Source organism: Eretmochelys imbricata, chromosome 10, assembly GCF_965152235.1.
Source record: "Eretmochelys imbricata isolate rEreImb1 chromosome 10, rEreImb1.hap1, whole genome shotgun sequence".
Taxonomy (NCBI): Eukaryota; Metazoa; Chordata; order Testudines; family Cheloniidae; genus Eretmochelys; species Eretmochelys imbricata.
In genome coordinates this window covers 36342088-36413848 of record NC_135581.1, presented here as the reverse complement: position 1 = coordinate 36413848, position 71761 = coordinate 36342088, and the positions used below count along the sequence as shown (strand labels likewise).

At 47.4% G+C, this 71761-nt stretch overlaps 1 protein-coding gene across 1 annotated transcript; it reads left to right on the top strand.

The window, feature by feature from the left end:
* The first annotated feature begins 38050 nt into the window (after positions 1 to 38050).
* On the top strand, positions 38051 to 54067 carry TEDC2 (tubulin epsilon and delta complex 2). The gene is made up of 10 exons (XM_077828659.1): positions 38051 to 38149; positions 39946 to 40044; positions 41087 to 41142; positions 41631 to 42279; positions 44859 to 44912; positions 46542 to 46626; positions 47055 to 47163; positions 47408 to 47509; positions 50264 to 50478; positions 53815 to 54067. The coding sequence occupies exons 1-10, from the start codon at positions 38124 to 38126 to the stop codon at positions 53959 to 53961; spliced, it is 1542 nt and encodes a 513-aa protein (XP_077684785.1). The 5' UTR covers positions 38051 to 38123; the 3' UTR covers positions 53962 to 54067.
* Positions 54068 to 71761: the final 17694 nt, after the last annotated feature.

Here is a 71761-nt window from a genome sequence, read left to right as displayed (position 1 = left end):
CAAAACCTTTGTGTCTCCACATTCTGTCAAGTTTATCTACACACAAGCTTGCATCAGGGTAATTAACCAGGTTAGTTAAACCAGTGAAAACCCCTCTGTGGACATACACATTGCAATAAAATGGGATACATCACTTTAGCTTGTTTCTGTAGAGATAAGCTAACCTGAAAAAAACCAAGTTTAAACTGATTTAAGAGTGCTCACATACAATGTTGCACTGATTTATTATGTCAGTTTAAAAATCACAACTTTAATTAAATCACTATAAATGTGTGCAGACCAGAACATTGCATAAAGTGTTTATGCCATCTTTTTGAAAGTTTGTTAGGATTTAACTTTTTTTTAATTGGTATAATTGTTTTTATCCTGCTACTTTTTAGGCCAAGTTGCCTTGGTTACCACATACAGCCTTCAGAGGGACAGAAATATTAACAGCATATTTTTAGGACTGCTAAAATATAGATCTCAATGGACTTTTCTGCACACACTTCTTCCTGTCTCATAACACAATAACAAGGGGACAGTCACTTAAAATTGAAAGGTGGGAAATTCAAAACAGATAAAGAAAATCCTTTTTCACATGATGAGCAATTAGATTGCGGAACTCATTGCCACATGATGTTGTTGAGGCCAAGAACTTGAGATTCATAAAGGGATAGACATTTCTAAGAACATCAAGAGTATCCAACATTATCATAATTAGTGACAAACATTCTGGAAGGGATATTATACCTCATGCTTCAGGTGTAAAATCAATCTCTAACTATTAAAGACCATAATGGAAATTAATCTGTTGAGCAGATAACCCTGCAGTTGCCTGATGGAGTGGTTACATCTTTCTCTGAAGCATCTGGTGATGATCACTATCAGACAGGACACTGAACGAGATGGACCTCAAGTCCAATCCAATATAGCAATTCCTATGCAACTATATCATAAATTTAAGATCCAGTATATCACAACCTACCAGTGCTACACACAAATGCTCTCTAATTGCTGGTATCCCACTTCTCCAATGGCATAATATATACATATGTATTTATGGTTCAGCATATCGGACCTTAGAACTATTAATTCCTGGACTAGTGGTACATCAAGTATCCTTGCATCAAGTTGGGCCACATATGATGAGGTGGACTGGGAAAGGAGGAAACATTAATGTGTCCAATTTTTTTTTTTAACCAAACGGTTTCCTGTCTCATGTGGAAACACCCTTAACCAATATAAGCACCTTTATACTAGTATAATTGCATCTGCTCTGGGAGTGGGTTTAACTATAGTTAAAGCAGGACAATTTACGAGTGTAGACAAGTCGAAGACAGGTGATTGAGGATGTGATAATCCTCATGGAATGCAGCACTTAACACCTACTGGTGGATAGCAAGTACTGCATTCATCAGGGATTAGAACAGTGGAATTTATTATAGTGAAATGAAGCTTCACTATAAGAGGGGCAAAAATCCACTGAAATGCATATGAGCAATTGGCAATTGCCACATGGCTTCACTATAATTGGATTCCTTATCGCTGACAGTTACCTCTAGAGGATTCTCTCCCTCTCACATATACAGCTTCAATTATTTGAGGATCCACAGAAAATGCAGGTAACATTACCAACCATTCACAGGCAGTTTTAAACAAAGCACCAGAGTCCTGACCTGACCCAGCCTGTTCAGTAAGTCTCTTCAGAGCTTTTAGCCTTTCTTCTCTTCATTTTTCCCCAATGAGCTTTCATAACACAGACACGCAGCGTTAAAGGAGCAAGTTTGCATGACTGTAAAATCCCTATGGATGGATTTGCATCTCTTAACAGATATGACTTTTGCCATGCAGCTAACTGGTATTGTCTCTCTTTCCAACAGATTATTACTGGCATGTCTGCTTCTACAGGAATCACAAACAGCCTCCTATAGACACCCCAAACTTAGTGGGCAGTAGCAGTGCAGGTTTTGCCGTGTTGGGGGCTGCTGAAAAACAGATTAGGAAAATCCCATTGTCCAGCAGTCAAGTCTAGATAAGCAACATTTCACTGCTTATTAAAAAAGCAAGATCCTGGGTCAAGTGACTGACCAGCACACCCAGTCTGAGGCTGAAAGTGGCCTTCAGTCTTGATTTCCTTGTAAACCCACAGAAGAGAAGTTCATCCCATGTTACACTTCAGGGAGAGCTCACAGACACCAGTAACATGCTCTGTTCCTCAAATTCAGTATGGGGTGCAAGTGGCTGAACTTAACTAGAGAAGGAATTTACCCGTGCAGCAGGGCATCCAGGCAAACAAAAAGACAAGTGTTCCACTGGAGCAGGATCTTGGAAGAAAGATTCTCAGGAGTTTTCAACTTGGAGTGGGGAGAGGGGAAAAGAAGATTCCAGCAAGAAACTCTCCCCTTGAGAAACATCACTGAAATATCTACCTGGGACACAGATGGTGACCCTACATCCACTTACGAACTTCCCTGACCCAGCATTCTCAGCTGCTGAAATTCTAACTGGTGTTTTAAAGTCCGAACCTCCTAATTCACATTCCACACCCAGCAGAATCAGAAGAGGACACAAAGGGCAAAGCCATAGCACTAGCAAGAACTATTCCGTACACCATCCATGTTACACTGTAGTAGTGTTGCTCCTCCTTCACTTCTCTGCCTGTGGCATGTCAGCAAGCAGTTATCAGCATTGTGCACTGCCCTAGGGGAAACCAAACACTCCACAACACTTAGCTTTGCTTTGGAGAACTATGCTTAGTTCTGTTTCGCTTGTCTTAGCGCACCCTGGTAAAGGGGATCTTTCCACTGATGCAGCTGCTTCTCAGGGTATGCCTATGCCACAATCAGCACGTGACTGTGGCTCACATAGACATATCCAAACTAGCTTCAATCCAGCTAGCTCAGGTACTGGACCGGTGCAGCCACAGCAGCATGGGCTAGCAGCCTGAGTAATTATCTAGGGTTCCAGATGAACTTGTGTAGTCCACATTGAAGCCCCTGCTACCACGGCTTCACTGCTTTAGTACCCAGGTAGCTAGATTGAAGCTAGCTCAGGAATTTCTACTCAAACTGCAATCATCCATGACTGCACTGCAGACATACCCTCTGTGACCAGTTTACAGAGAAATACTACCTATGTTTTAATAGTAAAGATTCAACCTGTACTGGTTAAAGGAAAAGAATTTCTAAAATGATAAGGAACCAAATTCAGGTTCCAGGTATTCAAAACCAAGAGATATTTTCCTCTTGTTTTACGCTGTATCTAGTAAAGGAGGCAGTTACATCCAAGATTAGGAGCATCCTGATGTTGTCCTATGCCACAGCCTTAGCGATCCTGGAGGTTTCACCTCGGTAAAATAGGGTAGGACTTCACAGCGAGCATTCATTCACAGGCTTGCCAAGATAGACCAGTCACCTAATTCCTAGAAAAACAGTTGAATCAATTCTCTTGGACTAATTCAATTGAATAGAGACCTCCTACATTGCATTGGAAATGGAAGCAGCAATCCTTCATTGGAACAGTATTTCATAGAGCATGGTAAAGTGCAGGACACACCTTGGCTAACTGCTTTAGACCAAATCCTGAATTCATACCATTAAGGACACTGCCAAGGAAAGGACACAAGTAGGACTGATACGACTCAGTTGCGATGAAATATATACCAAGAGCCAGATCGAAAGCCCATTGAAATCAGTGGGCTTTGGATTGGATCTTATCTATGGTAAGCTCCACTTGTAAACTGGGGCAGCGGAGAGAAGGCAAGGCAACAGTCCTGGTAGGTCAGTGGCACACACTGATAAAGGGCCATGTGGCTCCCACAATTATATCAGCTATTAAAGACTAGAAAGGAGAGAGGCATATTAACAAAAGCATTAATTCCCCGCAATCAGAAATTTCTGTGAAGAACCATACACCTTGCAAGTGAGAAAGCTGAATGACTCTTCTTAAGCAATCCCATATAAGTTCCTTAAACTCCCCAAGGAGGGAGTCAAAGTGCTGGACTCCTCTGGAGTTACAACATGACAATGCCATGGGGGTAATTTTTAAAGGGACATGCCATCAACTTTAAAAAAATGGAGAACCATTGACTACCCTAGTGTTACAAGTAGCACCTAAGAAAACTAAGGAAACAAGACTGGGGGGAGCTCTCTTTGGAGATATAGTTTGTGCATTTAACAGCATCTAGTCACTCTCACTGTTTCCCTTACGTAGTCATTTTCCTGTTTGTGTGAGACTCAGACAACAAGAGGAGAGAGAGAAAGCAGTTATGGAAATTTTTAGATATGAAAATGTGATCATAAAACCACAAAAATTGGCAGGGGGAGGGCCTGGAACTGCTTTCAACTAACTTTTTGAAGTTGTTCCTTTAAAGAGTCAAAGCCCTAATCATTTCTGAGTGGGATTTTAAAAATTCCTGTCTCACGAAGGCTGCTCTGTATGTACAATGCAGCTTTCCAGAAGGGAAAGTCCCCAAAGCAAGCTACACAATTCATTTTGAAACCAGAGAAGCCCCCTGAAAAAAGTGTGGTCAATCATACTGTCCCATCTCCTTACTGTGGACACTTCAGTAGCTACTGAATATTCTGGCTACTTCAGCTAATTAGCGCAGATTAGACTGGTTTAGTTAGGGGTATTAATGCTTAGTTAGTTGCAGGATAACCCTATAAGAATGTCAAGCAACTTCTGCATCTCTTCACCTTTTCGCTTCTGGGAGGCAGCCAGGACTGGTGCTCTCCCTGAGCCCAGAAAAAGCACTGAGCAAACCAGGAGGAATTAACTCTTCAAAGCGTTGGGGTGGTTTCATCTAGGGGGCATGGATCTATTCCTCACCAAAAGCAGTTCTCATAGTAAATGGATATGACTCCAGGCACTCTGAATTGGAAGTGGGTACCAATCGAGGCTGCCCTCATGACACAACTCTTCCTTCACTCACTCAGCACACAGCTTTCCTGGGATGCAGGAGAGGACAACACCAGACAGGACATTAACAAGACCATTCTTGACACACAAGATATTTTTCAAAACTGTACCAGACTCTGCAAATCTGATTGGCTATTTTCCATTTAGGAATTTGTCGGGTTTTCACACCACAACTAATAACCCTGAGAAGAGGCCTGGCAAGGCCAGGCTGATAATTCTGCAATGCTCTCATACTTCCCCTTTAAACCAGCCACAAATCAAAAGTATCAGATACCTTGGAGTCAAAATCCCCTCACATGTAAAGGATTTGTGCCAGGGTTACAATCCCTGTCTAATTATTAAAATAAAGAGACGTCTCTCCAGATTATACTATTTCTCCTCTGGCCCCTTGAGAGGATTAGCCCGATTAAAATGGTAATTTTGCCTCAACTACATTGTTACATGCAAACGCTGCTGGTAGTTCAATAGAAATAGCCTTGCAGAATTCATACGGAATGCCTGTGTAACAATTCCTAAGTGATGAACTGTCCCCACTGATAAAGAAGGTTGTACCTTCCCAGATCTCAAAAATATGTAACGTCATGTCAACTGAGGTTCCCAGGAGGCTGGATTAGGGAGATGTATCACTAGACCCCACTGTAACAATACAGCATACAACTGGTACATCAACCCAGCTCCCTAGTGCAGGCAGCATTCCTCTCAGTTTCACAGACTACAAGAAGCATTGGGCCAGATCCTTCGCACGGGGAAGTTATGTGGAACTGCAGACAGGCCTGCAACAGTGACTGGGAGGTTCCAATGCTATCCTCACCCTAAATTGGCCAGGCTCAACTGAAGCCCACAACTGATGCATTTTCAGAAAGAGGAGGACAAATGTGGAGCAGATCTCTTTTGGAGCGAAGGCATTCACTCTTTCAAATGCCGTATTACAAATTGATCATGAATTCTTCTGTGCCTGTAAGGCGTCTGGCACAATGGGGCCCTGGGACGCTACCACAACACTAAACAACAATACTCTGCCTTTCTGTAGCACCTTCCAGACAAACACGTCCAAGCACAATTCCTAGCCAATCAGTAGCAGTCAGATTTGTTACCCTTCAGGATCAATAACCCTGGATGCTGGCTCCCTGAATTTCCTTCACAGTCACCTTCAGTAGAAGGTGGTTTGCTGTTCTGGACCACCTCCAGTCCCAGAGGGAACTGTGTGACTGCAGCCTCCAACTCTATCAAGGCATCAGCATGTGGCAGGCAAAAGGGAACCCCATTCATAAACAGTGGTGTCACCTAGCAACTCTGTGTTCTTGGGGAGCCAGGGCACAGTACCCAGCCTGTCTGACTCATGAAAGACCTTCCCCACCCCAGCCTCTGCTTGAACCAAATCTGCATCAGAAGAAAGACTTACAAAAAGCAATGAAAAGGCAGTGGGAGACCCACCTTAACCCCTGGGATAAGGATGAATGGATTTAGGAAACTCCGTTAGCCTCATTTGCATTGAGGATCGCAGAAGGAGGCATCTCCATTAGCATACAGAATGGAGAACAGAGATTCCAAGGCAAGAACCACATGGAACTCTGGGACCAGAAAAGCAGGAAAGCACTGCATGATGGGGGATCTCTGCTCCAGATGTTAATGAACCCATGCCTGCACACACACCCAGCTCAGTAGTTATCAGACCAATTCTAGTAATGAATCCTTTATTGGTATCCAAAATAATAAAGCTCCCTAACTGCACTGCGAGCTCCTTCCAAGGAACACCACCCAAAGCCAGGAATGATCAGCTCCCATGGTCTAGCTTGAACAAAACAACTTTGGTATACTCCCTTGTTTACACATAAACAAATCTAGTGTTCTCCCTTGAACCACTGTTGTTTCTCTACAAAATCCCCTACCCATGCTCAGGTAAGTGTTCTGATGCCAGGATACAAAATTTGCATCAGTTCCATTGGAACTTCATCTTCTCCTGACTGATTGTGCTGTGGGCTCTGCCTGTCTCCAGCACTCCGAGGTGAGAGCCCAGCTCTCTCTCTCTCTCTCTCTCTCTCTCTCTTTAAGTATAGTCTTCTGACCCTGACTTGTGTGATCAGTTACAGTTTTCTAAACCTGACTTTTATAATCAATTTAAGTTAGATTTAATATTATAACTGTTTTGTCTGTTTGGCTCCCCTATGGTTATTATCTGGCAATAAATAACTTTGATAATTAAGCTGGTTGCTTCTCTCTCTCTACCCCACTCCTGGGTGCTTTTTGGTTTCCTCATTCGCTCTACAGCAACGATCCTCATACCTAAGCTAAAAGGCCCCTGCAGTGCCCAAAAATCCTGTGGGGTTTGCTCATCAAGTGGGTTACTACCAGAACAACTGTAACGGGAAAGTGGGGACAGGGACATGCTGAACCTAGGACAGCTTGGAAGTGCTGCTCGACCCAATCTGCTCAGGCGGGCTCTGTTCCGGCGCAGGGCCCAGGGCGTCCGAGGGTGGCAGCTTGGAGGTGCTGCTTGACCCATCCTGCTGAGTCCAAGGACATATAAGGGGTCGGCTTGGGAGTTCTGATTAACCTGATCCTCTCCGACACGGGGTGGGGGTGGGGTGTATGTGAGATTCTGGGGCTGGAAGAACCCAGCCCTGGGGAACCTAGGTCCCACAGGGTAGCTCCATTCGGAGGGAACTTGCAGCAGTGGGAAGTAGAGCTCTGTATAAGAACACAAGTGACACAAGCCGTACACTGACAGAAGTACAGACACTTCCCCCCATGAGTAACCCTAATAAATGAGCATACCCCAAAGTAACGGGCAAAGCTGGTAACAGTGGAATCAAGAAGTACCCTAGAAGATTAATTGGAGGCCTGTGTTAAGTGCCTTGCATACACTTAGTGCTACGCAGCTAATTCAATAGACAGACAGATACTCAGGGGAGTCTTACCGCCAGTGGGACAGTGTAGATGGCTACTTCTGATGCTCTGCCAAGACAATCACTCTTCATTCCACAGTCATGAAGTTATTCCAGCCAGTGAGCATTAGGTGCCTCCAGGAGATGTCACAGCCAGATGTGTGCTGTAGATACAATGGAATAAAAACTGGGTTTGATATTACACTTTCCACGTACCACAAAGCACTTTACAGAGTACTGAGTTAGAAACTAAAAGTGCCACACTACACAGGCAAACGCATCAGCTAGTTGGAACTCAACTAGACATCACAGAGTGCTTTGGATATCAGAAGTTCCTATACTGGGGCTAGAGCAGGGATGGGGGTGTTGGGGAGGGCAAACCGTATTGCATCCAGGTTTGCAACCCCCACTACAGAAGGGATGTCGACAAATTGGAGAGAGTCCAGTGGAGGGCAATGAAAATGGTCAGGAGGCTGGGGCACATGACGTATGAGGAATGGTTGAGGGAACTGGGCTTATTTAGTCTGCAGAAGAGAAGAGTGAGGGGGGATTTGACAGCAGCCTTCAGCTACCTGAAGGGGGGTTCTAAAGAGGATGGAGCTCGACTGTTCTCAGTGGTGGGAGATGACAGAACAAGGAGCAATGGTCTCAAGTTGCAGTAGGGGAGATCTAGGTTGGATATTATGAAAAACTATTTCACTAGGAGGGTGCTGAAGCACTGGAATGGGTTACCTAGGGAGGTGGTGGAATCTCCATCCTTAGAGGTTTTTAAGGCCTGACTTGACAAAGCCTGGCTGGGATGATTTAGTTGGGGTTGGTCCTGCTTTGAGCAGGGAGTTGGACTGCTCTTGAGGTCTCTTCCAATCCTAATCTTCTATGATTCTATGAAATGGCAGCTGTATAATGCCATGGTACAAAGAACTAGGAATTGTATGGGGTGTGAGGGGGACCTTACCTAGTGACCACCAATAATGTCAATAGTTTTCCCATTCTCTTTTTCAGATACTTCACTGCAATGACCATCGAGCACCCAGTAAAGAAAGGACATTCATGCAACTACGTTCTTTAAAGGTTAAAGCAGGCAGAGCAGAGGAGGCATGAGGTAATTCAATAATAGGCTAAGTCAGAGGAGTCAGAAGCAAGCCACATAAATGGAGGGAGGAGAAAAGGGACACTGGGAAATAATTTGTCAGCATCCTTTTAAATTGCACGCCAAGAGCCACTTACTGCCCTCAGTTCCCATGCTGAACACTTGCATCAATGGGAGTTGCGCTTGTGGATCAGCTTTGGGAATGCTATCGGATTTTTCAAACCCACACCTGAATTTTAGCAGGGTCTCATAACCAGCTGGCCTTCCTTTTGGTCTTAGTTTTAAGAATTTCATTTTTCATCATGTTGCTTTTCAATTACCACTGTTAAGTCTTTCCACAAGGGCTCAGTAAGGACACTGGCCCATTGCCACATCTCTCTCTATGCCTAAAATTATCACCTGAGCAAAAGCACTGTCCTTAAATACCATTAATTTCTCTCTCAAACCTACAGACCTAAAAGTGGCAATACTTCAACAAAAAAACTTCAAGAACAGACTCCAAGGAGAGACTGCTGAATTGGAATTAATTTGCAAACTGGATACAATTAACTTAGGCTTGAATAGAGACTGGGAGTGGATGGGTCATTACACAAAGTAAAACTATTTCCCCATGTTTATCCCCCACCCCCCACTGTTCCTCAGACATTCTTGTCAACTGCTGGAAATGGCCCACCTTGATTATCACTACAAAAGGTCTTCCCCCTCACTCTCCTGCTGGTAATAGCTCACCTTAAGTGATCACTCTGGTTACAGTGTGTATGGTAACACCCATTGTTTCATGTTATCTATGTATATAAATCTCCCCACTGTATTTTTCCACTGAACGCATCCGATGAAGTGAGCTGTAGCTCATGAAAGCTTACGCTCAAACAAATTTGTTAGTCTCTAAGGTGCCACAAGTACTCCTTTTCTTTTTGCGAATACAGACTTACACGGCTGCTACTCAAACCGGCCATCCACATCCATCATATGCTCACTCTGAAGCAGAGGTACTAAGCCTGAGGGGCTCACAGTTTTGTTTCACATAAATAGGCTCCGCCAAGACTATTTAGTGTCATTTAGTTTCAGGGCCTGAAAAATCCAATTCCCTGCAACTGAGAAGCTTTCTCAGAACAAAGGGAACTAAGCCATCAATTGTCACAAAACATAAGCTTTCATTTAAAAAAAAATGTTTTTATCCATTTTATTTGAGTGCAGAAAATTAGCAGTGTGAAGAGAATGGAAGCTGATGCAATTCTGTCTTCCCAAGTCTGCAACCGTCTTCCCAGCTTCATTGCCTCTGCTGCTGCTCCTAGCTTTGTCCAGCAGCAAAAATTAAACTGACCATGACAGCTATCAGTTTCAGAGATATCACTGAGAACCCTAGAACAGCAGTGAAACTGTCAAGAATTGCATCTATTTCATGCTGCAACTGCTGTCCGGGAAAGCTCTCAGCAGAAAACATGGCACAAAACTGTGCCCTTGGATATGGCTGGGGACCCTCCCCCGCACTTCTTAACAGCCCCTAGCTAGAAGGCATCTGATAATTTTTTCAAGCCCTGCAGTATTATGGACCCATCTGCCATGTGATTCCTTCTGTAAGAGCCAAGTGCTTTCATCTTCACATGACAGTTAAACAGGGAAACCCATGCAGTTTCAAGATGATCTCAACATTTCATAAAAAGAAGTATTAAGCCAGCTCTAAAAGGAACTTCCATTCAGCCCTGCTTGGATGACTGGAGCATTCCTGGTGACCTGAGGCTTGTACACAAGAGGTGGTTTATATGCCTAAGGAGGATGAGGCATAGCTAGGTGCATCTCTGACCTTCTTTCCCCACCCCTCCTGCACTGCCTAGCCCCAAGAATTCATATTTCCCACACAGAAAACCTCTAGGCGAAGGGAAAGATATATTACAAGGTGTTCAGCTACAGAGCAGCTTGTGGGGCTGAGGATCACCTGAGGATGGGGAGGGACTGGAAAAAGTTAGAAGAGAGTATCAGCAAAGACCAGAATAAATATGAAATGTGATGCAGCGGAAATAACATCCCAAAACACCGAATCCCACCTAGCTTCTACCCACCTTGGCAAACGAAACTCATTTTGATATTATTTAAATGCCCATGATACATGTGCTATGTATTTAAAAATAGACAATGGAAAGGATAACAAACATGAAAGGGGATCCCACCCCTGAAAAATTCATATTTAAACCATCTCCCAAATGAAAGTGAATAGCAGGCTGCCATAACACTTGAGATCCCAGGTCTTCAGCTGGGCAACCCACCAGCAACAATTCTACATCTCATCATGCCCCAGCTCTCCCAGCCAGCTTCATTAAAAACCATTGTCCATTTCATTTTTTTATTAGTTTTCTATTAGAAGTGATGTGTCCCCATCCTCCTGCCCTCTCCCCAAAAATCCACATTTATATTTAAAAACCTGTTATGGATCCATCCTCCTCATCTGTTACAGTGGATAAATATTCTCTTCTCCATGTAAACAATACAGAGTATTACTGAGCTGGTGTCCATTCAAAACCCTGCAGTATGCTACAGCAATCCATGAATGATGCTGCAAGGCGGACACCTATTAAAAAAAATTACAGCACTTCCACAATTGACAATAACTAGACTCTTTAAAATTAAATTGTTAAAGCTAACAAGGTGAATTTATTCCTCAGATTATAAATCACTGGAAGGAAAGGGTTTCTAATTAAAAATACTGATTGCCTCAACAACTGTTATGCCAGGGATATCTTCTAACTATTGATTTAATCATCCCTGAGGAATACACAAAACACTAACAGACCTAGTTTTTTCACATGACTGAATATTGAAAATACAGTTTGCTCCTCCCTACCAACATCAGCTGGCATTTTTCATTTGAGGAAGCTATTATTATTTGCACAGCACTGGTGCTGATGCTAGGTGCTTTTTACATGAGAAAACTTCTCTCTGGGAAAACACATTGGGGGGCGGGGGTCACATCACTTTTCCTACAGAAGCTCCTGTTTCTCCCGCAAGATTTGTTATCCTCATCTAAACCATATGGCCCTTCTCCTGAATCCCACTTCATCCTAGTGGCTTTTACTGATGCACAAGGGATATCTTCTCCACCTGTGCAGACACCTGACAGCACTATCTAGACATACCCAAGGCGGCAAGTTTCCTACTTCCGGGGAACGTTTGGCTGCCTCTTGGTGGTTATTAGGAAAAAGACTGTGGGTTTTTTTCTCTCCGTGGATGAAATGGAAAATGTCATGTCCTCGGAAATCCAACTAGGCACAAATACGTGCCCACAAACTTTTCAAATGCATTACCCAAGAATGTTCTTGGCACAAACTTCTTTGCAGTTACCCACGCTGGCTGGGCAAAAGCCATAGCTAGACACACCTCTGGCTCTATGGGGAGAAAGAGTTGACTCAGTGACAGCTCCATCATTTGGGGCAGGTTGGGGATAGAGGGGAGGCTACCAAGCAGGTTCCAAGTTTCTTAAACATGTCTTAATAGTCTTTATAGAAGTACAGAGTACAGGAAAAATGTTCCCTGAGCAGAAAAAGTGGGTGCGATACAACTAAGGGAAACCCAGGATTAAACCATACAAGGCAATGTTCCTCAGTCGCATTGATCACTTCTAGAGTTATGAGTTAGAAAAGGGGTAAAAATATTTACAATACAGAGGGGGAGGAGAGAGAAAAAATTCCCTCCTTACCTAAATGCAGTAATTCTCACCCAGAGACGAAGATAGTTTGAAAAGGAGAGGGAAAAGGATGAGAAAATCCCTTCCTGTCGTGATAAAGGTTTTGTAGAACTTGGACAATGTTTCTCGCCCAGACACTGCAGACAAGAGAATAGAAATGTTGAAGTATGCAGTATACGGGACTGGCATGAATAGGAGCAGAGATTGCAAAATAACTGATTGTTCCTTTAGAGCCCCATTCAGCATTGTACTCAAGCACATGTCTAACTCCAAGCACTGAAGCCAATGGGATTTCCCAAGTGCTTGAAATTAAGCATGCTTAAATACTTTACTGAATAAGAGCCTGAAGGAACAACGCTTTAAGACTTCCCCACTCCCTCTTTTTGAAAGATGTGTAAACTTCTTCTTGACTAAATCCAAGAATCAGCCTCTTTAAAAGAACACAAACACATTCTACTACTAGGAAAGCCACTTCCGTGGTTTTGACTGGCTAAGTTTCAATGCCACCTGTCTGAGAACTTCCGCTGGCTGCCCTCTCAGACAGACCCTAAAAACAATCCAACCTCAAATGAAAAAGCAAAAGACCAGCATAGGAACCAGACAGAACTAAATGCTTCATCACACTGGGATAGAGGGTAAACTTTTTATCACCCTGAGATCCACAATTCCCCTCCTAACAAGACATCCTGAAAAAAATATACCACACCCACTCGCAAGAAAGAAAAAGCAGCCTGCTGAAAGCAAATGTTTACAGCACAGCTGTCTCCTCACCAGAACTTGCATTTCGTAGGGAAATCCATTTAAAAAAATTAAGCCCCAATGATGGAATTAACCTGTCAGATGAATGAAAAACTCCGGTTTGCTAAACAATGCATTGTAATTATCAAGGACTTTTTGAATAAGCCATTCAAATGAACAAATCTGCTGTGAAGCCAGTTTAGTTACATTGACAATGGAACCTTTCTTAAAACGAAAGGCCTAGCAAAAATAAAGCTGTTCAAGGAATACACTCACTGCACAGCTTGCACCACGACTTCTACACAGAGGGATCTGTGGGGCTTGCCTCCTCTCCTACCGCAGGGGGACGATGGGATGAGAAGCTATTTCAAGGCAGATTCTTTTCATGCAAAAGGACTGAAACTGAACAGCAAAACAGCATTACAAGACCATTAAGTAATCCTACCCCTGCAGTTTGCGTTTTGCTATCCAATTAGCTAATCCAAGTGTAAAAGGAAAAGTCTATTCCAAAATCAGAAGATATTTTGCAAGGCATGGCCTATTGGAATACGTGTACTACTACGGTTTGAAAAAAATTCAGAATAAAAAGAATGAATGCCAGAGCAATGAAACAGTAAATTACTGTACCACGACCTGAGGAATCTGGTTTTGGACTGAGAATCAGGGAATCCATATTAGCACTTCAGGTGCAGAAGAGTTTGGAAATGCCTTCCGCTGTTCTCCCTTTCCAACTCTTCCTGTTGCTGTTGGAGGCATATGCCCCTCTTCCCTCCCCCCCTTTTAAAAAAGAGTCAGAAATGGTTTTAAAAAAAAAAATGTAAAATTCTGCCAACATCTCCCTCCCTGTTCCTCATTAAAGCAGACAGCCTTGCTCACTTGTTCCGCTGCCTAGCGAACGGGATGTTCCCCCACCGCATAGTCTGGGCTGGGAAGCAGGAAACCTGTCCTTCCACAAGAACTCTTGCAAAGCACAGACCTGATGCAAAACCAAGTGCATTGCAGGCTTGGTGCCCCTATCTGCACTGGGCCTCCAAAGCCAGGGGTCACATTCGCCCCTGGGGTAACTGCCTTGGAAGCAACGGGGCCAGGGAGAATCCATCCCCCTTGTTTCCGAGGGATGGAGGAGCAATTTCCCTGTGTGTCTGCAGCACAACCCGACACACGCACAGCACGAAGAGCGCTACGGGATTTCCAAGCAGCAAACACGCCCGCGGAGCCAAGCCGGGCTTAGCCCGACGCAGCAGCGCCCTAACCCGGGCGATTCGCGACCGCGGCTGAGCTCCGGTGAGGACGCGTTAGCGGCAGCAAGAGGAGGAAGCAGAGGCTGGATCTGCAGAAGCTGCCTCAGCCCGGCCAGACACAGACCCGGCAGGGATCGGAAACGCTGCCCCAGCCTCTCCCTTCTCCTCCCCGGCCCGCTGCCTGGGGCTCCTTGTCTGCAGGCTTCTGAATTCCCCCGCCCCGCGCCAGGCTGGAGGAGTAGGGGGTCCCAGAGCTAACCCCCCCGCCCCACAAACGCATGTCCTGGCAGTGCTCACCCAGCCACGCACCCACCTGCGGGGCGCCCCCGCTGCCCGCCCCCGGGAGGTGCCCGGGCTACCCACGCCACACGGCCACCGCGCACTCCCCACTGCCGTGCATCCGACGCCAGACTGACCCAACGGCCCAGCCCTATGCAACGCCCTCCCCCTTTCACCCAGCCCCCTCACTGTGTCCAGGACCCCTGCCCAGCGCCCCCTGCCCCACCTCCGTATGCCTCCCCTGCCTCACACAGTAGCTCCCTGCCTGCGCCGCGCCCGCCCCCCGCGGGGAGGGACGCGCTGCCCTCGGGGGACCAGCAGCCCCTTACCCGGAGCACGGAGAAAAGTCGGGGGCAGGCGCAGCCCGGGGCAGGAGGCGGAGACGCTGCAGGCTCCCGCTGCCCGCAGGACACACGATGGCTGTCTCCATGCCCCGGCCTCTCTCCAGCAGCTCGTGGAGCGAGAGCTGGGCGGCCCCGCCTCGTCCGGCCCCTGCGAGCGGCGAGTGGCGAGGCAGAGGGGTGCCGCCGGGGCCAAGGGCAGGAGAGCCTGAGACAGGCCTGGGGGGCAGACCACTGGAGAGTCAAGAGCCACTGAGGGGAGGCCTTTACGGGGGGGCCGGACACTGGAGGAGGTGGGGCCAAGAGCGCTGCGGGGGGGTGGTCACTGGGAGAGGTGGGGCTAAGAGCCGCTGAGAGGGGGCGTCATGTGTGGGGGAAGAGCCACTGAGCTGGGCAGGTCACTGAGGGTGAGGGGCCAAGAGTCACTGAACAGGCCACTGAGGGTGTGGGGCCAAGAGCTGCTGAGGGGTCCAGTCACTGGAGGGGACTGGTCACAGGGGTGGGGGGAGCTACTGAAGGGGCTGGTCATTGGGAGGTGGGGCTAAGAGCCACTGAGTGGGGCAGGTCACTGGGTGGATGGGGCCAAGAGTTACTAAGGGGGTTGGGTCAGGTCACTGGGTGGATGGGGCCAAGAGTTACTAAGGTTTTGGGTCAGGTCACTGGGGGATGGGGCCAAGACCCACTGAGGAGGGCCAGTCATTGGGAGGTGGGGCCAACAGCCACTGATGGGGACCAGTCATGGTGGGGGAGAGCTACTGAGGGGGGCTGGTCATTGGGAGATGGGGCTAAGAGACACTGAGTAGGGCAGGTCACTGTGGCGGGGGCAAGATCCACTGAGGGAGGCAGGTCACTGAGAGTGTGGGGCCAAGGGCTGCTGAGATGGGCCAGTCACTGGGGGGTGGGACCAAGAGCCACTGAGGTGGGCCGGTCACTGGGGATGGGGGTGGTGGAGCCAACAACCACTGAGGGGGACCGGGGCAGGGGAGGGCAAGAGCCACTGAGGGAGCAGGTCACTGAGGGTGAGGAGCTAAGAGTCACGGAGGGGGCCAACAGCCACTGGGAGGAGCCGGTCACTATGGGGAGGCCAAGAGCCACTGAGGGGGGCAGGTCACTGGGGAATGGGGCCAAGAGCCACTGAGGGGGGAAAGGGTCACTTAAGGTTCTTAGGAGAAGACTCACTGCGGGTAAGGGTCACTGAGGGGGCTTTTGGAGAGTCCGTGTGGGGTTGAGGAAGCTGCGGGATCAAGAGCCATTGCTGGGAGAAAGGTGCTGAGTGAGGATTTGCTGCCTCGCACCCGAGGACCACCCATCTCCTTGCCTCTTGACCACAGCGCCCTGGGTGGTCGCCCACATTGCCTGCCCTAAGACCGGCCCTGTGTGAGAGAACCTTTGTTTTTACATTTCCCAGCTTTTGAGTGTTTACAAATGTAACCCCAATGTCAGCTTTTGTATTTAATAGAGAAGAAGGGAAAGAAAGAAAACAAGAGATGTACTAAGTTAAATGTTACTTTTAAATCATGTAAAAATATTATGCTAAGACATATACAAGTGGTTGATTTTATGTACTGTATGTTTATAGACACAAAATAGACACACCCACAGTATTCAGAGTAACAGCCGTGTTAGTCTGTATTCGCAGAAAGAAAAGGAGTACTTGTGGCACCTTAGAGACTAACGAATTTATTTGAGCATGAGCTTTCGTGAGCTACAGCTCACTTCATCAGATGCATACCGTGGAAACTGCAGCAGACTCTATATATACACAGAGAATATGAAACAATACCTCCTCCCACCCCACTGTCCTGCTGGTAATAGCTTATCTAAAAGCCATTTCCAGCACAAATCCAGGTTTTCTCACCCTCCACCCCCCCACACAAATTCACTCTCCACAGTATTGTACATTTGAGGTTTCACATGCATCTAATAGGAAGTACATCAGGACACAGTACTGTGGTTTTCAAAGATCTGGGGATCCTGACACCCCACTAAACTCCTGCAGGATCAAAGGACTGCAGAGCTTCCACTCTATTGCTTTTCAACCTTTTCTTTTGATGTAGCTGGCCCTCTACTCTTCCCTCATCCCCGGTCCCTGCTGGCCAGCACTCAACTACTTGGACTTGTGGGCTGGAATGCAGCTGCAGTTCTTCACTAGCCAGCTGTAGCTGCTAACCACATGCCATGCGGCTGCAACTCACAGTACCCTAGTTTCTCCAGCATTGCTATACACCATGGTCCTCCCATTCCACTCCTATCCCACAGCTATCTGGGAACTCACACACATACACAAGTTGCAGTCACTTATGACCCTGAACCACTCATCCCCAAGAATTCCAACTGAACTGCTGCTGATTCCCTCCAACACAAGTGTACCTGCACAAAATGTTCTGAAAAACAAGGGAATGAGGACAAAGGTCATGTCTACACTTTGAAAGTACTCCGATTTTACAGAAGTCGATTTTGGGGAACAGATTATATAAAGTCGAGTGCATGTGTCCACACTAAGCACATTAATTTGGCGGTGTGCATCCACAGTACCATGGCAAGCGTCGACATTCCGAGCGGTGCACTGTGGGTAGCTATCCCACAGTTCCCGCAGTCCCCACTGCCCATTGGAATTCTGGGCTAAGCTCCGAATGCCTGATGGGGCCAAAAATTTGTCGCGGGTGGTTATGGGTAAATGTCATCAGTCAACCCTCCCTCCCTCCATGAAAGCAACAGCAGACAATCATTTCGCACCCTTTTCCCTGGATTGCCGGAGCAGACGCCATAGCACGGCAAGCATGGAGCCCGTTCAGCTCACTGCAGCAGTTATGACCATTGTAAACACCTCGTGCATTATCGTGCAGTTTATGCAGAACCAGCACCTGAAAAACCAGGCAAGGAAGCGATGGCAGAGTGGTCATGAGGACATGAACACAGATTTCTCTAAAACCACGGTCCCCAGCAATTTGGAGATCATGGTGTTACTGGGGCAGGCTCATGCCATGGAACGCCGATTCTGGGCCTGGGAAACAAGCACACAGTGGTGGGACCGCATAGTGCTGCAGGTTTGGAATGATTCCCAGTGGCTCCAAAACTTTTGCATGTGTAATGGCACTTTCATGGAACTTTGTGACTTGCTTTCCCCTGCCCTGAAGCACAAGAATACCAAGATGAGAGCAGCCCTCACAGTTCACAAGCGAGTGGCAATAGCACTGTGGAAGCTTGCAACGCCAGACAGCTACCGGTCAGTCAGTAATCAATTTGGAGTGGGCAAATCTTCTGTGGGGGTTGCTGTGATGCAAGTAGCCAACGCAATCATTGAGCTGCTGCTATCAAAGGTAGTGACTCTGGGAAATGTGCTGATCGTACTAGATGGCTTTACTTCAATGGGATTCCCTAACTGTGGTGGGGCTATAGACGGAACGCATATCCCTATCTTGGGACCGGACCACCGGGCAGCCAGTACATAAACGGCAAGGGGTACTTTTCAATGGTGCTGCAAGCACTGGTGGATCACAAGGGACGTTTCATCAACATCAATATGGGATGGCCGGGAAAGGTTCATGACGCTCGCGTCTTCAGGAACTCTGGTCTGTTTAAATGGCTACAGGAAGGGATTTACTTCCCAGACCAGAAAATAACTGTTGGGGATGTTGAAATGCCTATAGTTGTCCTTGGGGACCCAGCCTACCCCTTAATGCCCTAGCTCATGAAGCCGTACACAGGCACCCTGGACAGTAGTAAGGAGCTATTCAACTATAGGCTGAGCAAGTGCCGAATGGTGGTAGAGTGTGCATTTGGACATTGAGAGGATCGCTGATGCAGTTTACTGACTCACTCAGATCTCAGCGAAACCAATATTCCCATTGTTATTGCTGCTTGCTGTGTGCTCCACAATCTCTGTGAGAGTAAGGGTTAGATGTTTATGGAGGGGTGGGAGGTTGAGGCAAATCACCTGGCAGCTGAATACGTGCAGCCACACACCAGGGCGGTTAGAAGAGCACAGCAGGAAGCGTTGCGCATCAGAGAAGCTTTGAAAACCAGTTTCATGACTGGCCAGGGTACTGTGTGACACTTCTGTTTGTTTCTCTTGATGAAAACCCACCCCCTTGGTTGACTCTAAATTCCCTGTAAGCCACCCGCCCTCCCCTTTTGCTTGCAAAGGAAATAAAGTCACTATCGTTTAAAAAACATGTATTCTTTATTCATTGATTATAAAAAGAGGTAGATAACTCACAAGGTAGCCCAGGTGGGGTGTGGGAGGAGGGTAGGAAGGAAGGAAAAGGCCACTTTGCAACTTGTTGAATGACAGCCTTCTGTTGCTTGGGCTGTCCACTGGGGTGGAGTTGTTGGGTGCCCAGAGCCTCCCCACCCAGATTCTTGGGTGTCATGGTACAAGTACAGGGCCAAATCATGCCCTACCCAGCATGGCACTGCCACAAGGCTCTTGCCAGCACAGGCTGGGCTAAAGCACTACACTGTCGACAGATATTGCTCCACTGAGGTGGAGATACGTGCATACCCAATGCCTGCCAGCCAGGCTTGCTGCTGATGGGTAGCGCACACATTAGCTGGGTTGGAGGCCTGGCCAGACTTCCTAACCTGCAGAACACATCCCTCGAGGGATGTGATTGACACATTAGCCAAGCCAGCTTCCCAGCGTGCTCCTGTGTGACAAGGAAGGATCCTGCCCTGCAAAGGGAGAAGCCGCATCTCATTCTAGGTTTTTCTCTGATAAACTCCCCGAAACCACAAGTTTAAATCTCTACAAAGTCATTCCACTCTTCATCCTGCCAATGGAGATCATTTGAGTTCACTGCAGTTTGCTGTCTGAGGAGCTTCTGGATGGCCAACATTCTGCCTGTCTGCCCTTGACTACCTCAATTCTGTTGTGAAATGTGCTACGCATGGCTGTTTGTTGCCCTCCCTAGAGGGGGCTGGATTTCAATGGAGCTGCACGTAAAGTATGTTGTGTCCAAAGAGGACACTTTGTGGCTCCTCTGGAGTGAAAGTTGCACATAAATGTAAGCTGTTTGTATTCCAGATGACTTAGTGGCCCCGGTAAAATGAACTCAGTGGTCTCCATCAGATTTTTTGCAAACAGATGTTTGTACAATTGGCACTAAAGCAGTCCCATTATTGTTAATCTCAGTAGACAGTCCAAGGACTGAGTGGCCTATGGAGATGGAGCTCCTCAATGATCAGAGTTAAGACAGGTTTCAGAGTAACAGCTGTGTTAGTCTGTATTCGCAAAAAGAAAAGGAGGACTTGTGGCACCTTAGAGACTAACCAATTTATTTGAGCATAAGCTTTCGTGAGCTACAGCTCACTTCATCGGATGCATCCGACGAAGTGAGCTGTAGCTCACGAAAGCTTATGCTCAAATAAATTGGTTAGTCTCTAAGGTGCCACAAGTACTCCTAGAGTTAAGACACTTTACTATTGTGTGGGAGAATCACTGTCTGCGTCAGGGATAAAAATAGGATTGGATAAATATAGGATTTCAGACTTCAGGGCTGTTATTCTAGCACCTTTCATCATTATTATATTCATCACAAGATAATGGCCGCAATGATTAGCATCTCTCTGTTAGCGTGGAATTTGTCTCTCTTTAGCCCCTTTTATTCCCAACCCATAAGGCTGAATCACACCTTCTTGGTGAATCTGCCCTAGGGTAACCAGCAAAAGGAACCTGAGCCTTAAAAATATCAACTTGTTCTCATCACAATCACGTTCCATTCTGGACTCCCTTCTCAAAGGTATGTGCCTTCAATGATCACTGCAGCGATGTGCTGCCTCTGGCACAAATGCCACAGCAACACTGCCTCTTGGCAGGGTTAGCAAGCTACAACTGTCTCACCAGCAGCTCTCAGCAACCCCACACTCTCCACAGCACAGTCTGGGAGCTCCCTGCTTTCTGTGTAGCAAGGATGAGCCTCCTACCTATCAGTCCTGAATCTGGAGTGAATCTCCCAGCAAGGTCATAGTTCTCAATGTCATCCAAATTTTTTTTTGCTAGATCTATTTATATCCCTGAATCTTAAGAGCCTTTTTCACTTTTTTGGCACATGGTGTCCTTGATTTTAAATGATGGTCTGATTTCTCTGGCACCGATCCGAAGTTCGAAGAGGGATTTTGCATTGAAGGGCAGGCAAAAATAGAGCAATTTGCTCGATGTGAAAGGAAAGCTTGCCACACGCCAGCCTGATAGTGTGTGTCAGTTTAGAGAAGGGAGACCTATTTTAAGAAAATTAGTGGATGTACTTTACAATTATCATACCTTAAACACAAGTTGTATTGGTCGCAGTCGAAGATTGCAACCCAGACAGTAACAATAGCTCAGCCCATGAGATACACCCACTCAGCTTCCAGTGACAGCCTCCGGGCAATCTATGTTATTCTTCAATGGCTGCACCTTCATAATAAGGCTATGTGCCCCCCAGATATAAAATAGCTGTATATGCTTTGAAATCCCCGTCTTTACCTTCCCCCATTAGCAAGGCTTCCAGCTCCAATTGTTCATGGCTAGCTGACTGAGGTCGTGCTTAACGAAGACACCTACTAACGAGCTGACATACAGGGTACATCAACTGATAGTATTTGTTTTTGAAAAGTGCAGATCAAGGAGCTGATGTGTTGTAGCCTCAGGCTGTGCCTTTTTGATTTGAGATTTTTTAATTAACAATTTGTAAAGTCAGCTTAGTTCCTCTGACAGGTTCTGACAGCCCTAGAGAATTAGCTCTCTATTTATCCACAGACCAGGTACAGCATGAGCTCGGCCTGACAGCCTGGAGGGATCACTGGAGGGAGCTGGGAAGGTACTGTAGTTAATTATCCAGGTTCATTCATTTCTAGATTTTCTGCTAAGACTGCTAATGAGGGTGCCGGTTGCCATAATGGCTTTTGTGATGTTGACCGTTGTCCACAAGAAAGTGGGTGGAGGCCATCAACTTGTTTTACCTAAGCAATAGATGCCATCACTATCAATTTGAGCTGGGTTTGAACTAGTGCCCTAGAATTGAAAGGCTCCAAACCCCACTAACAAAGATGAAGATGTGAAAAAACACACCAGACTTATCAGGGATTCTTGCAGCTATACACTAGATACATCCTGCAATTTGACACAATCTCCATTACCTTTCCTTCATAGCCCAGCCGAATTAATTTTGCATATGAGGTTTTGTGAGACATGGCATCAACTGCCTTACTAAAATCCAAATATATTACATCAACCATTTATCTAGAGCCCTTTCTATCCTATCCATCACTCTCCTATCTCAGCACCTATATTCCCTTCCTTTCATAATTTCAGAATTAAGAAAAGAAAAGCAATTAAAAGGTGTTCTTTCCCTTCTTCCTTTTCCCTTCTGTTTTCACTGGGACAATGTAAAAGATGATTCTCACAGGGAAGTTAGGAAGCATTCGGAACAGATGATTGTACAATGTTAGGGAGTATTGAGTGACCGTTTGAGAGAGTGGGATCTGTTTAGTTCGAAAATGGATCTCTTAATTCAACTTGAATTCATATCATTTTCGATCATTCACAGATGCTTCATCTCAATGAAGTCCAACTTTTTTTCAATCTTGACAGTAAGGGCCATGTTTCAGTCCCATAGGTCAGATACTGATCACCGCAGCATTATATATCTTCAGCTCCATCTCTCTACCTATCAGAGTGTGTGGTTTGCAAAAGACATTCTTAATAAGGCACCCATTACTGATGATGCTTTTGCAGTGTGGACTTCAAGTTCCTTCTCAAGGCTGCACTTGTTATTAAAAACAGAGCCGAGGTTGGTGAAATCACCAAGAGTCTTGACTGGGTGGTCACCCACTAAGAGGCCTGCAGTGTGTTCAAAATCACTGACTGGAAGAATTTTGGTTTTTACCCCAAATAATTTTCAGACTGACTTTTACCACTGAGCTTTCTAGGCTTTAAATGCTGCAACTAGCTCATCTATTGATTCGACAACTGCACTAGGTCGTCAGCAAAATCAGCGTTGGTGAGGTTCTTATCACCAAGGCATATGGCTAAAATGCATTTACTTAGTGTCTGGTCAAGCATGTAGTCTATGACAGTGTTGGAGAGTTCTGGGGTGGCAATGCATCCTCATCGAATGCCCAACCTAATTCAGATGCATCCAATGAAGTGAGCTGTAGCTCACGCTCAAATAAATTGGTTAGTCTCTAAGGTGCCACAAGTACTCCTTTTCTTTTTGTGAATACAGACTAACACGGCTGTTACTCTGAAACTAATTCAGAAGATGGTTCCTTTTCCATTTACAAGGATGCAGCTTGAGAAGTCATTGTATGAAAGATGAAACATTCTACAGAACTTGTCCGGAAGGCCTGTGAATTTCAAAATCAGCCAAAGTGATTCCCCGTCAACAGAGTCAAACCTAGCCTTGATATCTACAAATGTAATGTGAACTGGCACTTGAATTCTCATGGCTTCTCAGTACCCTGGCACGCTATGAAGATTTGCTCCACTGTGGAACAGCCAGGAGTGAAGTCAGTTTGTTGTGGTGTTCTTTAGCTCATTAAAATAGCAGCAGCTCAGGCCAACAAGACAAAAACAACAGCGTCTGCAAAAACAACAGCGTCTGCAGCCACAAAAGACTAGATGGTCCCACACTTCTTAACAGTTCCAAAGGAATGCCACCAATTCCTGCCACCTTGTTTCCCTTAAGCTTCCTTACAATTCTGTGGATTTCACCAGTAGTGAATTCCCCTAGATCATTTTCTGCAGAATGGGTCAACTCAGCAGGAGCCTTAATATCAGGGTCTAAAGAAATTGTGGGTGCATTTAGCAACTGGCTTACATGCACAGGCGGAAAGGACCATCTGTGTAACCCCCTACTCAGTCCCCCGGCACCTCGGCCTCTGCAGATTCCCAGGAAAAGGGGGAAGAATACTATGGAGGTGACTGACACCCCTTCCAAGCAGTGCATTGATCTGGAAGAATGATTGAGCCATTAGGACAAGTGTGAGATCATATTGCGATCCTTTAATTAGCCAGCTCCACTAGAAAGAGCCAGTTCTGCAGTTTACTTTCCTCTCAATGTGGGGATCAGGTAGGGATTTCACTCAGAGCCCCCTGAGTGCTATGGGGAGATGACCTCTCTCTGTGGATGATTTCAGTGGTACAGGGTATGGGCAATGCCACCATCAGCATCTTCAGTCACAGGTAAAAGGTCATGGCAAAGGCTCCTGGCACCAGTTTATAATGGGAAGGGAGATAGTGTGTGTCGGTGATAATTCTTGCTTCTGCCTATGACTAGTGTGATGGGTTCCCCCTGGGGTGCCGCTTGGAACTGGGGTACCACTGAGCCTGCCTGACTCACAAGCCTGGGCTCCCTTTCTCACTGTGGTGCTATGATAAGTTGCCAAGCTCTCCAAGCTTGCTCTTTCACCAGCCTACACACAGATAGGGACACACCCAGCTGCAGCTTCACACAGATGCTGAGATCAGCTCTGCATGGCAAGGCTCAGCTAAGGAACCTCCCAGTTGCTAAGGCATGTCCCCCGCACCCCTCAAGTGTAATACCCAAAATTACACCATCTTGCGCTGCACAAGCTCATAAAAGTTGCCCCCTCCCTCATGTGGAGAGAGATATGCAACAGCTTTCTGCCCCAAGTTATAATTTCCACATACCGTGGTTTTAGACAAAACAAAACAAGTTTATTAGCTACAAAAGATAGATTGTAAGTGATTATAAGTGATAGCAAACAGATCAAAGCAGAGTACCTTAGTAAATAAACAAAACCGCAAACTGAGTTTAATACACTAGATAGGTAGGATATCAATTAGCAAATTCTTACCTCGAGTGATAAACAGGCTGGCAGATTTTTGAGGCACAAGTTGCCTTGGCTTTCCCAGATTTTCATACATGGGCTAGAACTCCCTCTATCCTGGGACCATCACTTTCCACAATTCAGTCCCTTCCCCTCAGGTGTTTCCAAGTGTATTGTTGTAGGGAGAGTGACGTACCATCATGATGTCATTTCCCCCCTTTTATCTTCTTCCCACTTGCTGGAAAGTTCTTTTGCTGTGAGCTGGGTCAAACAGTTCCCATTCTGTAGTGCTATCTCTGAGAGGTTTCAATTGTACACAGTTCCTGGGGGTAATCCCTGTGCTTGTGTACATTTCCCCACTAAGTCATTAACTTTGTTTGGCCTTTTTACTGTTGTACCTGAAAGGCTGCTTATGGGTGTTTTCAACCTCACAACATGTTTCAGTAACACATACATAGCCAAACTTCATAACTTCACATACAGTGATACACATACAATCCAATGAGATATTGTCTAGCAGATCAAGACTTTTAGAATGATACATCACAAAGCATATTTTGTATAAAACATATCCTAATTATATGATAGTGATGAATATTGGGGTGCCAAGGTGTCACAACCAGCATTAGGGAACAGAAGCCATGGGTGAATATATCTTTATGTGCGTTTACATTTACTAAGGAAGGGTTTCATGTGACTGGTCCCAGCAGTGCCCCTGGCTGGCGGAGGTTCCTGGCTGAGAGAGGCTACAGGCATGCCATGCCAATAGCAGCTGCAGCCACTTCCTTCCCATCGCATAGTTACGGAAGTCTTGGATCCCAGGCTACATACTTCCCAAGCTGACATAGTGAAATACTCCTGAGAGTCCTAGTTAAAAATACCTTGAGATGGGAAAAAAATTGCTCCTTGACGTTAATGGGAAAGATTTGGGTTTGTTTTTTTTAACCAGATGGGGAGAGACAAACAGTTCTTAGACTGAGAAACCTTGACTCTCTGTGGTAAAGATGCTGATGTTTGAACATTCCCTGTAGTGAGCAAGGAGTCAGAGAGCAGATATTTATTTATTTGTATTCCAGTAAGACCTAGACACCTCAACCAAGATCAGGGCCCCTTTGTGCTAAGCACTGTACATATCCATAGCAAAAGAAGCCTACACAGACAAGGGCTAGCAGAAAGACTGTTGTTATTATCTCCATTTTACAGATGGGAAACTGTGACACAGAGATGAAGGGCCTGATCCAAAGCCCACTGGCTTTCTCACTGGAGTCTTTCTATTGATTTCAATGGGCTTTGGATCAGGCTCTAAATGACTTGCCCAGAGTCACACAGCAAGTCAGCGGCAGAGCCAGAGTCTGTACCCAGATCTCGTTGCATACAAGGATGATTCCTTTCTAGTCCTTGGAATCTGGTCCCTTCTTGTTGCTGCAGAGTTCACGTTGCCACAGCTGGTTAAACAAGCTGACAGAATAGTTGGGGATTGGCGGTTCTGGTTCTCTCTGGTTTGGGGCTATCTCCCACTTGCTGCGAAGAATCAGCCCTCTGCTTCTCTCGGTACACACAACGTAACAGGGAAAGTGAGAAAACAACCCTGGCTACCATCCCCTCCCTTGCACCTTTCTGAGCAACAGTAGCAGCCTGCAGCTTTGGGTGAGCTTGTGACATTGTCTAGGATAGTGAATGTATCATTTTCTACGATAGTTCTGAAAAGGACCTGACTGACAGCCCTGGAGAGTGAAGTCACCTGACCTCTCCCTCTCTGTCTATCCTCACACCTCAGACGCTCTTCCTGCTTCTCTCCCTGGATGTGCTGCCACCAACTGCAATGCAAAACCGAAACTCATTTCCCTCTAGCCCTCCTGTCTCATCTGTACCTCCTCTCTCTTCCCCAACAAACTCAGTGCCAGGTTCAACTCCTCTCCTTCTCCACATGCCCATGTTTGTTTGCCACCCAGTTCTCCCTCGACAACATCTTTAAAACCTGCCCTATTCTCGCCATCCTCATCCACAAATGCCTTGTCTGTGCCTTGATTATCTTCCCCACTCACCTCTGCCACCTCTTCCTCCCCACTTCTCCCCTCACTCTTCTCTAATACAGTTATGAAAGCTGCCTCCCTCTCCAGCAGCTCAGACCACATCATTCCTCTGTTCAGATCCTTCAACTTATGCATCAAGCACAAGCATCTAGTCTTGCCCCTCCACGTCTTGCACAGCTTCACCTCTGTGTCTCTTCTCTCCTCTCTTCCCCTCTCACTTCCTTCACTTCATTCAAGCATCCCGTCTCCTTTGTCTGCTTCCTCCCTTCTCTTCACACCATCGTCCATGCTGCCCTGTGCACTAGGAGCAATCTCTCTTCTCTTGGGTGCCAGCTGAGCACCCTTCTCTACACTCAGCTCAAGTTTCTTCCATGAAGACTTCCAAAGTCAGAACTTTTCAGCATAGGTGCTGGAACTAGGGTTGCTAGGGTGCTGCCACACCCCCTGGCTTGAATTGGTTTCCATTATATACAGGGTTTGCAGTTTAGTTCAATGGCTGTCAGCACCCCCCTATACACATTGTTCCAGCACTCTTGCATTTCAGTGGTGAAAAACTACAAATAATAAATATCAGAAGAACTAGGCAAAAACAAAGACAAACAAGCCAAACTCTGCTAACCTCTATGATCTGCCAAAAACTCAGGCTCCCTGCAAGATTGGGACTCTGCTGCTGTCACAGCCATTCCACACCCAGCCTCCCTCCCTCTCCTCCTCCAGGGTGTATGGTCACCCAGTCATTCTATTAGAGTGTAAGCTCACCAGGGCAAGGTCCTTGGGTCAGATCTTCAGCTGCTATAGACCAACAAGAAGTCTGTGGAGTTATGCTGGTTTACAGCAGTTCAGGATTTTGGATTATCTGTAAAGCTCTAGGCACATATAAATGAGGCCAACCTTCCCCCAATCCTGTACCTCAACCCTCATCTAGGAGAGGGAAGGGAGTTCAGGGTCCCTGGCTGGTCAGTGCTGTTGGAAGTCATACGCATGCAGATAGTAACCACTGTGCAAACACTTTGCATTTTACCTCAAGGGGATATGCTAAGCCTGCAGCCACGCTCTCCAACAGGAGTGTTAAGAACTGTCCAGCACAAAAGTAAAGGCTGTGTGGAGGAACAGCTCCCTCAGGGGCCATTCCAGTCCCTGATCACATTGGGTCACTCCTGTCCTGGGGAAGGGATTTGGGTTTGTCTTGGTCCCTCCCTGTATGTGGTGCTGCTTTTGAGCTGTCATGCTCCTGTGTATACAATTGTGTGTGTGCCTTGTTCCATTGCTTCTCAGCAGTCAGTACCGAGCTCCCACTGCCCTTGGAGCCCTGTGCCAAGAGCCACTGCTGCCCATCCCAGTCCTGGGCCTCTTCCCTTCCCAGTGATGCTCCCTTGGTATTAACTCCACTTCCTCTGCTCCTGGATTGTTTTCTCTTGAAGTAATCAGACTGGAGACAGAGGGAGAAGGAAAGTCGAGTGGGGCATAGGGTATGAGCGGGTCAGGGCAGCTGTGGAGCTGGTCAGTCCACAATCTCCCTTCCCAGGGAATAAACCATTTTGTGTTGAGAAAGGGAAGAGGAAGGGACAAATACCCAGCAAAACATATTTATATTCTCATTGTAGCTAGGCAGCTAGGGAAAGGGGAAACCATCCACCCTGCCTGGTCCAATGCTGTTAACTGCATAGACAATACAATACAATAGGAATCTCCATCACTCACCCTCTGCACAAACAAGCACCATTCACGGATTCTTCAGGGAGTGCCTTCCTGCCCTTGGTGTCCCATACTGCCACGAAACAGGGACTTCTGCGAAGAAGGACCTTTAATGAGGGAGTTTAAACGATTGGGGTCCTCATGTCTCCATCTGGCTGGACTATAAATGATCAGTGAGAAACTCCACTGGCAAAACAACCACATAAACACAGTAATCATGTGGGGACTCTGAATACATGACTAGCTGTACACAACCTCCTCCCCATCTGTTTGGATATGAAGGTTCTTAGGGAAGGGACTTCCCCTTGATGTGCAGTAAGACCTCATCTTTGCCCCAGGGTCTGGATGGCATGCTAATTGGATCATTTGTAACATATCCATTCACCAGGAAGGGGACTAATTTCACTCCTATATGAGCAATGTAAAACACGGCCATTTGGTTTTATGGGGGCACATGTGAGTGGGGGTCAACCGCATTGCTTCATCTTTGTTATATGCTGCTATTATAGCACATCTGATAGCTGATTCTATGGCATGGCCCGAAGCCAAGCAAAGCTCAGGGGAGTCCCAAAGCATCCTTTTTGCAAGGGCTTCATGGTGAATTGTTACAGATGTTTTAGAAACATCATGGCCAGCTCTAAAGCTCTCCAGCTTTCATTGCCTCTAGTCTCTCTCTGCAGCCTCTTTTACAGTGTTGATTTCATCATTAAACCACTCTCCTCCTCTCCCCAAAAAGTAGATGTCACGGAATCACTGGGACGATGCTCTGGAACTACTCCGTATGAAGCCAGTCAAGACTCTGCGGGATCCTCCTCTCTTTCAGTATACTGTCTCCAGAACAAGAACCTTATACAGCTTTGACCTTCCTGGGTCTGACCTTGGAGCATTCAGCATCCTCTTTTCACACAGTGCGCTTCCCGCAGTGAGTCCGCATAGGTGGGGCTTCTCCTGCACCCCAACTCCGCAGTCAGACATGACTCTCAACCAGCTGGTAAAACAGAAGGTTTATTAGTCAATAGGAACACAGCATAGAACAGAGCTTGCTATTACAGGAATCAGTGACTTTCAGCCAAATCCATCTTGGGAATTCTGGGCCTTTGTCAAGCCTGACCTTAAAAACTTCTAAGAAAGGAGATTCCACCACCTCCCCAGGTAATGCATTCCAGTTTAAAGAATCCTTATTGAGGTTACAGGGACAAACCATCCCGATGTGTAGAAAGAATAGTAAATATGGCAGGCGACCAGCTTGGCTTAACAGTGAAATCCTTGCTGATCTTAAACACAAAAAAGAAGCTTACAAGAAGTGGAAGATTGGACAAATGACCAGGGAGGAGTATAAAAATGTTGCTTGGGCTTGCAGGAGTGAAATCAGGAAGGCCAAATCACACCTGGAGTTGCAGCTAGCAAGAGATGTTAAGAGTAACAAGAAGGGTTTCTTCAAGTATGTTAGCAACAAGAAGAAAGTCAAGGAAAGTGTGGGCCCTTTACTGAATGAGGGAGGCAACCTAGTGACAGAGGATGTGGAAAAAGCTAATGTACTCAATGCTTTTTTTGCCTCTGTCTTCACTAACAAGGTCAGCTCCCAGACTACCGCACTGGGCAGCACAGCATGGGGAGGAGGTGGCCAGCCCTCTGTGGAGAAAGAAGTGGTTCGGAACTATTTAGAAAATCTGGATGTGCACAAGTCCATGGGGCCGGATGCATTGCATCCGAGAGTGCTAAAGGAACTGGCGATGTGATTGCAGAGCCATTGGCCATTATCTTTGAAAACTCATGGCGATCGGGGGAAGTCCCGGAAGACTGGAAAAAGGCTAATGTAGTGCCAATATTTAAAAAAGGGAAGAAGGAGGATCCTGGGAACTACAGGCCAGTCAGCCTCACCTCAGTCCCCGGAAAAATCATGGAGCATGTCCTCAAGGAATCAATTCTGAAGCACTTAGAGGAGAGGAAAGTGATCGGGAACAGTCAGCATGAATTCACCAAGGGAAAGTCATGCCTGACTAATCTAATTGCCTTCTATGATGAGATAACTGGTTCTGTGGATGAAGGAAAAGCAGTGGATGTGTTATTCCTTGACTTTAGCAAAGCTTTTGACATGGTCTCCCACAGTATTCTTGTCAGCAAGTTAAAGAAGTATGGTCTGGATGGATGCACTACAAGGTGGGTAGAAAGTTGGCTAGATGGTTGGGCTCAACGGGTAGTGATCAATGGCTCCATGTCTAGTTGGCAGCCAGTATCTAGCAGAGTGCCCCAAGGGTCGGTCCTGGGGCCGGTTTTGTTCAATATCTTCATTAATGATCTGGAGGATGGTGTGGATTGCACCCTCAGTAAGTTTGCGGATGACACTAAACTGGGAGGAGTGGTAGATACGCTGGAGGGTAGGGATAGGATACAGAGGGACCTAGACAAATTGGAGGATTGGGGCAAAAGAAATCTGATGAGGTTCAACAAGGACAAGTGCAGAGTCCTGCACTTAGGACGGAAGAATCCAATGCACCGCTACAAACTAGGGACCGAATGGCTAGGCAGCAGTTCTGCAGAGAAGGACCTAGGGGTGACAGTGGACGAGAAGCTGGATATGAATCAACAGCATGTCCTTATTGCCAAGAAAGTCAATGGCATTTTGGACTGTATAAGTCAGAGAATTGCCAGCAGATTGTAGGAAGTGATCATTCCTCTCTATTCGGCATTGGTGAGGCCTCATCAGGAGTACTGTGTCCAGTTTTGGGCTCCACACTACAAGAAGGATATGGAAAAATTGGAAAATGTCCAGTGGAGGGCAATAAAAATGATTAGGGGTCTGGAACACATGACTTATGAGGAGAGGCTGAGGGAACTGGGATTGTTTTGTCTACGGAAGAGAAGAATGAGGGGGGGATTTGATAGCTGCTTTTAACTACCTGAAAGGTGGATCCAAAGAGGATGGATCTAGACTGTTCTCAGTGGTAGCTGATGACAGGACAAGGAGTAATGGTCTCAAGTTGCAGTGGGGGAGATTTAGGTTGGATATTAGGAAAAACTTTTTCACTAGGAGGGTGGTGAAACACTGGAATGCGTTACCTAGGGAGGTGGTGGAATCCCCTTCCTTATAAGTTTTTAAGGTCAGCCTTGACAAAGCCCTGGCTGGGATGATTTAGTTGGGGATTGGTCCTGGTCTGGGTAGGGGATTGGACTAGATGACCTCCAGAGGTCCCTTCCAACTCTGATATTCTATGATTCTATGACAGTACGTAATAAAGATGTTTTAATCGAACCAACATGTACAAGGCAATGGGTAATAACTAGCCACATCAGGGGGCAGTAACTATATCAGAGGCAGTACTAACTTGTTTGTATCAGGGTATAAAGATGTATCTCAGAGTGAGTATCTTTGTCCAGCCTGGGGGGAATGGAAAGTCTTGCTATTCACTGAGCTGCATCCATTATCACAGGAATACATATCTTAGTATTCTCAAAGAGTCTGCCAGGGGCTATTACCGTGCTTTGTTGACAATACACCTGGCCTGGCGCCTTTGTCCCTTAACAGATCTTGTGGTCATTGGGCTGTTTGCTTGAGGTCTGCTGTGCCTGCTGTCTGCGTAGAGCTGGGGCAGCATACAGGAAGAACACACACACGCAGCCGAACATCTAACTACTGGAGTGTTTCCTGGATCAGTGCCACAGGCCCTGTAGTCTGAGGTTCTGGAGGAGTCACACGCCTGTCCCAGCTAGTGCAGACAGGATTTTGTTTTATGTTTTTGGACAGCCAAGGCTTGATCTAAAACCCACTGAAGTCAATGGCATAGCACCACTTGACTTCAATGGCTTCGGACCAGACCCCATGTCCATTTCCTATATTATGGCAATCCAGTTTTTATTTTAAATGCATAAATGTCAACAGTTTCCAGGTGTGTTTAACAGGATCATGTAATCCTTTCCATCTTCCATGTAATGCTCTTGAATACAATTGCCACACAAAAGCATAACTTGGTTATAAGTAAAAAGAAAAGGAGTACTTGTGGCACCTTAGAGACTAACCAATTTATTTGAGCATGAGCTTTCGTGAGCCACAGCTCACTTCATCAGATGCATACCGTGGAAACTGCAGCAGACTTTATATATACACAGAGAATATGAAACAATACCTCCTCCCACCCCACTGTCCTGCTGGTAATAGCTTATCTAAAGTAATCGTCAGGTTAGGCCATACCAGCAGGACAGTGGGGTGGGAGGAGGTATTGTTTCATATTCTCTGTGTATATATAAAGTCTGCTGCAGTTTCCACGGTATGCATCTGATGAAGTGAGCTGTGGCTCACGAAAGCTCATGCTCAAATAAATTGGTTAGTCTCTAAGGTGCCACAAGTACTCCTTTTCTTTTTGCGAATACAGACTAACACGGCTGTTACTCTGAAACCTTGGTTATAAGTAGAGTTTTGCCATCTAGTGGATTGTTATAAAATTGCATCCAATGATAAATCTCAACCAGACAGCAAATGTGGCCTTTATCTGTGCCATAATGGCACACTGTATCAAGACGTGCTCCATAACTTTCCCTGCCTCGCTACTTGCCCTCCACCCCTACATCCTTTAACCGAAACTACCATTTAACTTTTATCATAAGAAATCCATGTCAATAGCTCTGCCAATCAAAAAATGTCATTCATCTATAACTTATTTCAGCCAAAAACCTCTTCAGGGATAATTGTAGATTGCGCCAAAACCAGAATTTTAGAAGGTCTCACAATTCCAAGTTAAGGCCTTACTTGGCCAGCAAACAACACCACTGGAAACTGTGCATAAGCAAATTGCAGTTTTACTGAGAAAAGCAGCTGTGTCAGAGTGGCACCTTCTTGCTCCACCCATCTGCCCTGACCCCTTCCCCCCCCACCCCAAGTGTGTTCACATCTGCTGACTTTGCTGACTAAAGTAAGTTTTAACTACTTATTACTCCTGTTAACACTGCAGAATCCATATCGTCATGAGACAGTAAGCTAGATTCTATCTAGGCACATGCATCACTAGCAGAATGGCTAACAGAGTTCTGATTGCTACTGTCTTTAGTTATTGTTACTGTCTTTATTGTTACTGATGCACAAGCCAGGAAGAACCCAGCATGACTCTCAGATCCCAGAGTGGGCTTGCAGTGCTAGGAGTTAGCAGAAACAATTTTTATACTATACCAGAGCAGACTTGATCTGGAATCCTAAAATGGTAATAAATATGGAACCCCCACAATGGTCAGTGTTGCCATCTCATGTGATTTTATTGTGAATCTCATGATATTTTGTGGTTCTCTTAAAGACCCAACTCTTGGAGCCATGTGATTATGTCAGAATCCAACCTTTCCCTTTACACACACAAAAAAAGTCTCCAGCCTTTATGGTGCAGAGAAATCTTGAAAATGTGAACTCTGAGGGTTCAAATACTAAAAGGCAAAGAAAAGGAACCTAACATTTATTGTTTTTAGAAATCTCATGATTTTTCAGCCTATCAGGATTTTTTGTTGGGCCTGACTCATAGTTTTTGAATGCTTGCAGTAGGCCAGACTGAACAGCCAGCATTAGTCACTATTTGGACTAGCACTGCACTTCACCGCGTGCCCCTCCATAATAACAAACACATTTCTAATAAAAACCCAGCAGCAAACTGCTATACAGAGCGACTGTGCTAGGAGGTGAAACCCGGTCCCCTCAAGTCTTAAACCCACCTTCCATAGGCCAGAAAAGAGGCCTCTGAAGAAGATAAGTAACTAATTTATAGCTGGCTCAGTTTCATGAGCTTAAGGCACAGAGGTCACGGGAGCTTAGAATCAGGGACAGAACAAGGCTTCTTCCTGTCTCTAGTATTCTGATGCAGACTGAGGGGTGCAAATGCAGTTCACAAACCAGAGTTCCTCCTTTGCGGTGCTGAAGAACCCACTGAGTTCTGCCCCCTGCTCTATTAGCACAGAGCCCTCTAGCAGCTCTTCCAGGTCACTGATGTACAGCTGATTGTAGGGGTGGCCCTGAAGCATCCCTTACCCAACGTTGTATTCAGCATAGCCACTCTGATTGCCACGGTTTCATTGTTAGCCGTGCAGCCACTACACCTGGATGCAGCATGAGGCCCTAAAGAAGTTTTGCCTTTTCCAGACATCCCCAATTCATTTGATTTGCAACAGAGAAGGGGCATGCTGCTCCCAGCCATTGCTGTAGTGACTCAGACTCAGATCCTCCAAGGTATTTAGGCACCTAACGCCCATAGAAATCAATGGGAGTTAACTCTTTTACTTCTGACACCATGTTAAGAGCCGATGGAAAGAGCTGCGCCAAGTGCAATGCACAAAAGCAGTCCTACAAAACCCAGAAGCTATGCTACATATTCTTGTGGGCCATCTCCTGGCACCTTCTTGACTAATTATTTACATATAGACAGACCCAGAGCACTCCCGTAATCGGTGAGGGCACAGTTTGGATCCTCTAGTTATTCATTCAGATTAGAGCGAGAAAGGGCACTCTCACTCAACGAGGATACAGAGCTGTGAGGGAGCTGCTTACCAAAGCCAGAGGTGGAGTGGGGAGCTCCCTCTCTGCTTTTAGGAAAGGATAGAGAACTGGGCTCTCTGCTGCTCCTTCTTGCTTTAACCTCTGGCACTTTCTCCACCAAGCATGATGGGGTGCGTGCTCTAAGACCATTAGATGGGAACAGCAGTCGTAGATTCATTCCACAGCCTAGCAGTAGCATTCCTTCATCATGGCATTTCCCGAGCACCAGGCCCAGTTCTGGGTCGGAGCTCTAGGAAGAGGATTTTAGCCCAGAGAGCACATATTACGATGCCACGGAGAAAGCTGCTCTAACAGTCACTGAAACATAGCAAATAGTGGTATTGAAGGGAACAAAACTGCCCTCTCCTGGCTTGGCTTGATTGGCTTTGAGAGACATAGGGAGCCATATTCTGAGTGGAGGGTGGCTTGAGCCAGAGATCCCTTCTTTGACATGATGCCTGCAAAACTAGCTTGTCAATGGTTAGGCTGCTGGTGTGTTGAGACCACGGCCCATCCTGGGGATCAATACTGTTGTGTAGTTTCATTGTGCTCCCCATCTGTCTGTATCCATATGTTGTTGTCTTGGGTCTTACACTTAAATTGTCAGTTTGCTAGGCAAGGACCAGCTTTTTGTTCTGTGTACATACAGCACCTAAAGCCCTGGGTCATGTCTGAAGCTCCTAGGTGCTGCCATAATACAAATAAATAATAATAATAAATAGCAGCTGGGGTACAACAGGACAGCTTTGCTGAATGCAGGGGCTGGGGGTATTTCGGAGATCCCGTGCAAGGGGTGCAGCAAAGCCTGGCTTTCTGAATTCCCCCTGGGTGGCCTGTGCAGTAGCTGTTTGGGCACAGGGCAGCTGCTGGTGGTTTGGGTACTGGGCATCCTGCTGCCTTTCAGTGATGTGTCCCTGGGCTGGCTGTGCTGGAGGGCTGGCTCTTTCGCATGGGATCTCACAGTCAGTGTTCCCTCTAATTTTTCCCAACCATGTGCGGAATGAATTTTGTTATGTGCACCAATATGACACATCACCTCCATATTGTGCACATAACAAAATTAATGTGGTAGGGTGGGGCTGAGGAGTTTGGAGTGTGAGGGAGCTCACTGCTGAGGCAGAGGGTTGGAGTGCGGGGGGATAAGGGCTCCAGGCTCTGGGGTGGGGACAGGAATGAGGGGCTCAGGGTTGGGGTGTGTGGGTGAGGGCTCCAGCTGGAGGTGTGGACTCTGGGGCAGGGCTGGGGATGTGGGGTTTGGAGTGCAGTGGGGCTCCCCAGGGCTACAGTGGGGAGAGAGGTCTCCCCCCCGCCCCAGCTCTCTTTCTCTGCAGCAGCACGTGGGTTGGCGGTGTGGGGGGAGAGGCGCCTCTCCCCCGGCCATGGCAGGTCCAGGCCAGGCTGGGTCAGGGGCGCCACGGCAGGTCCAGGGCTTGGGGAGAGGCACCTCTCCCTGTTGTAGCCCTGAGTGTCTGTGCGGCACTTAATAAGCAGCTGCACAGCTGCGCAACTTACAGGGAATTTAGCTCACAGTGTATGGCAAATGCCTGGCCCTCTTGTGGGAACCAGACAGCCCCGCTGGGCTGTATCAGGATGGGGTAGCCCTGCCATGCTGTTTCAGGGCTGGTGCAGGTGGTGCCAGGGCTCCAGCATCATTACTGCACGGAAACAGACTTCTGATCTGGTGCTACTCAGGGCTTGTCTACAAGGAAACTCTCAGGAAAATTAATCCCAACTAACTAGAGGTGTAAATTTAAAGCAGATTAGTTAAACTGTATTAAACCCAATAATGAATTAAGCTAAATATGAATTAAGACCTCTTTAATTCCAAATAAGAGCACCTACACAGGGCTTTAATGTGGTTTAACCAACCCATTTTAAAATTCACACCCTTAGGCCATGTCTACACTACAAAATTATGTCGACCAACTTACATTGGCATAAAGCCACCTCATCCATTAAATTGCTCGTGTGTGCATGCTTGGCTCCTACTGTCGATGGTGTGATCTCACCAGGAGTGCTTGCTTCCATTGTACTGCCAGCGTAGAGTATTGTGAACTCCTGAAAGCTAGTAACAGTCGACGTAAGCAACACACTTTACACCAAATTTTTTCCGTCACGCCCTCCTTACCTGTAATGGAACCTGTCTGTGCCACCCTCCACGGGAACAGTGGTTGGGAGCCATGGTTGGGGCCCAGAGCAGAGGCCGGGGCTGCCGCCAGGAGTGGAGTTGGGCCCGGGACTGGAGCTGCAGCTGGGAGTGGAGCTGGAGCAGAGCTAGGGACAGAAAGGGGCTGGATGGCACTGACTTCCTGCCCCCTGTCGGGGCTGACCTGGGCCCCACCGCAGCCCTCGGACATTCCTCCGCACCCCCCAGTTTGGGGACCACTGGTCTACACTGACACTGCGTCGCCCTAACTAGATCGACATTGGCTCTACGCCGCGGGGCAGGCAAGGGAGTTGATACTGGGGCTGAGAGGTATTTACAGTGGCTGCCACGACCACAAGACAGCTTACATCCACCTAACCTGTAGCGCAGTAAATTCGGAGTCACTCCCCTACGTGTGGGGTGACCAGACAGAAAATGTGAAAAATCGGTACAGGGGGTCATAGGAGCCTAGATAAGAAAAAGACCCAAAATCGGGACTCTCCCTATAAAATCGGGACATCTGCTCACCCTACCTACGGGCCCCCATGTAGACGTACCCTGGGTGGATCCCCGTGACACCACGCTGCAGGACGAGGACGGTGACCCTGACCCTGCCGCCGGGCCAAGCCACCTGCTCCCCGCGGCTCCGGCTGAGCTGGCCCCCGCCCCGGCAGCGCGCCGCTGGGGCCCGGCCTGCGCTAGGTGGCGCTGGCCCGGCGGGGCGGGGCTTGCGGCGGCGGCAGTTTTCAGGAAGCGGCGGGGAGCGCGAGGGGTGTCCCGCGCCCGACCCGGCTCCGCCCGGCCTCCCCCGCAGCATGGTGCCGGCCAGCCGTGCCCGCAGGTAGGAGCGTGGGCGGCCCCGCACAGCTGGCGCCCCGCACTCCGGGCCGCGTCTCTTCCCTAGCGTTGTGGGCAGGGCCGGGCCTCGGTGTGTAGCTTCGCTGGGTGAGGGGGGCTGGCGGGGCGGGGCGAGCTAGCTGGGGTCCCCAAGGGAGCGGTATAAGGGGGGTGGTGGGAGTGGGGCTGGCAGGCTCCTGGGGGGCCAGCTGGGGTCCCCAATGGAGAGTGGGGGATGGGCTGATGTAGATTGAATCGGGATGGAGCGTTCTTGCTGCACCAGAAAGGAGGAGGGGGGCCTTGGGGATCTGTGCACCCAAGCGGGGATGGGGGGGGGGGAGAGAAAGAGCTGCCTCTGCTTATACTATAGCTGTATTCCTCCTCCGTTAATCCCTATGGAGGTCCCCGCAGGGGAGGTGCAAACTCCTCTCCTCCTCCCCCCCCCCCCCCCGCATTTGAAGGCTTATAGCAAAAGCCTTGCTCTCGTCTCCCCCTCACTCAGTATTGCTATCCCCAAACGCTGAAATGCCATGAGCCAGGCCTCAAAATCATGCGACTGGCTTAAAAATGCAGAATTTGGGGTTCTTTGCCCTCTGGTCACATTTCCAAACTCCTCTCCACACCTCTGAAGATGAGAACCTTTTTAAAAAGGAAAGCTGTAATTCTACTCCGAGACAGTAGGGCCTCACCAGAGAAGGGGGAGGGCTGTATTATATTGCAGCTGGAGTGGAGTCCTTTGTATCCAAAGAATTAACGAATAGTGTGTGCTGATAGAGCCAGATGTTGCAGCCCTTCCTCGCTCAGTAGGACTACGGGTACGGGGTGGAGAAGGGCTGCCTGGGGAAGCCTTAGTCCAGGGGTCTCAAGCTCAATTTACCCTAGGGCCAGTACCAGTCCTCAAATCCTCCCAGCAGGCCAATAGTGTCACTCATGCCACCCAGAACCTGCCCCCCCCCAAAAGTCTGCTCCTCACCTGCCTAAGGCTCTGGGAGGGAGTTTGGGTGGGGGGGGAGGTCTGGGGTAGGGGATTGGGGTGCAGGCTCTGGGAGGGAGCTTGGGTGCAGAAGGGGCAAGAGGTTGGGGAGGGGGTGGAGGCTCTGGGAGGGAGTTTAGGGGTGGGAAGGGAGTAGGGGTGCAGCACTTACCTGGGGCTCCAAGGTGGGGTGGGGTGGGCTGGGGAGCCTCTGCGCCTACTGCCCCCAGGCACTGCCCCTGCAGCTTCCCATTGGCCGCAGGGGCAGTACATGGAGGCATAGCACCGTCACAGGGAGGGGCTGGCAGATGCTGCTCAGCATTGCTGGGACCCCGGGCCATTTTAAATTGCCTGGTGGGGGGAGCACCTGGGGGCAGCAGGTGGGGCCAAGGGAGAGACCCAGCCCCAAAACTGCTGGAGTCCCGCGGGCCATGAGTTTGAGACCCCTGCCTTAGAGGCAGTGTTCCTAGTTGTTATAGCAGTGTGTTGCAAGCCAGGACTCCTGGGTTTTATTCCTGATCCTTCCAGTGGCCCTGAGAGATTCAGAGATGTACCAAAGATCACACACTGCCTCAGAGGTTGAATTCAGGTTCATACAGTCCTTGGAGAGGAGCAAAGCACTGTTGTTAGGGGTAAAATGTTTTGTATTTGTGTTCAATCCACCCAGAAGGACTGCCAGTCCAATGTTTCCCCAAATGCCTAAGCTGGGGTGGATGCAGATAGGTTAAAATCTCGCCCTGCTGGTAAGGCAGCATGCAAAGCAGGAGGCAATGGCATTTGTCATACAATAGGATGAAAGGAAAACCTAACTGTGGTTCCATTTCCAGGCTGGTTTCCATTCTCAGTCAGGCCCTGGAAGACTGTGCTGAGCAAAAGAAGAAGTTAGAGGACAATCTAACCCTATGTCGGGCCCTTCTTGGAGACTGGTGAGTCGTCAGTGGGTGGTAAAAGATGACTGAAAAGCTGCTCAAGATACTTGCATTGCTCAATGTCTTGTAGAGGCAAGGAGGGAGCATAGCCTAGTGTCTAAAACTCAGGAGCAGGAGTTGGGAGAGCTGGATTTTATTCCCAACTCTGCCATCAAGACTCTGGGTGGTAACTAATTGTGTTTCACCTGTATACTGATTCTGATGTCATAATGCTAATAGCTTTCTGGTTGTCCAGAGAGTCCTTTAGAAGAACAGGGCAGACCTTGATGTCTAATGTAAGAATACAAGCTGAAAAACAAATTCTTAGAGAAGTTCATAAAGGGGTGGGGTTGTTTGTCCATCATAAATAAGGAAGAAAAAGAAAGTGGGCACAAACCTACTTCCTTCTTCCCTTAGTGGGTCCCCTTTGGTGTCCCAGATCATGGCAGGGTGTGCAAGTCTTGTGGTCGTGAATCCTTTGTTCTTGTGCATATTCTTTCACAAGCTGCTTTTAAAAAAAAAAATCCTCAGCATTCCAGTGCTGATTTCCCAGCATTCTGACTTCCTGTTAATGGGGTGCAGCCTTGCGCTTGTCATGCAGCCAATGATAAAACCCTTTTATTTGCTCCAGTACCAGGTAATCCCCTGCTCAAGAGCTGTGCTTTTCTGTTTCCATGGATCAGCTTTTTGTGCTTGTGAAGGGATTGGTCTGTATTGCTGGCCTGAATGAAGCTTTAGGCAAATATCTCCCGCCCCAGTCCTGACCTGAAGCACCTCCTGCTGTTTGTGTCTTTTCTCACCCCCAGCTCTGCCAATGCAATACTGTCCAGTGAACGGTGCCTCCCTCCGTTCTTACTTGGTGGGAAGGATGCAGGAGAGAAGGGGGGACTGACTAAAGGGTTGTGTGTGTGCTCTGGGCTGTCTAGTGTCCCCTGAAATTCTCCTGCTGGCCAGGCCCTGCTCGAAGGATAGGGGGCACTTGGGTGAGCTATCGTTGACCCTGGCTGTCAGAGTACAGTCACACCCTTCATGTGTTCTGTCTGTGTTTCCTCCTCCCCAGGAAGGTGCAAACTCCTGAGCGTCCAAAGCCGGAGAATGGCCCAAAGGGTGACCAAGGTGAGGCTTTTTTTCTTGCCGTCTCTGTGTTCCGTCTGTGCTCAGTCTGGCCGTTGATGATCTAAGCTGCTTCCTGGGAATTCCCTCTGATGTTCCCTGCTAACAAGGGGCCTGATTCTCTTCTGTGCCTCCGCTGATTTCCATGGATTTAATCTGGATTCACACCTTGGTAACTGAGAGCAGAATCCAGCTAAGGGTCTTGCCACCACATCTGCAAGCCTGAAAGGGATGTCTGTGAACGTCACCTGTTTGTGGAAGGGTTGGTCACTGCGGAGAGATGTCAGGTCCTGCACGGTTGCCATCCATCCTGACTCTTTCAGGAGTTTGCCAAGCAGAGACTGCAGGAGTGTAGTGAAAAGTCCCTCTGCTTCCTTGTTATAGATGATGGCTCCTCTGAGAAATGCAGAGGGGTGAGCCAGTGTAGTGAGGAATGGGGAAGGAAGGGGCTTGTTCAATATGGCTTCCTGATACACCTTCTGCTCTTGTAGAGAGTGAGCCTTCACCCAAGGAACTGGAGGAGCTGGAGCTGCTGAACAGAGCCCTTGAGAAAGCATTAAGAGTCCGGAAAAGCACCCTGCGAAATCCTTCGGAGGCCCTAGGAGAAGGAAAGAAGGCAGCAGAGAAGAAACCTGCTACCAGCGCTGTTAGAACGCAGCAGGCACCCTTGTCTAAAGAGAGTGTCCCTAACACCATCAAGGAGACGTCTGTGTGCAAAAAGGGTGTCTCATCCAAAAAGCTCTCTGCTTATATGCTGAAAGCTCCCTACAGGACTGATCCTGTGAAAGCACCAACCAGCCAGAGCTCCAGGGCTCCAAAGGTGGCTGGGAAGGGCTCCACTAAAGGGGCTGCTCTCCAACAAGCGAGGAAGACTGTGCCAGCTGCCAGTGTGAGTCAGCAAGGGTTCTCTGCTGCTGCAGAACCATCTGGCTCACCCAGATCTCCCCTGCAGCAGAGCTCTTCTTCTTTTGGAGGCTCTGCTAGTGCCGAAAACTCGGTAGCTGTCATCCTACAGGGAGTCGAACCAGAGAATGACTGTCCTGGTTCCTTGGCAGAGTCTCCAGTGACACAGAGCCATACAGTAGGAGATATCCCTGTGGGGAGTACCATGGCCCGCACATTCACCCTCCAGGAAAAGGGGTACGTTCTCATCAGCAGGCACCAGGAATCTTAGTTTGTTCAGTATTCAAACTCCATTTCTCTTTTTAGCTCATCCCCACAGGAGCTGATCTTTCCCAGCATTCACCGGAGCCTAGTTCTGTGTCATTGCTGCCCCCAGTGTTGCCTTTAGAATTACCAAGGAGACCCCTATTTTAGATGCTTATAACTAGGCTTGGCAGAATTTAGTTTTTGTTGTTTTTATAATTTTGATGAATAATACCAATGTTTATTTTGAAGATTTTTTATTTTTCTTGACTTAATTTTGTGCAACTGAAAATTTATGGGTTTCAAACTTTTTTTAAAATTTATCAATTTAAATTTTCACAATTGTGGGAAATTATTGGGGGGGGGTCAAACTAATTGTTTTATGAAGGCAGATACTGAGATTCAAAAGGTTAAAGCTTTATAATAGTTAAAACACAAATTGTCAAATCACATGTCAAAATATACAAAGGAAGTAGCCATCAATCTAACTCTAATAAGTTCTCAAGTAGGATTTTTCTTACTTTGCCTAGCTGTAAATTTCTGTTATGGATGGAAGTGTTTTTTCACTGATTTGAATGTCTATGGTGAAATCGACCTGTATTGACATTTACCGATTAAAAAGTGAAGCCTTCCAAGCCTAGGTATAACTTTAACCAAATTTAATAAAAATAACCCCTTGGATTGATGTTTCTTAGACCAGCTGTGACTGTTTTGCAAAGTTTGCTTAGTAAAATTCCCTTGGACCTTTGTTTTATTTTAGATCCTATTTTTTTTTTTTTGGCAGTTAAGTGTTTTGAATGCCATATTTTATACTCCCCAAAAATGGCTTCACACTTAGCAAAGCTGACATAGACTTAATCCCAATAAGGATGGTGCCTTTGATGTATTGCAAAAACATGATTAATGAAGAGCATCCTGACCTGTACAGAGGTGTTTCTCTTAGGAATACGCTACAGTGACCACTACAGCCTGGGAAGATTCTGCCTGGATTTAACATATTTTTGCCCATTGATTTCTCTGAAGTTATGCATGGGATATGTGAAAAATGAATTTAGCTGGTGCTTAAATTTTTCAAAAGTGCCTACGTCCCATTAGAAGTCAATGGGACTTAGGCTTCTAAGTCACTTAGGTGCTTTGGAAAATTTTGGCCAATAAGAACACTGTCAGATAATAGCAGGCTGGCTTTGAAATCAAATCAATCAGTGTCTTATTTTAATACAGTGATACTCAGACTGAGGCTCATGAGCTGGAAGTAGCTCTTTAATGTGTCTCCCTGTGGCTCTTTGCAGCATGTGATTTTAAAACACTGTGTGATAGGTTAATAACTTGGATTGGTTAATAATTAAATCATGATTCTTTTACTATGTTAACCAATTGTAGTTGATAAAATAATACTTGATCATTCATTTTGCTGTGAGAATAATATATATAAAAAATAGTAAATGAACCAATGGAGTCACACAGCTGTGGCTCATTTGGGTAATGTTGATCAGTAATTTGGCCCCTGATACACTGAGGTCTGAGTATCACTGTTTTAATATATAACTTTTTTTTTAAAGGGAATTACAAAAACTGTTATTGGAGCAATGCAGTTCAGATGTGACTTGCACCCAAGCCAGGAAATGCAGCTATGAGTTCTGCTGCTGCTACAGTTTAGCTGCCTCATGTGTCTGCATGAAGGCAAAAGATAACACCGTTCACATAGCAATGCAGTGTGCACAAGGAGACCTAGTGTTGCTGGGGGAACCAGAATTTGAATATGCCAATTTATTTGTTTAAAATCCTCGTTAATGCAACACTGCAGTGCTTACTGGGTGCGCAGGTGCTTAGTTAGTTCTAAACTAACTGGCAGCCCAGGTTTTTGCAAAAGTAATTTGAGGGATTCCACTCCACAGTTCAGCGCCCCCAGTCTCTGCCATGAGGAAGGGAAAGATAAAATGCCCCCCATTTCTCTTCCACTTCTTCACATGTCCCTGATGCTGCCTTGGAGCAATGCTGCTGGGGCTGCTGAGCCTCGCTAGGCACAGCCATGATGATTGTCATTAGTGAGAGATTTCACTGTGTCCATCCCTCATCAGCCTGCAGTGTCAGCTCCCTTTAGCTTGGGCAGCCTTAATCCTGCAGCTGCTGGTCTGCTGCCAAGATCCTGTTTCCAAGTCTGTGTTCCAGCTTGTGGGATGAGATCGCGATGGGGTTTGGACACATGCACAGAGCATTTCAGCTCCAGGTAGCCAGCCCCCCTCTCTCTCAGAGTGATGGTGATGGGTAGTCGTGGCTCTTCTCAGGCTGCTCAGTGGTCACTCTGAGCCGTGCAGTTCCCATTCCTTCAGGGCTCGCTGGAGATGGTTGATTGGGCAGCTTGGGGGATGCTTCTTCTGGCTGGTGCGGTAGTTGTTCGATGGATGGAGAGTTCAGTCTCCAGAGCAGTCAGGCTGGTGCCTGTCACCAGCACTAAATTCATTGCAAATTTAGACATCACTATCCTCAAATAAAAGATTAGGAACAGGGTGCAGTGTCCTGATCCTGCTCTGCTGCGCTTTGGCAGTCATTACTGAAGACTCTCTTCTTTGCAGATCTTCGTTGAAGCTACCGCTTCCCTATAGGAAAGCCTATTCCAGGAACTCCAGGTAAAGCTATCACCACCAGCTCTACTTGGGATTCTTTCCTGGTGGCGGGGGAGGTGTAAAGGGAGTGGCCTGGGCTTTGCAGCCTGATGGAGAGGAAGCCTAAAAGATGCTGTAGCATTTGAGGGGCATTGGCAGAGCTGTGTGGAAAGCCTGAGACTGGAATAGCAGGGATTGCTGCAGCTCAGACTTGAGGGACCTTGACAGAGCTGTGCATGGGAGCTTGCATGGAGCCTGCCAGTGACATTCTAGCCAGTGACGGTACGCTGTCGCTTCCAAGGGCACGAAAGCTTGCAAAATTCACCCCAACATTTTAAAAATATGAAGAATTCCAAGGAAAGTCATGGTCTTTAGCCTGTATATAACTTTACAGTGGTGCAACTGTATTTGCAAATACTCACCATGAAGTTAGAGACCATCCCCTGCCGGTCCCAGTGCTTTTGCTGGTCTGATTTTCAACATCCCAAACAATGGGGCTCTGACCCACTTCCTTTGGGAGATCATTCCACAGCTTAATAGAACCCACTGGGGTAACACCTGTCCTGATGCTCAGCATAAGTAGAACTCGAAGAGTTACTGTGTCCAGTCCCCTGTTGTTGCAGGCCACCTGTCATGTGAATCTGTGAATTTATCAACTTAAACTAGTTAGGTTGTTCCAGAACCTCCCTCTTCTGAGGGCTAGAAACCTTGTAATTTCCAATCTGAATTCAGAGCCAGATACACGTTTGTTCCTAACATTGCGCCTAGCGAGTGTGTAGTGTCCCAAACAATTTCTCCCCTTCTTGGGAATTGGCACCTTTCAAATGCTTGCAGATTATCATCAAGCCACCTGCTAGTCATCTCTTAGCCAAGTACATAGATTTCTCTGATTTTTCTGTGCAATTTTAGTCTCTTTACTGCTTCTTTGAACTTACATGGCAAAGTGAAAATAACCTACCAGTTTAGCTCTGCGTTCCCGAAGTTCCCTTGCAGGGGAAATGCATCTAACAGGGTCTTAGCTATTTTTTCCTATTCCATTAACCTGGCTGTTTCTCATTATAACTTTCTTCTGAAAGCTGCAGTTTTAAAATGTTTCGTCTTGACAGAGTTAAAACTGAATCTAGTAATGGGGCACACTAGCCCATGGGTCAGCCAGCCACATACTGGGTAGTTATTTTAAATGTACTGCTGCTATCCCTCATTTTCTGCAGTAGGTTTCTGGAGCGTGGCTGAAATACTTAGTCTCATGTGGCCATATTCTTGTAGGTGGTTGGGTCAGTGCAGAATTATGGAGACCTTGTGCAAGTGGAACATATCCCACTATCCGCTCTCCTCCCCCATTCTTTGTACAAGGCTCTGTGTTCCCAAGAGACCCCTCGAACACAAGATTCCCACCTGTCTGCCCACCTTGCTGATATCCATTTTAATGTTCCTGGAGCACCCTCGTGGAGGCGGCACCATCACACCTCTTCCCACACACGCTGTCCTGCCATAACACGCTGAATTAGAGAAACCCTGGAAATCTTTCATCTAAGGAGAAGCTGGTGGAAATCACACAGGTGCTCTGGGGAATATTGTGCCATGTACAGGAATATCTGTTGCCTCTGCGTGTATTAACACCCCCCCCACCCCCGGCTTGTCTTGAATTTTCAGACTGTGGGAGAAGTGTCACCTGTGCCAAAGCAGCTCAGCCACAGCTGCTGCAAGGAGTCGCTTTCTAGAGAGAATGCGGGCGACCGTATCCTTTTTTACCTCTCCTGCCCCTTTAAATGATGGCATGCAGCCACATGGTGCAGCTTGATGGGCATCCTCTTCAAATCATCGGAGCGGTACCCTGTCTCCCAGGAGCTGTGCCTGTAACCAAAAGATTCCTGTCCAGAGCTCGTGGAAAGGGTTCCATTCCCACTGCAGATCTTCACTATTCGCGGAAACTTGGGTATTTTAATGGAGATGAACCGAGCCATTAGTAAACAACACATTTAGACATCCTTTCTCCCCCCACACCACCTCCATCCTCTGCAGCATCATCTTGTGTGCTGCTTGCCCTTTACATCTGTCCTGGAATCCCAAAGAACTCAGCCCTGGGTGTGAGGGTGGTGACCGAAGGAAGGGGTTTGCCATGCTAGCACTTGGGTCTAAAGGAAATGCTCCTTAAGCTGCTGTAAGTTTTGTTCCTCTGCACCAGCCTTTAGTCCTGCAGAGATAGAAGAGGGGGTGATGGTCCTGCGTGATGCATGTTCTCTTCTGAGCCAGTACATGGAAGCTGAGACCACAGGTAAGAAATGCACTAATGGCAGCTCAAATTATTTCCCCACCTGCCTGTGTCTTACCAGGTGTACTCAGCTGTCTGTGGCTTAAGGAGACCAGAGCAATGGAAGGGGCAGGTGATAGTCCCATTCCCTGCTTTGGAGTAGTCAGATATGGTACCTATCACTTGCTGGTGTGGGGTTGGGAAGTAACAGAATTACTGAATCGTGATGTTTCTGTGTAACCTCATAGCTGCTAGCTTTCCCCTCCAGGCTACCCAACTTGGGAGAGAGAGTATGAATGTCTCCTGACCCTGGAAGGCCTGCAAGACACAGCATCCCAGTGTCTGCACAAGCTACAGCTGCTGCGTGCAGGTGAGGCCAATATCTGCTATACTGGTCAAGTGTCTAAGCAGCCTGTCTTGTTTGAGCAATAGTTTGGTGCTTATGATTAGCTTGAGACCCATGTTATTAGATAAAATGTCAAAGATGCAGCTGAGGGAGGGGGAACTCATGGACTGAGTGTGTTAATATTACTGGTGGATTAAAGAGACTGGACTAGTATTATGGATATGATTTTGTCACAGTAAAATTATGCATAATTCACAGCACAGTCACAGTAAAAAGAAAATTAATTTCACGCTATGGTCACAGCAACAAAATAATTGTGTAATAAGGGAATGTGAACATAAATATGCATTTATCAACACGAACAGTGTAATGTTTCTGCTAAACAGAATTTAATGCAATATAGTTTTATTTTCTTTGCAAAAGTAAGCTATTTTGGAATTTTTTATTTTTGTACAATACTTTTTTCAAACAACCATAACAGGAAAGTGTTTGATTTTCTAATAAAATAACTTTGTGATCCTTTTTAGTTAACTTCAATTTACACGCGGCTGTGATTTTGTTCCAAGTTATATACTGAGTGTGTCACTTTTGATGCGACATCTCTCATCCCTGAGCACATTATTAAAGATGAGAATGATCTTTCTGTGTCCACACTGTTGACTGGTGCTGCTAAGCATCACAGGGTAACCACTGCAAGAACTGGAAATCAGGGTTTCATGCTTCTCCAGACCTGTAAAATATCATCGGTGCTCAGTTCTTGAAATGCTTCTCAGTAAGCCCAATATACTCTCTTTGCTGGAATATTGTCTACACACAGTGGGATATTTTCAAATGTCATGGCCTTAAAAATGTTTCGGTGTTTTGCTTGATGTGGCTGAAATACATTGCATGCCCTGAAAGAAGCGTTAGCGGATGGGCAAAAGTGGGAGATTGAGTAAGTTTCCGTATACAACTTAATTTTGGTTTCAGAGTAGCAGCCGTGTTAGTTTGTATTCGCAAAAAGAAAAGGAGTACTTGTGGCACCTTAGAGACTAACAAATAAATTTGTTAGTCTCTAACTTAATTTTGAGCTTTCTAAAAGTGCAGTTTTTGTTGCTGGGTGTTGACAAGTTTCAGTGCAGCTCTTGGCCTCCAGCGCAAGATCGCACATGTCATTTCTCACTTGATGAGCACAAACTGTGGGCCCTTCGTAAATCATGAGAGTATTCATGATTTGGGATACAGTTTTCTTAAGAGCTTCCAATTCTTCAATAACTGCTTCAGATTGGCAGAGATCAACAATCTCTTCAACCTGAACTGCTCTGACCAGTCTCCTTTGTGTAAAAACAAAGCAAAACAAAAACCACACCCCACAAAATGTAATCCTCAGCATGTGCAAGGTTATAAAGACCTGCTTTTAACCAGCTGTTCCATCTGGTTATTACTGGGGCTGGTGGGATGCAAAGACTTTTCCCTTATTCCATTAAAAACACATGAAAGCGCGCTTTCCTTGCGGGATAAGCAGGTTTATTTCATTTACTTTTTAAAATATTTTCCTTCACAGTTTGCCAAAAGCTTAAGCAAATGTGCCATGCATGTCAGATGTACAGCATTTAAAAACAAAGGTTTCAAGTCTTGACCCCAAGCTTTCCCCACGTGTGTGGCATTATCTGTCACAACTGCAGTGCTGCAATCAAACGATATTGGGAATTTTTCAAGTTTCCCTTATTGCCTAGCTTGCCATTTTAAAATTAACTGCTTCCAGAACCTCACAATTCAGCAAAGACCCTTCCAGCTTGTTGTGTTCACCTTCAGCTGAAGTATCCACATTGTCACTGCTGGTTGGGAAGGGGAGGGCAAGAATATTAAGCCGATATCTGTCTTCAGCATCAGTAGTTTCATCTGGTACAATGCTGATTCCTTCAAAAGCTTGCAACTTTTCTTTTAATTCTTGAATGTCATAGTAAAAAAACCTTGGGTAAGTAAAACTTTTAAAAACTGGTCTCACTAGAGCAGGTTGCATATTAAAAATCTTCTCAGTGTTGGATTGTCAAGGGTAAGGAAAAGGCTTCTGTTAATTTTAACAGCTCTGTAACTGTTTTCTGAAGTTTTGTGTTCTGTTTTCCTCCACTTCTAAGGCCCCTCATTTGTGCTTATGTGTTGCACTTTCCAGATGCTTGTCACAACTAGTTTTTTCTGGTAAAATCAAGCTGACATGTAAAATTTTTCTCCACTTTCATGAAATGTTTTGGGGTTTATCACTGCTCAGTTTTGCCATTTTACTTGTATTTTGTTGCTGTTGTCCTGTTTACTGTTCAGGGGTTCATCTGTTCCAACCACTTTGACTCCTTCCCTGCTGCTGACGCTGCCAATAATTTTAAAGCCATGATCGCTTCCTGTTTACGCAAGTGTTCGCTGTCTTCATGGTCAAGTTGAAATACATAGAAAAATTCACAGGTTCTATTACAGTGATGACCGCCTGTGACATCATTGTATCCTTATCATTAGTGGAGACAAGGATTTAAATCTCTGGTCGCAATTGAAGCCATTGCAACAATTTGTCACAATCATTATCAGTCTCTGTTTAGAAAGGGCCTGGTGCTGGACTAGTAAGGGAGGTTGCAAGTCAGGAGGGAGATGCACTGGCCACCGTGTGTAGCAGAAGCTTGGCCTGTGCCTGGTTGTATATATAACTACCAGTCCAGCATTTTTTATTTTTATGAACACTGAATTCATCCAAAATTCTGGAAGAACAAATGGAAATTGCTGATTTTTATTTGTACCCTCCCGCCCCAACAGCTGCGGAGTCCCAGATGGCGGTATACCCAGCAGACTGTGCCCACAGAACGGGGACCTCCCCTGCAGATTGTGCTCCACTCAGAGGACGAAGATGTGGGGACACAGGTGTCCTGGCAACACCTCTCCTTTTTTACTCCAGCTGCCAGGAGCTGAGGGACATGGCCACCTTGAAACTGCAGGTGGTGATGTTGCGCCAGCAAATCGACATACAGAAGGTAACTCAACAGCAGAAATACATGATGGGGGGCAGGAAACAGCAGCAGCACAATTAGCTCTAGTAGAAGCTTGTTCCCAGGCCCGGGGGTTTGCTCAGCATATGCATGTCCTGTCACCCTCGGATTCATTTCAAAGATGCATTTGTTGTTAAGCCAAAAGGGGCCATTGTGATCATCCATTTAGCTCCTGTATAACCCAGGCCATAACTTCTGATTGAACTGGAACGTTAGAGAGAGGAGGTGGATGAGGCAATTATTGGACCAACTTCTGTTGTTGAGAGAGACAAGCTTTCAGTTTACACAGAGCTCTCCGTTATGGTTGGTGGGAGGAGGTATTGTTTCATATTCTCTGTGTATATATAAAGTCTGCTGCAGTTTCTACGGTATGCATCTGATGAAGTGAGCTGTAGCTCACGAAAGCTCATGCTCAAATAAATTGGTTAGTCTCTAAGGTGCCACAAGTACTCCTTTTCTTTTTTCAGATAAATTTGTTAGTCTCTAAGGTGTCACAAGTACTCCTCATTCTTTCTGCTGATACAGACTAACTTGGCTACCACTCTGAAACCTGTTCCACCTTCTGTTAGCTGTGACACTCAAATACTGTACCTTTCCCAGGCCTGAAGAAGAGCTCTGTGTGAGCTCAAAAACTTCTCTCTTTCACAGGCAGAAGCTGGTCCAGTAAAAGATACTACCTCTCCCACTTGTCTCTCTAATATCCTGGGACCAACACTGCAGGAACTAGACCATGTTTATTAGACTTTGTTCTTTTTTCAGTTTGTTGAGGGAGGGGTTTGGTTTTTGTTTTTTTTTGTTTTTTTCTTAATACTTCTATTGTCGGGAGAACATCATCCTAGTCTATTCTTTGTCACATTAATAGCTAGAGACCCGAATGGCAGCTGTTGCCTCAGTTGTGCACCTGTGTTGTGATCTTCCCCTATACTACCTATCAGCAGTCTAGCCCCTCCCGTGGGGCCAGAGAGGAGCACTATACTCACATTCCTTTGGTCTCAGGCTGCCCTGCTATTGACCTTGACATTGCTGGACCACAAATAAGAATGAGAAGAGAGATCAATCTCCACACCAGCTCAGAGCTGGGTGCCTTCAGCACAAAGGATTGCCCATTGCCCTGAATTATTTGCAGTGATTTAGCCGTACGGACTCCACTCCCCGGGTCTGAACTCACTTAGAACCTCCAGACTGGGCTAAGAGCCCTGCACCCAGAGGTGAAGTGTGGGGGTTTAGCCATTAAGTCATCCCCTGGTCATCCTACAGCTGCACTTTGACATGCCAGTCACCTGAGCTGAGTGAGGGACATGTTGGAAAAGAAACTCTAGCAGAGCAGGAAACCCTCATGAGCAAAGGGAGAGTTAGGCTATGTCTACACTTGCAGAGTTTTTGTGCTGTCAGTTTCAACAGGGATAGTGAACTGGTGAAGGAAGAGCACTGGTTTGTGTACTCACTTACTTCCAGAGGCATCAGAGAGTGTTTACATTTGCAGCACTTCCATCCCTGATGAGAGCAGCGCACTGGGGGCAGCTATCCCACGGTGCAGCTCTCTCCATTTTGATGATAGGTCTTGTGGGAAAGGGTCAAGGGGGGTTGATCGCGGGTCCCTGCACAGCCTTCTCTCCCCAAACACTGATTAGATCCAGTAGCTCAGCATTGCTCCAAGCAGGGGATCATTTGCTCCGTGGAGCAGGCATTGTCACCTGGCCAGGTAAGTGAGCACTTGCCAAGAAAACGGGAAGGGGAATTTCAAAGTCCTTGGGGCTTTACAGGGGGAGGGGTGGATGGCTGTTTACCTGGCGTCAGAGCAGCAGAGCTGCTGGCCAGAGTGGTCACCAAGGCACTGTGGGATAGCCTGCGGAAGCTAAAAGCTCTGTAAACAGGAATAGCGTGTCTTCACTTGCACATCACCGCAAAAGCATCACCGGTAAGAGCTGTATGCCTCTCATGGAGGTGGTTTTCTTTTTGCAGTGAAACTTCTGAGTTTCACTGCAAAAAGTCATCGGCAAGTGTAGACGCTCCCAGGGTTTTTGTGCAAAAAAGGGACTTTTTCTGCTTTAAATGGCAAGTGTAGACATGTCCTTATTGTTATCTAACTGCATGCCCTGGCTGTTGGCAAATCCCTCTGCACCTGCTGTCATACAATAGACCTTCCTGTGATTAAGTCCTGTCTTTAACGTCAGGCCTCTGTTTATGGCCTGTCCCTGTGCCCTATCTAGAATGGTGGTTGAAACCTCCTGCCTAGATATCAGGGTGACCACTGGGGCTGGAACACTTGTTACAGTGGGGATGCGGAAAGCCAGCTAATGAACCTGTAAACTGTGTGTATTCAAAAGCAATGTGAAAAAGCACGGTTCATACCACATGAGTGCAGCACAGCTCTGGGATTCTCAAGAATTGCACAATAATGCTAGCTTCGTTCTGACAGCACCAGCAAACTTTTCACCATGAAACCTGGGGGTGCTGCAGTACCTGCCACACCCCTCGTTCCCATGCCTATGCGGGTGACTGCCCTCTAAATAGATAGATGCTTTATGTAGGGTGAGTTCTGGAGTCCCGAGATTGGTGAAATACTTTGCAGAGGGTGAGTCAAATGAGTGCAACACAAACTGGCTCTTTCCAACCTGCCAGTGCCCACATGTCTGTGGCCCAGGCCTAACCATTTGCTGCTGGGGCCTAGGTGGTGGAAATGCCAGGAACTATAGAAACTAAAGAATCCTGTGGGGTCACATTGCCCTTCTGCCCAGTGAGGCAGGACTGTTTCCATATCTTCTTGGATATGTGAACTAGTCTAGTTTTTAAATTAATCCAGTGGTAAGGGTGGAAAGGGGCTTCTGTCACCCCCTTTGGGAGAAGTGTGAACGCAGCTGTTGTTTTAGCACTCCTACAATTACTTCAGACTTGCCATTTGCATAGCTTTGTACATGAGTGTATTCTGAAGCTCTTTCCAAAGGCTCAGACATTCCCATTGTAATGGGTGGAGGCTGAGACACAGAGGGTCAGTGACTTGTGGAGGGTCAGACAGCTCTGGAGGCCATTGTGTGGGAGTGGTATAGCCATATGTGGTGAAAGATAAGTAGCGTTATCTGTACTATGCTGCCCTACAAGGTGTGTTAGGGTAACTGTGGGTTACTCTGTGGTGCATCTCCAATGAGCAGAGAATGGACACTTTGATAGTTACATCTGACGAAAACAATCCATCCTTCGGCAATTTGGATATGATTACCCCTAATGCCCTGCCTAGCTTTTGCTGCTTCATACAACCACTGGGAGGTCCTAGAAACGTGCTCTGCCTTTCAACCTGCTGCTGCGTTGTTTGCTTCCGCCCAGGTCTTGATAGCCGAGCTTCTCCCCATTCTGGAATCCAGGCTCCCTTGTGATGATTCTCCATCTCCTCTGTACCGCGCAGTTTACACCCAACTCTGTGAAGGAAGTGAGCGGTTCCCTGTGCTGATGAATGATGAGCTGCCAGACTGACCCTGCATCCAGCCTGCTGTCCTGCCAGCTGTCCCCAAGCCCAGAAATAAACTTTTCTTAGTAATTTTTTTCCCTCTGCCCACCTGACAAACAAAATTAAATTTCACGCTGGTTGCTAACTCCATTTCTCTCTTAAATCATCTTCTCTACCTGAGAGCTAAGAGGTACTGAAGACAAGGGCTTTGAAGTACCACTACCTGGGGCTTACCATCCAACAGGTTACCACGAATAGTACAGTCCTTTACCTGGATCACCTCCAACTGTGACCCTGTCTGCTCCAACTAGCTAAGAAGGGCTGAGCCACATGGGTGCTTAGATGGGAGATGTCCATGGAAAACTCAGGTGCTGCAGGCAGTAGAGACGTTTGGGGTGCAGGAGGGGGATCAGGGCTGGGGAAGAGGGCTCTTGGGTGGGGCTCAGAATCAGGGGTTCAGGGTGCAGGAGTGGACTCAGGCTTGGGGCAGAGGGATGGGTGCAGGGGGTGAGGGCTCTGGCTAGAGGTGAAGACTCTGGGGTGGGGCTAGGGATGAGGGGGTTGGGCATGTGGGCTGCCCCAGGGCTGTGGGTGGGGGGTGGGGGAGAGAGGACTCCCCCAGTTACTGTGTAAAACATGGAGCAGTTCTCGCTGCAGCAGCTTGGGGCAGGGGGGGAGAGGTGCTTCTCCCTGGCTGTGATGCTCCAGTGGGCCTGGGCCAGGCCCAGGGAGGGGCTACTCTCCCCCAGCTGTGGGAAGTACAGGCAGGGCAGGTCCATGCTGGGGGAGAGGCATCTCTCCTCTCCGCAGCCTTGAGCCCCTGTGTGGGGCTTAATAGGCAGCTGCGTGGCCATGCAGCTTAGAGGGAACCTAGGTTGTGATAGTGGGAATTTTTGCTTGAGAGTCTCAAAGCATTTTACATAAAGGGTCTCTTTCAGTCCCCACCCCCTCCTTTCAGAAACCATTCCCCACACCATTATTTTATCCTTCTGTGACCATGGTCACTGGAGGGGCCACTGTGAGATTGCTCAATCAGAGCAAACGGCAAAGAATAGGGCAGACAATCTCCAAAATTGGCAGTTTATTCTTATAATTAAATTCACCATGGCAGTAACCAAACAGCTTCTGTAATAACTTACTGGTTATCAAAAAGCTAAAATACAGTTCACTTTAAGCAGTCCACCCTTTGGTGCCCACATCTATATAGTGAGGCTTATTGAAAACCTTATTCACCATATATAACGTTCTACCAATCGCAAGAGATTGGACACACATTACCCACCAGGTCAAAAAATATTTCAGATCTTACCTAAATATACGCGCACACAGCCAATTCTTATTAACTAAATCTAAAATTTATTAAAAAAGGAGAGGTTTCAGAGTAACAGCCGTGTTAGTCTGTATTCGCAAAAAGAAAAGGAGTACTTGTGGCACCTTAGAGACTAACCAATTTATTTGAGCATAAGCTTTCGTGAGGTACAGCTCACTTCATCAGATGCATACTGTGGAAAGTGTAGCAGATCTTTTTATATACACACAAAGCATGAAAAAATACCTCCTCCCACCCTACTCTCCTGCTGCTAATAGCTTATCTAAAGTGATCACTCTCCTTACAATGTGTATGATAATCAAGGTGGGCCATTTCCAGCACAAATCCAGGGTTTAATAATAATGTCTGGGGGGGGGTAGGAAAAAACAAGGGGAAATAGGTTACCTTGCATAATGACTTAGCCACTCCCAGTCTCTATTCAAGCCTAAGTTAATTGTATCAAATTTGCAAATGAATTCCAATTCAACAGTTTCTCGCTGGACTCTGGATTTGAAGTTTTTTGTTGTAATATCACAACTTTCATGTCTGTGATCGCATGACCAGAGAGATTGAAGCGTTCTCCGACTGGTTTATGAATGTTATAATTCTTGACATCTGATTTGTGTCCATTTATTCTTTTACGTAGAGACTGTCCAGTTTGACCAATGTACATGGCAGAGGGGCATTGCTGGCACATGATGGCATATATCACATTGGTGGATGTGCAGGTGAACGAGCCTCTCATCGGCCTCTCATCGGGGCATGGCCCAGCTGCGGCTACTTCCCCAATCAGCCATCCCCATAGAATCATAGAATATCAGGGTTGGAAGGGACCTCAGGAGGTCATCTAGTCCAACTCCCTGCTCAAAGCAGGACCAATCCCCAACTAAATCATCCCAGCCAGGGTTTTCTTAAGCCTGACCTTAAAAACTTCTAAGGAAGGAGATTCCACCACCTCCCTAGGTAACCCATTCCAGTGTTTCACCACCCTCCTAGTGAAAAAGTTTTTCCTAATATCCAACCTAAACCTTCCCCACTGCAACTGGAGACCATTACTCCTCATTCTGTCATTTGCTACCACTGAGAACAGTCTAGATCCATCCTCTTTGGAACCCCCTTTCAGGTAGTTGAAAGCAGCTATCAAATCCCCCCTCATTCTTCTCTTCCACAAACTAAGCAATGCCAGGTCCCTCAACCTCTCCTCATAAGTCATGTATTCCAGTCCCCTAATCATTTTTGTTGCCCTCTGCTGGACTCTTTCCAATTTTTTCACATCCTTCTTGTAGTGTGGGGCCCAGAACTGGACACAGTACTCCAGATGAGGCCTCACCAATGTCAAATAGAGGGGAACGATCACTTCCCTCGATCTGCTGGCCCCAGCCACTGCCCTCTCCAGGGCTGCTTTTAACCCCTTCTATTTTAGGAGCAGGGTAGCCACCCTGCTACACAGTTCAATAGGTTATAGTGCAATAGGCAGTCCATGTGTAGAGTTTGTTTTAATTCTTTCATGAGAATTTGCAGGGATAATCCAGGGCACACCAGGAGACCTCAGGCTTGTGAGTTGAACTTCCCCTGACAAAGTTTAAGCAGATCTGAGAGGGTAAGGACTAGGCCCAAAGCTTCCTTTACACTTCTCTAGCAGGCTAATAGCCTTTTAAGAGAAGACATCTCAGCAGGGGCCTTCCGGGGTGAAGAATAGGCAGTGTATATTGTTGCTTTGAAGTAAATCCCTGTGTCCTAGACACACACTGATAACTAGTTGCATTGATTAGCATAAGGCACTTAACAATTCGAACAGTTCACAGGTAGTTTACTACAAACTTCAAAGAGAAATAAAGACAATATTACACCCCTAGTTTCATCTAAATGTTAATATTCCCCTTTGATCTCTGAATCAATAGACCATAGTAATGAAACATTACAGACAGGAACTGAAGTTTAGCATCTACAAGCTAATTGGATCACATTGTTAAACTTCTAACAAGATATAGGTAAACAGACAAATACAATTAGTATCTATTGTTAATCCCCCAACAATACAGGCCTACATTTCAAGGGCTTAATGCTATTTAATGTATCTTTGCTACCTATTTACAAGGAATGGCCCTGTTTACCCAGAGGCAGATTAGAGGTTTGTGGGGCCCTGAGCCAGAGAAAGTGAGGGCCCCTTCCCACCCCTTCTGCTTGCAGTCCCCCTTTTCCTCCCCACTCCCCCTGGCACTCCTGCTGGGGAGCGGGGTTGGGGCATGGGGGCCTCCTCTGCTCACTGGCAGGAGCACCAGGCAGGCAAAGCAGGGCAAGCCCTGCACCCCAACCCCGCTCCCCAGCAGGAGCACCAAGTGGGTGGAGTGAGTCAGGTCACAGGGATGCCCGTTTTTCTGGGGGCCCCCAATTGGCTGGGGCCCCTGGGCATGGGCCCCATTGGCCCAGTGGCTAATCCGCCAATGTGTTTACCATTTCAATACTTTTCTAATATGTCCTTAAAGGTTGATTTTTGTTGCTTAACCCTCACTGGCTCAGTGTCATACCTTATCACTGTTTGTTCCACTTTGCTGCCCTTTTCAAATTGATGTGGTTTTGAAAATGGGGTGGTGGTGATGGTGGTCTTGTCTAAGGAGCTATAGCCATCTTGTTTGGGTAGTTCTCATAGTCATTTAACCAGTCTGACCACTCAGATTGCCCAAAACATTTTTGAAACGGATGATCTCCAAAGATCCCTGCCCTGCATACGTCCTGCTTTTGGGCTGTCTGTGCTTGTGTCTCAAAGCCCTAGATCTCTCTGGGTTGCTTGCCACGTCTGCAGTGAAGTCACATCAGTTCAAAGTAGAAGAAAGACATTAGAAATGGCACTGGGGCCAGTGAGAGATCAGGCGATCAAACATCTAGAAATCAGTTCTCTGCTAACGATCAGATGTTAGCAGACTGATGTTTTGGTAACTTGATGGAAGACAGTTTTGTTTTCCCCTAAAGGCCCAGGCCTTGTCCACATCACTGGCCGGTACAGAGACTTAGGCCCAGATCTTCAAAGGTGGTTAGGATTCTAACTCCACTGAAATCAGTGGAAGATCTGGGCCCAAGTTGCCTACCCCAGTCACTGTGTAAAATGTAGAGCACTTCTACACAATGCTGTTATGACTCATACTTGCCAATTGAGCATTTTAGCTGAAAAGACAATAACTCTCCGGGAAGCTTAGCTTACGTGGTTAACAACATCCAGATTTTTTTTAACACTTGTTATTTTTGTACAAGAGTGGGCCAGTAGGTCTGTGCTCTGCTTGATGCACTTGGCTTTTAATAGAAGTAAAGCCGTGATAAAAAATATGCAAGTGGGGGCTTTGCAAATCTTTACCACACAACATTCCTTTTTCTACATTTGACTAGTATTTTGATTCGCCTTGTTTAGATGCCCCGAGCAGTGCAGCATCCAGCCCCTTCCCTTAGACTCTTCCACAGCCTAACATTCATATGTTGCCCATCCGGAGCACCTTTCCTCCAAGGATCTCCAGGCATTATGCTCACTTATATTGCTAGGCTATGTGTAACGTGTACAATGGCATATTAGCCACTGGGTCAATGGGGCCCATGCCCAGGGGCCTTGTCTATTTGGTGGGCCCAGGAAAAATGGATGCCCACACACCCTGATTCACTCCACCCACCTGGTGCTCCTGCCGGGGAGCAGGGTCAGGACGTGGGGGCTTGCCCCACTCCCCCTGCCTGCCCAGTGCTCCAGCTGGGGTGTGGGGTCAGAGCTCAGGGGCTTGCCCTGCTCTGCCCGTCCAGTGCACCAATCTCTCCTGGGCCACGACCTGGCTCCTCAGCTGGAGCGCTGGGTAGGCAGAGTGGGTCGACTGCCGGCAGAAGGGGTGGGGAGGGGCCCCCACTTGCTTTGGCCCAGGGGTCCCACAAAACCCAAATCTGCCCCGTATGTGTATTTTACATATGGGGAAACTGAGGCACACAGCAAGTCACTGGAAGAGCCAAGAAAGAGCCCAGATTGCCTAACTCCCAGCAATGTGCTGTAATGGCTAGACCATATTCCCTCCACATCTCTAGAAGAGCTTACTGTCAGAAAAACAGTCTGCAGTGAGTTAGCTGCCATGTTTGTGGAGTCATGCAGAGTGCTGTTGGGATGCCATAGCAAGTGAGAGCACTCAGCCCTGCAGTTGAGTCTTGGATGAATCTCTGCCTCCAGGGCAGTGTGCATGAGAGACAGGGAGCCTAGGCTGGACACACATACAGCTGGTCGAGCTCTAGATGAAAGTTTCTAACCATCAGAGGAGCGAAGTTCTGGAACAGCCTTCCAAGGGGAGCAGGGGGGGCAAGAAACCTAACTGGCTTCAAGATTGAGCTTGATAAGTTTATGGAGGGGATGGTATGATGGGACTGCCTACAATGGCATGTAGCTGATCTGTGGCTGTGAGTAGCAAATCTCTCCAATGGTCAGCGATGGGACACTAGATGGGGAGAGCTCTGAGTTACTACAGAGAATTCTTTCCCAAATATCTGCCTGGTGGGTTTTGCCCACATGCTCAGTGTCTTTCTGATCACCATATTTGGGGTTCGGATGGAATTTCCCTTCAGGTCAGATTGGCAGAGGACCTGGGGGGTTTTCACCTTCCTCTGCAGCATGGGGCCCAAATCACTTGCAGGTTTAAACTAGTGTAAATGGGGGATTCTCTGTAACCTAAAGTCTTTAACCAGTGGTGGGCAACTTGCAGCCCACAGCCCATCAGGATAATCCACAGGCAGGCTGCCAGACAGTTTGTTTACATTTGCATGGCTGCCCGCAGCTCCCAGTGGCTGTGGTTCACCCTTCCCAGCCAATGGGAGCTGCGGGAAGCGGCACGGGCCGTAGGGACATGCTGGCCGCCATTTCCCGCAGCTCCCATTGGCCACTGGCAAATGGCAAACCGCGGCCACTGGGAGCTACGGGCTGCTGTGCAAATGTGAACAAACTGTCTGGCAGCCCGCCAGCAGACTACCCTGATGGGCTGCGTGCGGGCCGCAGGTTTCCCACAACTGCTTTAAACCATGATTTGAGGCTTTCAATAACTCAGCTGGAGGTTAGGGGTCTATTACAGGAGTGGGTGGGTGAGGTTCTGTGGCCTGCTATGTGCAGAAGGACAGACTAGATGATCACGATGGTCCCTTCTGGCCTTAGCCTATGAGTCTAGTCTATAATAAATGAAAGAGACATGGGACCCGTGTAGTCCCATGAACTCCTGAGAGGCATGGAGTAGAGGCCACTGCAGGATTGCCAAATCACCCTTTAATCACAAGTGCTATGATTGATTTGGTGCATCCTGAAGGAGCCAGCCTCACAATGACTTGAGTCGCTCCAGCAATGCCCAGGGCAAACCCCTCTGCCTGGTTGCCTGCCCTGCCTCTGGGGAAGAGCAGCCCACCAGAGCCACTGCGGGAGGCAAGCAGAGCTTCCCCCACCCACGTGTTTGAGGAGTTGTGGGGGAGAGGGATAAAAGGGAGCAAAAAGAGCCCCAACTGCCCCTCTCCCCCTGCAATGCCAGGCCTGGGAAAGGGAAGGTGGGGGTGAAGAGCTGCCCCCCTAGGCCTGCATAGGGGGAGAAGGGGACCTTGGGAGAGGAGGTGGTGCAGCCCTGGAGCTGCAGAAGAAGCAGAGGCACAATGAGGGACAAGGGTCAGGGCGGGTGTGGAGCTGGGGGTGCAGCATTAAATAATTGGAAATCTGAGATTTGGGAAGAAGCTGGAGGCTCCGAGCCATCAGGCAGCAGCGAGAAGCACCAGTATCAGCAGCCCAAATCCTCTTACTCTGTAAATCTGGGAGAGCTGGTGACACATATGGGTGGGAGGTAGGGGGAGTTAAAAACCAAAAGCCAGACCGGATCCCGCAATATCATCTCGTTTCAAAACTTATGCCTTTGGGGCCAATCTTGTGGTTTTGGGGAGCTCTGACCGACTGATTTTTGAACTTTGGAGGATAGCACTGCAGGTGCAGCTTCCACTGGCAACACAGACCAAGGCTGAATTGCGGGGTGATAAACTCTTGCTTACACCATAGCACCAGCTCGCTCGAACAGGGGGAGCCTGGTGCTGTGGGGGTGGAGCTGACACGTCTGTCCTCTTTGTTTTCAGTCGCACAGATACAAAATGGCTGCCTGGGATTCTCTTTGGATTGCCCTGTGGACTTGTTCCACCTCCAACAACAGCCTGGTCTATGCTTAAAAATTAGAGCAACCTAGCTGTATCGCTCAGGGGTGTGAAAACTTCACATTCATGAGACGCTGTTGTTAAGCTAGCTCGGTGGAAGAATTCGTCCGTTGACCTAGCTACCGTTGCTCAGAGTGGTGATTAACTACAGTCGCAGAACCCTCCACAGTGCTGTAGTGCGTAGTGTAGACATGGCCAAAAGTCTCCTACACCCGGCCAAGCTGCATGGACTGAGCTTACCCTGCAGGAACTCCCCTTCTGTCAGGACCACGGGGAGGACAGTGCCATTCTGCAATTGCCAAGCAACCATGAAGTCTCTAGAGCAGGTAGCAACAGCCGCGTGGGCCTCATGGCAGGAAGCATGGCAGGGGCTGGGGTTACTGAGGGACAGGCCCATAGGATGGAGTCTTGCAGCCCCCATGCTGCCCCCTTGGAGTCATTGTTCCCCTTTGTGTTATTAGTGGGACCTCTCTCCAGCTCCCCTTTCCCAGTCTCTCTAAGTATCCTAGAGGACTGTGTCTTTGTCTACCTCTCCAGTTAGTGGCTCTGTTTTCATAGAATCATAGAATATCAGGGTTGGAAGGGATCTAAGAAGGTCATCTAGTCCAACTCCCTGCTCAAAGCAGGACCAATCCCCAACTAAATCATCCCAGCCTTTGTCAAGCCTGACCTTAAAAACCTCAAAGGAAGGAGATTCCACCACCTCCCTAGGTAACGCAGAACAGTCTAGATCCATCCTCTTTGGAACCCCCTTTCAGGTAGTTGAAAGCAGCTATCAAATCCCCCCTCATTCTTCTCTTCCGCAGACTAAACAATCCCACTTTTGACTAGGCCCCTCTGCAGTGTTCGCTTGGGTGGCTCTGGGATCTGCTCCATGTGCACAAGTGAGCTCCTCCCCCTCATGACAGCAGCAGACGTTTCCATTCTGTGCAGGTCAGTGTTTCGTGTGCAGCAGGTCTGTATGGACAACAGCTGGGGCCGGAGCACATTTGCTTTGATAAAGGCAGGGCATGATGGTAAATAGGCTGAGATTCACTGCCATAGAAGATAGGAAGAAAGCACAGGCCCTCTTCTATCTAACATAAGGGTGAGGGGAGAAACCAACCCTTTGTGGTTACCTAGGACCCGATCCGAGACAGTTTCCTCAGCACAGTATGGCAGAACACCTATAGAATCGTAAAGTGCTATGCACGGATAGGACATTGCCCAATTGCTCTGGGTGTTAGTAAGACCCCTGATTAAATGTCTATTCACAACTGTTAACATTTTGCCTCCTAAATTAACACTGAACTATGTCAGTGACAGTTACGTCTGTGTGTGAATTTGACTAGATTTCATGCCTTATTGTTATTTATTATACTCGCACCATGGTGTGCTTTTGTAGGGGCTGTATAACTACAGAGGGTTTGAGTTTTCTCCCAGTTACACCAGTGTAAATTAGCAGTTACTCCATGGAAGTCCTCAGTGTTAAACACGTGTAAAAACCATTGTGAACAAGTAATCAGGTCCACGAGAAGACATGGTCCCTGCCCCAAGGATCTTACAATCTAAAGAGACAAATGAAAGGCTGGGGAAGAGGTGCCGCATGAGAGCAGAGTGGCCAAAGCAGACACTTGGCGCATGTCTCAATGGTTCCATGTCTTTGTGTGTGTGAAGTAAATTTTAGTCCACTGACACCAAGTGAAAGTCCATCTTAAAATCATACATCGCTATGAAGCAGTTGCAAATGTTGGAATGACTCAGTTTTTCAGCATAATGCAAAGTAGCCTGCTGTAGTGCAGAGAGTTTAGCTTCAGTAGAAGGACTTAGTCTAGTAGCTGCTTATGACTAAAGTGTAGCATAACCGTAAAAAGAAACAGCACTGCCACAAAAGGGAAAATTGGGGTAAAAAAGGAAATGCCAAACCAAGTGTATATTTGGCACTGGAACAGGGGTGGGCAAACTACAGCCCGTGGGCTGGATCCGGACCATCAGCACTTTGGATCTGGCCCGTGGGATTGCCACCCCCATGGCGCCAAGGGCCCTGTGCTGCTCCCGGAAGTGGCCGACACCATATCCCTGCAGCCTCTGGGGGAGAAGGGGCAGAGGGCTCTGCACGCTGCCCTTGCCTGCAGGCACCGGCCCCCGCAGCTCCCATTGGCCAGGAATGGGAAACCACAGCCAATGGGAGCTTCGGGGGAGGTACCCACAGGTTAGGGAAGTGCGCGGAGCCCTCTGCCCCTCCTTCTCCAGGGGCCACAAGGACATGGTCCTGGCCGCTTCCAGGAGCAGTGTGGGGCCAGGGCAGACATACAGGGAGCCTGCTGCTGCTACCCCGGAGCCGCTCCAGGTAAGCGGCACCAGGCTAGAGCCTGCACCCCAACCCCTTGCCCTGAGCTCTCTGCTGCACCTCGCACCCCTCCTGCACCCCAACCCCTGCCCTGAGCCCCCTGCCGCACCCTGCTCCCCTCCTGCACCCCAACCTCCTGCCCCAGCCCTATATTCATGGCCCCACATTCAATTTCCCCACCCAGATGTGGCCCTCGGGCCAAAAAGTTTGCCCAGCCCTGCACGAGAGGATGGTGCAGTATGGGAAGAAACTGATGGCTATTACCCATCTTGTTACCCGCATGGGTATGAGGGGAAGAGGACAGGGCTAAGAATAGGGTGACCAGATAGCAAGTGTGAAAAATCAGGATGGGGGTGGCGGGTAATTGGCACTTATATAAGAAAAAGCCCCAAATATCAGGACTGTCCCTATAAAATCGGGACATCTGGTCACCCTAGCTAAGAACAGAAAAGGCTTGCAGAGTGATATGTTCTGTTTTCTCCCATTTTGCCCTTTGCTGTAAAGTGTCTTGGTTTTTCATTGTGAAAACTGGGGAGTCTGGGGTGGGGAGGCCATGACCCTTTTTCTTTCCCCCTCCCCACCTGCCTCCCTCCTCCCTCCACAGAAATATACGTCTCTGTGACACCTCCAACCACCCTGGTTTTATTTTGAAAATACAGTCAACGTCCAGGCTAGGGATGGGGGGTTGCACTTGCTCACAGAAGCCCCACCATACTGTGGGAGATTGGCCGCCACCAATATCATTCTTTTCGGGTTCCATCAGCCCTGCTTGACTGGGGTTGTTAGATCATGGGTCTGGATGTTCATGTGGTTGAGACCCTGGATGTTGATACGCAGCGGTGGAGAGTGTTTCTCAGATCCGTCACTAGGTGGATGCTGCAACTGCTTTTCTGAAGGAAGCTGCTTGTGGAGACTTTGTGGCAGGGCTCCTTGGATGCTCTGCATCTAAAATAGAAGAAGCAATTTGAGTCTCAATAGGAAACAAGGTAGAAGTGGTGGGGAGGTGTGTCGGTTGACTCCTCACACTGTAAAAGGAGCTAACAAAGTGAGCATTAATGAGGCATTTTGACTCGAGACATATTGGAATTCTCAAGAGTGATAGCTGGGGAGAGAAGGTGTCTTTTGTGAATCACTGAGGTGAAAGATGGAGGATGGGGGAGGGATAGCTTGGTAGTTTGAGCATTGGCCTGCTAAATCCAGGGCTGGGAGTTCAATCCTTGAGGGGGCCATTTGGGATCTGGGGCAAAAATTGGGGATTGGTCCTGCTTTGAGCAGGGGGTTGGTCTAGATGATCTCCTGAGGTCCCTTCCAACCCTGGTATTCTATGATTCTATGGAAACTCCTTCCAAATGGTATAGTCTGGCCCTGAATGTAGACAGAAGACAACAAACAATAACATGCTTGGGCAGTTTGTCCAACTTAACTTGGGAATGTTGTAATGGAAGAAACCTGTCCAGAGAGGCTGGATGGAACCAGTTCCTTGCACTGTCCCTCTCTAAGTAACCCATTGTGTGTGCGTGGGATGAGAGATCATCTGACTACACCTGAATCCATTTCCAAGTTTGTGGCATGACCATCTGAGACTGCCACTTGCCAAATAGCATGAGTTCAACATAATATCAGGTAAGAGTGATTAGAAATCAATAACAAACACTGGATAAGGCTGACTAGTTTGGGGTTTTAGAACTATACACAGAAAAGGCATGACTGAGGTATGAATAATGGTGAACAAGTGGCTCTCTGTTAACTACACTGTTGAATCTCTTCCTGTGATAAATGAGGGGTGGGTGGGGAGCAGCTAGCCAGTTAGCTATAAAATCCCTCTTGGTAGCTGTTCTCTACTTGCTTTACCTGCAAAGGGTTAAAAAGTCTGACTGCATACATAGGTAAAAGGAAGTGAGTGGGCACCTGGCCAAAGGAGCCAATGGGAGGGCTAGAACTTTTTAAAATTGAAACAAGACTTCCCTTTTCTCTGTTAAAAGAAAAGGAGTACTTGTGGCATCTTAGAGACTAACAAATTTATTTGAGCATAAGCTTTCGTGAGCTACAGCTCACTTTGTCGGATGCGTCTGTTGTTGTTGTTCTCCAGAGAGCGGATACACAGAGCAGCAATGCTGTGAGCAGCTTTAAAACCAGGTATGAAAAAGCATCAAATTGATCCTCAAACCTACTTATTTGAAACCCCAGATACACAAGTAAATCAGGGAATGTCTAGGAAGATGCAATTAGGGTTATTCCTTTTATTTCTTATTGGCTCTTGGACTCCTCTGTGCTAACCCCAGATGCTTTTGTTTCACTTGTAACCTTTAAGCTGAACCTCAAGAAAGTTATCCTGATGCTTAATTTTTGTAATTGTTTCTTTTTAAGATCTAGCAAAAAGCCTAAGTTCCAAATGTATTTCCTTTCTTTTTGGGTTTAATAAAATTTACCTTTTTTAAGAACAGGATTGGATTTTTGTGTCCCTAATTGGTTTGTGCATATGTTGTTTAATTAGCTTGTGGCAAGAGCTGATTTCCTTTGTTTTTTCTCAGCTCTTCCTTGGGGTGTGTGAAAGGGCTTGAGGATACCCCACAGGAAGGAATTCCCAAGTGTTCCTTTCTGAGTTCTCAAAAGGGGCTTTTTTTTTTTTTTGCACTTGGATGGTAGCAGCATCTACCCATCCAAGGTCAGAGAGAAGCTGTGACCTTGGGAGTTTAATACCAGTCTGGAGTGGCCAGTATTAATTTTTAAAATCCTTGCAGGCCCCCACCTTCTGCACTCAAAGTGCGAGAGTGGGTCATCAGCCTTGACACTTTCTCTTTCTGATTTATAGCAATCAGATGTAACCATGACAGGGCCTGGGTACGTACAGTAACTCCTCACGTAAAGTCATCCTGGTTAACGTTGTTACGTTGCTGATCAATTAGGGAACATGTTCATTTAAAGTTGCACAATGCTCCCTTATAACATGTTTGGCAGCCGCTGGCTTTGTCCACTGCTTGCAGAAAGAGCAGCCCTGTTGGAGCTAGCTGTTGTGGGCTTGGAACCAGGGTGGATTGGCAGCCCCGCATCAGCTCCCCGCTCCCCTAAGTTCCCTGTGTCGCAGCGCCCATCAGGCTACCAATTGCTGGCAGTTCAGCTGTCCCTCCCGCTATTGCTCTGTGCAGCTCCTGCCCTCTGCCTTGTAGCTGCTCCTGGGAGCCTCCTGCTTGCTGTGCAAGTGGGGGGGAGAAAGAGGGGTGCTAATGTCAGGGTTCCCCTCCCCTCCGCTCCTTTACCCCATTGGGCCATCTCCACAGAGCAGGGGGAGGGGACAGGACAGGGCTCAGGACAGAAGGAGCTTGCTGGCAGAAGCTGCTGATCTACTTAAAAAGGCAATGTACTTAGAGTGGGGTCAGCATACTTAAAGGGGCAATGCATGTCTCTCTCTGTCTCTCTCACACACACACACACACACACACACACAGTGTGTGTCTCTGTCTCTGTCTCTCTCTGCCATGCTGTCTCCTCTCCCTACATTCGTGCTGCCTTGTAGAGTCTGAGGCTACATTAACAACAATGTGTTAACCCTTGAGGGCTCAGCCAAGTGCTAGTTCATCATTTAGCAGTAAGGCATTTCCTGGGAAATATCCCACCCTCTTCCACCCTCTGCCTTCACCACCTCAATCAAGCTTCACAATCATCATTGCTGTGTACAGTATTAAATTGTTTAAAACTTATACCTTGTATGTGTGTGTGTGTATGTATATGTGTATATATATATATATATACACACACTATATATATAAAATATAGTCTTTTGTCTGGTGAAAAAAATTTCCCTGGAACCTAACCCCCCCCATTTACATTAATCCTTATAGGGAAATTGGATTTGCTTAACATCGTTTCACTTAAAGTCGTATTTTTCAGGAATATAACTACAACATTAAGCGAGGAGTTACTGTATCTAGAGAGATAGAAATGACCAATCCCAGTGAAGCACCTCACGATTAATAAAAAGAGAGAGAACAAACCCTGAAAGACACTCAGACTGGCTGTGTGTGGAATAGTGGAAAACTTATTTGCAACCTTTAAACTTGGACCAGAGTTTAAAAAAAAAGTCACATGCCTAACCTGGGGTCCTATTTACAGTCCAGGCTTTACAGAGATAAATGTCATGGTAAAAGGGGCTCTTCTGTGGTAAGAGGGGCTCCTCACAGGAATACTGCACATGTCCTCTCTGATCCCTAGGTGCAATTCACAAATGGAGTGAAAGTGCATTAAGTCGGCGGAGTGTATCCTCAATACTGTGGCTAGCATCGATTTATGGAGTGGTGCACTGTGGGTAGCTATCCCACAGTTCCCGCAGTCTCCGCTGCCCATTGGAATCCTGGGGTAAGCTCGCAATGCCTGATGGGGCAAAAACATTGTCGCGGGTGGTTTTGGGTACATGTCGTCAGTTGCCCCTCCTTTCCTCCCTCCCTCCCCCCGTGAAAGCAATGGCAGACAATCGTTTCGTGCCATTTTTCCTGGGTTACCCATGCAAATGCCATACCACGGCAAGCATGGAGCCCGCTCGGCTCACTGCTGCTGTTTTGAGCATTGTAAACACCTCACGCATTATCCTGGAGTATGTGCAGAACTGGGCTAAGAGACACCAGCACGAGGACGATTGTGATGAGGACATGGACACAGATGTTCCTGAAAGCACGGGCTGTGGCAATTGGGACATCATGGCGGCAGTGGGGCTGGTTGATACAGTGGAATGCTGATTCTGGGCCCAGCAAACAAGCACAGACTGTGTTGCAGGTATGGTATGATTCACAGTGACTGCGAAACTTTCACATGCATAAGGCCACTTTCCTTGAACTTTGTGAGTTGCTTTCCCCCACCCTGAAGCACAGGAATACCAAGATGAGAGCAACCCTGACAGTTGAGAAGTGAGTGGCGATAACCCTGTGGAAGCTTGCAACGCCTGACTGCTACTGGTCAGTCGGGAATCAATTTGGAGTGGGCAAGTCTACTGTGGGGACTGCTGTGATCCAAGTAGCCAATGCAGTCACTGATGTTTTGTTATCAAGAGTAGTGACTCTGGGAAATGTGCAGGTCGTACTGGATGGCTTTGCTGCAATGGGGTTCCCTAACTGTGGTGGGGCAATAGACAGAACGCATATCCCTATCTTGGCACCAGACCACCTTGCCAACCAGTACGCAAGGGGTACTTCTCAATAGTGCTTCAAGCACTGGTGGATCACAAGGGACATTTCACCAACATCGGCATGGGATGGCCGGGAAGGTGCATGACGCTTGCATCTTTAGGAACTCTAGGCTGTTCGAGCAGTTGCAAGAAGGGACTTACTTCCCAGACCAGAAAATTACCATTGGGGATGTTGAAATGCCAATAGTTATCCTTGGGGATCCAGCCTACCCCTTGCTCCCATGGCTCATGAAGCCAGACACAGGCAGCCTGGACAGGAGTAAGGAGCAGTTCAACTATAGGCTGAGCAAGTGCAGAATGGTGGTAGAATGTGCCTTTGGACATTTAAAAGCTCGCTAGGGCTGTTTGCTGACTAGGTTAGACCTCAGTGCAACCAAGATTCCCATTGTTATTGCTGCTTGCTGTGTGCTCCATAATATCTGTGAGAGTAAGGGGGAGACATTTATGGCGGAGTGGGAGGTTGAGGCAAATCGCCGGGCAGCCGATTTTGAGCAGCCAGACACCAGGGAGATTAGAAGAGCACAGCTAGGTATGCTGCGCATCAGAGAGGCTTTGAAAACCAGTTTCATGACTGGCCAGGCTAAAGTGTGACAGTTGTGTGTGTTTTTCCTTGCTGCAAACCCGCCCCCTTTGTTGATTTTAATTCCCTGTAAGCCAACCACCCTCCCCCCTTCAATCACAGCTGGCAAAGGAAATAAAGTAACTATTGTTTTGAAACCATGCATTCTTTCTTTATTAATTAAAAAAAAGTGATATAACTGACAAGGTAGCCCGGGTGGGGTGGGGTACGGGAGGAGGGAAGGACAAGGCCACATGGCTTATTGCAGCCACACTACAAATCAAAAAACTCTTTGCATGACAGCCTCTGTTGCTTGGGCCATCCTCTGGCTGGGTGCCCGGAGCCTCCCCACCCCTGTGTTCTTGGGCGTCTGGGTGAGGAGGATATGGAACATGGGGAGGAGGGCAGGCGGTTATACAATGGATGCAGCGGGGGTCTGTGCTCTTGTTGGCTTTCTTGCAGCTCCAACAGACGCTTCATCATGTCCATTTGCTCCCCCATTAACCTCCGCATCGCCTCCTGTCTCTGCTCTTCGTGCTCACTTAATGCTTTCCTGACCTCTGCCACTGAATGCCTCCATGCATTAAGCTGTGTCTATCAGTGCGGGAGGACTGCATGAACTCGGAAAATGTAATCGCAAGTGCGTTTTTCTTTTTTTGCCTTCTAATCCTCAGGGACTGAGATGATAAGGGAAGTATAGAAACATCTGCACCTGGGGGGAGATAAAAAGGGAGAGTAAAATTTAAGAGGATACATTTCTGAGAACAAAAGGGAGACTCTTTCACAGTGAATCAAGCAATTCACAGCAGACAGCACATGTGCTTTAGGTACAAGGTCGCATTTTGCCTTTTATATTGAGCACCTGCCGGTACGGTGACACATCACAAATGGCTGGACAACAGAATTTGGTTTCCAGGCAGCCATGGTAAGCCTTTTGGTATACAGGGTTGGCTTCTTACGCCTTCATAACATGTGGGAATGGTTTCAAACTGCAGTGCCATCCTTTCCCATAGCAAGCAATGCCGGTTGGGTTTCACATTTAAAAAGGAGGGGCTGTGGTTTTCAGGTGGATGTGCAGCACACACCTCCCCCCACCCCACCGCATAGCTATTCTCTGGGATGATCCCTTTTAGTCAAGCGCAAACAACCCAGCATGAACGGGGTCCTTTTACTGTTCCCTTACAAAAATTCCCCTATTTCAACCTGGTGACCATGAATGATATCACTCTCCTGAGGCTAACACAGAAAGACTGAATGTTGCTTGAATGCGACCAAAACCCAGGACCATTCGCTGCCATGCTTTGTGCTGCAATGATTCCAGACTACTTGCTACTGGCTTCGCGTGGTAAAGAGTCTGACTTTGGAGGACGAAATAAGGCAGGCCTCCCCAGAAACCTTCTGCAAAGGCTTTCAGAGTACCTCCAGAAAAGCTTCATGGAGATGTCCCTAGAGGATTCCCGCTCCATCCCCAGACACATTAACAGTCTTTTTCAGTAGCTGTACTGGCCGCGAATGCATCCCCATTCTTCAGGGAAAACCAAACATTAAACACTATTCCTTTTAAACCCTGTACAAATGTGCACTCACCAGAGCTGCCTTCTCTGGCTTCAGGGTCAGGGATCCTGCCTTGAGAGGGTATTGGCTCCAGAGTGATGAAAAGGTCCTGGCTTCTGGGGAGAAGAGATTCACCGCTTGCCGGCTGCACATTCTCCTCCTCCTCCTCTTCCTCATCCACAAAATCCTTGTCCCTGTTGCATGAGACTCCCTCCTTGCAGGTGTCCACGGACAGTGGTGGGGTAGTGGTAGGGTTCCCTCCTAGAATGTCATGCAGCTGATCATAGAAGCGGCATGTATAGGGCTCTGACCCGGAGCGACAGTTTGCCTCCTTTGTCTTTTGGTAGGCTTGCCTGTGCTCCTTAACTTTCACGCAGCACTGCTGTGTGTCCCTGCTGTAGCATCTCTCCACCATGCCCTGTGTGATTTTGGCATATATATTAGCATTTCTTCTTTTTGATCGGAGTTTAACCTGCACAGATTCTTCTCCCCATACAGCAATCAGATCCAGTGTCTCCCTTTCGGTCCATGCTGGAGCTGGTTTGCGATTCTGGGGGACTGCATCTTCACCTGTGCTGTTGAGCTCGTCACGCTGACCAAACAGGAAATGAAATTCAAAATTTCCCAGGGCTTTTCCTGTGTACCTGACTAGTGCATCAGAGTTCAAAGTGCTGTTCAGAGCGGTCACATTGGAGCACTCTGGGATAGCTCCC

Bases quoted from the DNA above. Each gene is read 5' to 3' on its own strand.
- TEDC2 (XM_077828659.1), top strand. From the start codon at position 38,124: ATGGTGCCGGCCAGCCGTGCCCGCAG. The intron at 41,143-41,630 runs GTGAGGCTTTTT...CTGCTCTTGTAG, and splicing joins TGGCCCAAAGGGTGACCAAG to AGAGTGAGCCTTCACCCAAG. The intron at 47,510-50,263 runs GTGAGGCCAATA...CCGCCCCAACAG, and splicing joins GCTACAGCTGCTGCGTGCAG to CTGCGGAGTCCCAGATGGCG.